This window comes from Rutidosis leptorrhynchoides, chromosome 1 (genome assembly GCF_046630445.1).
Source record: "Rutidosis leptorrhynchoides isolate AG116_Rl617_1_P2 chromosome 1, CSIRO_AGI_Rlap_v1, whole genome shotgun sequence".
Classification (NCBI taxonomy): Eukaryota; Viridiplantae; Streptophyta; class Magnoliopsida; order Asterales; family Asteraceae; genus Rutidosis; species Rutidosis leptorrhynchoides.
This window is the reverse complement of record NC_092333.1, coordinates 692,879,412-692,951,500: the sequence shown is the minus strand read 5'-3', so window position 1 is coordinate 692,951,500 and position 72,089 is coordinate 692,879,412. Positions and strand designations below refer to the sequence as shown.

At 35.6% G+C, this 72,089-nt stretch overlaps 3 protein-coding genes across 3 annotated transcripts; 1 reads left to right on the top strand and 2 right to left on the bottom strand.

Moving 5' to 3' along the window:
• Positions 1-15,686: 15,686 nt before the first annotated feature.
• Positions 15,687-20,063, top strand: LOC139886088 (anaphase-promoting complex subunit 6). The gene is made up of 16 exons (XM_071869830.1): positions 15,687-15,993; positions 16,196-16,330; positions 16,697-16,770; positions 16,908-16,947; positions 17,120-17,165; positions 17,357-17,436; positions 17,539-17,720; positions 17,819-17,944; positions 18,035-18,109; positions 18,580-18,705; positions 18,834-18,903; positions 18,994-19,076; positions 19,197-19,310; positions 19,398-19,494; positions 19,692-19,727; positions 19,837-20,063. Exons 1-16 carry the CDS (start codon positions 15,748-15,750, stop codon positions 19,936-19,938), a joined length of 1,632 nt encoding a protein of 543 aa, XP_071725931.1. The 5' UTR covers positions 15,687-15,747; the 3' UTR covers positions 19,939-20,063.
• Positions 20,064-21,256: 1,193 nt separating this feature from the next.
• Positions 21,257-23,492, bottom strand: LOC139886087 (pathogen-related protein). Its single transcript, XM_071869829.1, has 4 exons — positions 23,282-23,492; positions 22,521-22,653; positions 21,624-21,922; positions 21,257-21,525 (listed from the first exon to the last, which is right to left on the bottom strand). The coding sequence occupies exons 1-4, from the start codon at positions 23,435-23,437 to the stop codon at positions 21,376-21,378; spliced, it is 738 nt and encodes a 245-aa protein (XP_071725930.1). The 5' UTR covers positions 23,438-23,492; the 3' UTR covers positions 21,257-21,375.
• Positions 23,493-48,367: 24,875 nt separating this feature from the next.
• On the bottom strand, positions 48,368-52,389 carry LOC139886085 (uncharacterized). Its single transcript, XM_071869828.1, has 7 exons — positions 52,257-52,389; positions 51,745-51,861; positions 51,458-51,651; positions 51,120-51,373; positions 50,896-51,002; positions 49,482-49,648; positions 48,368-48,843 (listed from the first exon to the last, which is right to left on the bottom strand). The coding sequence occupies exons 1-7, from the start codon at positions 52,318-52,320 to the stop codon at positions 48,529-48,531; spliced, it is 1,218 nt and encodes a 405-aa protein (XP_071725929.1). The 5' UTR covers positions 52,321-52,389; the 3' UTR covers positions 48,368-48,528.
• Between the last annotated feature and the right edge of the window lie 19,700 nt (positions 52,390-72,089).

Below are 72,089 nucleotides of genomic sequence, written 5' to 3'. Positions count from 1 at the left end.
TGCGTGAGTTTCATTAATCCCTTTTTTTAAATGCTTTTGCAATATATATTTTTGGGACTGAGAATACATGCGCTGTTTTTATAACTGTTTTACGAAATAGACACAAGTACGTGAAACTACATTCTATGGTTGAATTATCAAAATCGAATATGCCCTTTTTATTAAGTCTGGTAATCTAAGAATTAGGGAACAGACACCCTAATTGACGCGAATCCTAAAGATAGATCTATCGGGACCAACAAGCCCCATCCAAAGTACCGGATGCTTTAGTACTTCAAAATTTATATCATTTCTGAAGGAGGATCCCGGAATGATGGGGATATTCTTATATGCATATTGTGAATGTCGGTTACCAGGTGTTCAATCCATATGAATGATACTTTTGTCTCTATGCATGGGACGTATGTTTATGAGAAATGAAAATATGAAATCTTGTGGTCTATTAAAATTATGAAATGATTATTTATGTTAAACTAATGAACTCACCAACCTTTTGGTTGACACTTTAAAGCATGTTTATTCTCAGGTATGAAAGAAATCTTCCGCTGTGCTTTTGCTCATCTTAGATATATTAATTGGAGTCATTCTTGACATATTTCAAAAGACGTTGCATTCGAGACGTTGAGTTCATCAAGATTATTATTAAATCAATTATAGTAAGATATGTTATGAAATGGCATGCATGTCGTCAACTTTAGATGTAATGAAAGATTGTCTTTTCAAGATGAATGCAATGTTTGTAAAATGTATCATATAGAGGTCAAGTACCTCGCGATGTAATCAACTGTTGTGAATCGTTTATAATCAATATGGACTTCGTCCGGATGGATTAGGACGGGTCATTTCATCTTTCCCTTTTCAACTTCATCCCTTATGTAGTTGAATCTCCGCTCAATGTGACGGGTCTTTTGGTGAGCACGAGGTTCCTTGATTTGAGCAATCGCACCCTCGTTGTCACAAAAGATCTCAAGAGGGTCCTGAATGGAAGGGACTACTCCTAAGTCGTCGATGAATTTCTTCATCCATGCAGCTTCCTGAGCTGCCAATGAGGCGGCAATGTACTCCGACTCTGTAGTGGATAATGCAACAACATCCTATTTTGAACTCTTCCAAGAGACCGCACCTCCATTTAACGTGAAGACATAACCGGACTGTGATCGAGAATCATCTCGATCAGTTTGGAAACTCGTGTCCACGTAACCTTTTACAGCGAGTTCCTCATCACCAGACCCATATATTAGAAACATATCCTTAGTCCTCCTAAGGTATTTCAATATATTTTTAACAGCAATCCAATGACTGTTTCCTGGGTTATTCTGGTATCTACTTGTCAGGCTAAGAGCGCATGACACATCCGGTCTAGTGCATATCATTGCATACATGATTGACCCAATGGCAGATGCATATGGGACTTTCTTCATTTTCTCCTGTTCATCTTTCGTGGTGGGGCACTGAGATGAACTGAGAAGTGTTCCCTTTTGAATAGGTACCAAACCTTTCTTGGAGTTCTCCATCTTGAACCTTTTCAAGATCTTTTCAATGTATGCACTTTGATTCAAACCTATCAGTTTCTTGGATCTATCCCTATAGATCCCAATCCCCAAAACGTATTGTGCTTCTCCAAGATCCTTAATGGAGAAGCATTTACTTAGCCAAGTTTTAACTCCTTGCATTGCTAGAATATCGTTTCCAAATAACAATATATCATCCACATATAGTACAAGGAACATGATTGTGCTCCCACTAGCCTTCTTGTATACACAAGCTTCATCACCATTTTTAATGAAGCCAAATTTCTTGGCCTCCTCATTAAAACGATGATTCCACATTCTAGATGCTTGTTTCAATCCGTAGATTGACTTCTTTAACTTGCATACCTTTTTAGGATATTTCAGATCAACAAAACCCTCAGGCTGAACCATATAGACATCTTCCTCAAGATGTCCGTTTAGGAAAGCGGTCTTGACATCCATTTGCCATATTTCATAATTATAATGAGCAGCAATGGCAAGTAATATTCTAATAGACTTTAGCATTGCCACAGGCGAAATAGTTTCATCATAGTCAACCCCTTGAGTTTGAGTGAAACCTTTTGCTACAAGTCTAGCTTTATATGTATCCAAGTTTCCATGTATGTCAGTTTTCATTTTGAAAAGCCATTTACAATCAACTAGCCTTGAGCCAGTAGGTTGTTCAACAAGTTCCCAAACTTGATTGTCATACATGGATTGCATCTCAGCGTTCATGGCTTCCTGCCATTTATCTTTATCAATCCTTGATAAAGCATCTTGGTAGTTTGTTGGTTCATCCAAATCAACCACGTAGCAACCATCCATGAGAAACCCATATCTCTTAGGAGGATTACTGATCCTACCAGATCTGCGAACGTCTTATGTATTTTGATCATCCATTAGATCACTCTCAACATTTTCATGTTGAGTGCTAGTGTCAACCAATTGTGTGTCATCTACTTGATCTTGAACCTCTTCAAGATCTATCTTCCTTTCACTATTTCCTTCCATTAGGAACTTAGTTTCAAGGAATTCAGCCTTTCGAGCAACAAATACATTTTGCTCGGTTAGATCATAGAAATAGTATCCCATATCATCCTTGGGATATCCTATGAAGATACACTTTGTGGATCGAGCATTCAACTTATTAGGGACATAACGCTTAGGATAAGCTTCACATCCCCATACCTTTAAGTATGATAGAGATGGAGGTTTTCCAAACCACATCTCATGAGGAGTTCGTTCCACTTTCTTGGTTGGGGCCATATTTAAAATACGAGCCGCGGAGCATAGACAATAACCCCAAAATGATAGAGGTAACGAGCTTCTAGCCATCATAGATTGAACCATATCCATTAGGGTTCGGTTCCTCCTTTCGGATACACCATTAAGCTGTGGTGTCCCGGGTGGAGTAAGCTGCGAGATAATCCCACAACTTCTAAGATGATCTTGGAAAGCATCGCTTAGGTATTCACCTCCTCTATCGGTACGAAGTACCTTGATTATCTTATTGAGTTGATTTTGTACTTCATTTTGATATACCTTGAATGCTTCAAAAGTTTCGTCCTTATGTCTTAATAAGTAGACATATCCGAAACGACTAAAGTCATCAATGAAAGTGATGAAGTATCTTTCACCTTTCCTACTCATGGGCTTAAAGGGTCCACATACATCCAAATGTATTAATCCCAATAAGTCTTTAGCCCTTTCATAGGCCCCTTTGAAAGGTGCTTTAGTCATTTTGCCTTGTAAACAAGATTCACATACATCAAACAATTCTAGTTCATTTGATTTCAAAAGTCCATTCTTTTGAAGTGTATGCATTCGATTCTTGTTTATGTGACCAAGGCGGCAATGCCATAAGTAGGAATCACTCAAATCCCTTTTGAGTTTCTTGGTGTTTGCATGGAACATTGAGCTATTGTATGATGTGTCATCATGAACCAATTCATAAATACCATTCGAAGGCGAAGCCTTGAAATAGAACACATTATCTAAAGAAACATGGATATCATCATTAATGAAATTAAGATTAAAACCATATTGTTTCAAACGGGATACAGAAATAATGTTTCGTGATAAATCGGGTGCATACAAAACATTTTTCAAAATAAGCTCCAAACCACTTGGTAGCTTCAAAACAAAGTCTCCTTGAGCTTTCACTTGCACCCTTGCTCCATTTCCCATGAAGAGACTTGTTGTTCCCACATCTTGATTACTTCTTTTGAACCCCTGCAAAGAATTTCAAATATGAGTTCCACATCCTGTGTCTAATACCCATGTATTAGAAGAAGTAATACTAAGCTCAATGTATACCATATATACTTTACCTGAGGTTTGCCCTGCATCCCTCTTTTCCTTCAACTCCTTAAGGTAGACCGGACAGTTGCGTTTCCAGTGACCCATTTCATCGCAACCAAAGCACGGATCCTCCTTGGGGTTAGCTTTTCCGGCAACCTTTTGCTTCTTCTTGTTGTTGGTTGGGGTAACCATCTTCCCCTTTCCCTTGCCCTTGCCTTGGTAGGCGGGTCCTTTCCTCTTAGCTGCCTTCGGCTTAGAAGTGTTATTGTTTTTGGACCCGCCTTCATTGATCGTAAACACGGGTGAAGCCCTTTTACCTATGCTTGCTTCTGCCGTCTTAAGCATGGCATGTAATTCGCCAATGCTTTTATCCCAACCATTCATGTTGTAATTCATTACAAATGTGTCAAACCTTTTTGACAATGAGTTGAGAATAAGGTCCGTGGCTAATTCATTAGACAAGTTGCAATTTAGATGGTTTGCTCTATCAATAAGGCTTTTCATCTTAAGGACATAAGATGAAACGGATTGGGAGTCGTCCATCTGACATGCATGAAGCGCTCGGACCGTTTCAAAGCGCTCGACACGAGCTTGTTAAAGGAACATCTCCTTCAACTGTGTGATCATGTCGTATGCACTATGATCCTCAAAATCTTTTTGGAGTTCAGGTATCATAGTCCCAAGCATTAGGCAAGAAACTTGCAACGAATCGGTGCAATATTTCTCCCAATAAGCCATGCCTTCCGTATCATTCTCGTCCGATTGATCGGGATTGGGGTCTTCCAACACATACGCCCTGTCCTCTAGTTTGAGGACAATTCTTAGATTGCGGAACCAATCCATGAAGTTCGTATGGTTGAGTTTGTCCTTTTCGAGGATTGACCTCAATGATAGGTTGTTAAAGTTTATTGGTGCGTTTGGAATGTTGTTGTTGTTATTGGTGGCCATCTACAAAATTTAACAAAGTCGTTTAAGTATTAATTTCAATTTAACAATCAATACCCTTTAAATCCAATTGATATTTATTAAATTTTAGAATCCAACGGTAAACCAAAGTTCGGTTAGGTGACCTTTATCCCGTCATTTGATTTAGCTAGGTAGTCATTGTATGACAATTGCAATCCTTTTGCAACTTATAAGTTATGGGATCAAGCAATCCTTTTGCATGGCATATTTATCCCATCAACGCCTATTTGTTTCTCATGCTTCGGTGACCCTAAGTTCATGATTCCCAAATCAAGTTGTCCTACTTGTGTAAACGTGTAAACTTAACATACAAGTGGTTAGGTGACCTTTATCCCACAAGTGTGCAAAATTCACCTTAATCATATTAGTTTGCTCATAACAGTTAGGTGACCTTTATCCCATTATGAGTTCCCTAATATTTTTAAGTGTCACACAAAAGGATGGCGTTTAACTTGTTGCCTTGTTAATAAGGGATTATAAGTTTTCATTATTTCTAGTTTTAAGAAAACTTTTATGCCATACACCAACATGCATTTAGTGTATGGTTCATTTGAAACCCATTTTCAAGTCTTGTAATTTTAGCCAATTACTTGATATAAACCATTTTATATATATGATCCTTATCATGTTCTTAATAACCGTTTATTAATGTCTTTTAGCCGTTTTTAATTTAACCATTTAAATTGACGTTTTGCATGTCGTTAATAATGTTTAATTTAACTAATTAAATTGCCATTTTGTTTGTTGTTAACTTGTGATTTACTTGTAGCAACCAAACATACAAACACAATAAACAACCATGCATGCAAAACAAATATGTTCACAATCAAGCCAATTTGGTAGACATTTGTTTAGCCGAAAACAAATGCCACCGGTTAAGGGTTATAGCACAAAGTAGGAGATTTCAAATCTCCCACTTAATCTTGCATCTTCCTTGTCTTCATCTTGCATCTTCATTTTTACAAAAAAATATATCCTAATACATTTTTCTAAAAAATGAAAATACAACCTAATCTATTTTACATACCAAATATAAAATAAATTACATAACCAAAATAATATTATTACAAACCAATTGAATAAATATTACAACCATATGAATGAATTAATATTACATACCAAATGAATGAATTAAATCAACCATATATGCAACCATTCAAACACAAGGCCAAGGCTTGATTGTGAACAACAACATACAACAAAATATGACCAAATGGCAAGTTCCAAACCCATTTGAAACCTCCCAAAATTCGGCCAAACATGTAACCCACCCAAACATGTAAAATTTTTCATTTTACATTCATGCATGTACATAAAATGAAAAATCTATAGTGAGTATAATAACCATCTCGAAGCATATTTCAACAACTTCGGCTCTAGATACCATTATTGGAATTCAATATAACAACATGTTCTTAATGTTAACATAATCACTAAACCATTTTAGTAAGATTTATATTAAGCGGAAGCATGATTTATTAAGAAAACAAGTGTATATATTTAACCATTTATTTGAATTCCAAGTAGATATCAAGTCTTAATAATATGCTTACAAAATAAAATGATGTTTGGAGATTATGATGAATGGAGCTCCAAAAGTATGAAACCTCAAGAGATTATACCCCAAACTTTGCACCAACACCCTAGCTTTTAGTTAGGATTTATTTGACACTTAATATGAGCTTGCATAAACAAGTGAAGAACCCTTTTTCTCCCCTCAAACCTCACGGCATTCAGCAGCAGCAAAAGGAGGTTTATGCAGTTTTTTTTTTTTTGTATTTTTGCATGTATCACTTGAGAGAATAAGTCAATACTTGGTGGAAGTGTTAGGCATGCTTATGAGGAGTTGTGTAGTATTAAAAGTAACAAAACAAGCATGTGTACCCTTCCTTGGAGTCCAAAATTCTGCCACATATATTGTTTAATAATAATACTTGTAAGTTTATAAAAGTTTATAAACTTATTATAAACTTATGTATTATTTTGTTACTTATATATTTTATAAAACCTTTTATAAAATATAACACAATATAATCATTTAAACCCATAAAAAATTATATATAAATTATCCAAATAATTTATCTCAAGTGATAATATTTTAGAAACCCAATTTTCTAAAATCCAAGTGTCGCGTATTTGTTTAATGATCCAATCGTTAAGATCAAATACATATAAGGTGTCGGTAAGTTTGTTATTGGGTATGACCTGACTTGGATCATAACATATTAGCCACATTAATTTAATATGTCTCTCGGGCATACGAAATACCTTCATGCTCATTTCCAGGAAATGTGTGTTGGAGTTGTCATCAACCAAGACATCGTGCTGTAAGTTGTTCGTCCAAGAGTATGAGTTCCGGGACAGAGTCAGGTGCGCGTTCGGCATCAGTTGAAGGGTCTATTGCAACGAGTGGGCAGAAGAGGAAGAACCATCCCACAACAGAGGCCAAAGCTTTTCAGATGTCAGTTGAGAAGGCTACAAAAACTGATGATGTGATCACCGGTATGTTTTTAATCAACTCAATACCTGCTCGTGTATTATTTGATTGTGGTGCGAATACGTCTTTTATGTCATTAGACTTTTGTGCTAAGTTAAATTTACCTGCTACTGTGTTGCTTGAACCGATTAGAGTAGAGGTAGGTGATGGAAAGATCACACCCGTCACAACGTTTGTGACTGGGGTTAGTATTGATATTGAAGAAAAGTCATTTCCTATGACTTTTTTAGTGTTACCCATTCCTAGTTTTGACGTAGTGTTAGGAATTGATTGGCTGAGCCCACTTAGAGCTAGTATTAAGTGCGATAGGAAAATGATTTCCTTTCGTTTAGCTAATGGAACCCGTGTTATAGCCCGAAGGGAATGGGGTAGGTATAATTTTCCGTTGATATCAATGATGAAAGCCAAGAAATCCTTATCAAAAGGGTGTGAGTCGTTCCTAGCTTATGTAGTAGATGGTAAGAAAGAAAAGAAAGCGATGGCCGATATACAGGTAGTATCAGAATTTCCGGAAGTGTTTCCAGACGAGTTACCAGGGTTACCGCCGGTAAGAGAAGTAGAGTATAAGATTGAATTGGTGCCGGGAGGCACTCCAGTTGCCAAAGCCCCGTATCATTTAGCGCCGTCAGAAATTCGTGAGATGATGTTATAAATTCAGGAGCTATTGGATCGTGGGTTTATTAGACCGAGTTCTTCTCCTTGGGGTGCACCGGTATTATTTGTTAAAAAGAAAGACGGTACCATACGTATGTTTATAGATTATCGGGAGTTGAATAAGATAACAGTAAAGAATAAGTACCCGCTGCCTAGAATAGATGATTTATTCAATCAGTTACAGGGTGCTTCATACTTCTCCAAGATATATTATGATCTGGGTATCATCAGGTTAGAGTTTCAGAATCTGACATCCCGAAGACAACGTTTAGAACTAGGTATGGTAATTATGAGTTCTTGGTCATGCCATTTGGGTTAACCAACGCGCCAACAGTCTTCATGGATCTGATGAATAGGGTGTGTCATCCGTTTCTAGATAAATTCGTGATTGTGTTTATAGATGACATATTAGTGTATTCAAATATAGAGGCCGAGCATGTTGAACATTTAAGACATGTGTTTAATGTGTTGAAACATGAGCAGTTATTTTCAAAATTTTCTAAGTGTGAATTCTGGTTAAGAGAAGTGCAGTTTTTGGGTCATGTAATTTGTGCCGAGGGTATAAAAGTTGATCCATCTAAGATTGATGCAGTTATGAATTGGAAATCGCCAAGGAATCTGACAGAAATTAAGAGTTTTCTGGGATTAGCTGGTTATTACCGAAGGTTCATAAAAGATTTCTCGAAAATAGCGGGTCCGTTGACTAATTTGACTCGAAAAGACATAGCCTTTCGATGGGGTGATGATCAAGAAAAGGCTTTTCAGACTTTAAAATAGTTATTGTGTCAGGCTCCAGTGTTAGCATTACCAGAAGGTTTAGATGACTTCATGGTCTATTGTGATGTGTCTTTCACCGGGTTGGGTTGTGTATTGATGCAGAGAGATAAATTGATCGCGTACGCCTCCAGACAGTTGAAAGTTCATGAAAGAAATTATCCTGTACATGATTTAGAAATGACTGCCGTAGTGTTTGCCCTGAAGCTATGGAGACATTATTTGTATGGGACACATTGCGTAATATGTACAGATCACAAGAGTCTGCAATATATTTTCTCTCAGAAAGAACTGAATATGCGTCAGAGACGGTGGCAAGAGCTGATTAAAGACTACGATTGTGAAATCAGGTACCATCCGGGTAAAGCAAATGTCGTAGCAGATGCACTAAGTAGTAAAAAGTCTGATGAGAATGTGAAATTTATGCGTTTGAGTATAACTTCAGATTTGATCGATCAATTACGAACTGTTCAAGCCTGTGCTTTGGAGGATGAACATATTAAATCTGAACTTATGACTAAAAGAAAATTTGACCTAATTGATGATTCTCGTGGACTTAAGACTTTAAATAACCGTATTTGGGTACCTATGCTTGGAGACTTGAGGGATATGATCATGACTGAAGCTCACAAATCCAGATTGACAGTACATCCAGGCAGTAATAAGATGTATCATGATTTGAAATCAGTGTATTGGTGGCCAACTATGAAAATAGATATCGCTCGTTTTGTTGAAAAGTGCCATATTTGTGCGCAAGTGAAGGCAGAACACCAGAAACCATATGGTTCGTTGCGTCAGTTACAGATTCCAGAGTGGAAATGGGAGCATATCACGATGGATTTTGTGACAAAATTACCTAGAACTCAGAGAAAACACGATATGATTTGGGTAATAGTTGATCGTTTGACCAAGAGTGCTCATTTTCTTGCTACTCGTGAGACAACGTCATTAAGTGAACTTGCTGATTTATATGTGAAAGAGATAATTAGTCGTCATGGTGTGCCCTTATCGATTGTGTCAGACAGGGATTCTAGATTTGTATCGAACTTCTGGAACAGTCTACAACAGAATCTGGGTACACGTGTGAATCTGAGTACAGCTTATCATCCTCAGACAGATGGTCAGAGTGAACGAACGATACATACACTAGAGGATATGCTGAGAGCATGTGTATTAGAATATGGTGGTTCGTAGGATACACATTTGCCGTTAGTTGAATTCGCGTATAACAATTCTTATCATTCGAGCATAGGAATGCCGCCTTACGAAATGTTGTACGGTCGTCGTTGCAGAACTCCAACTTGTTGGTTAGAAGCTGGAGAGAAACAGTTTGCTGGTCCCGAAATTGTTCAAATGACAGCCGAAAAGGTTGCTATTGCGCGAGAAAAGTTGAAAGTTGCCAGAGATAGACAAAAGATGTATACAGATCCGCGTAGACGTCTAGTAACTTTTAATGTGGGCGATCGTGTGTATCTTAAGGTTTCACCATGGAAAGGGGTTATCAGATTTGGCAAACGTGGTAAGCTTGCACTAAGGTATATTGGACTGTTTTCCAATTAGTGAGATTCTGAATGATCAAACAGTGGTACTGGATCTTCCGCCAGAGTTAGCTGGTATTCATAATACCTTCAATGTGTGTTATTTACATAAGTGTAAAGTCGATGACGAGACACAGATCGTACCGCTAGTAGATTTGAAAGTTGATTTGAGTAAAAAGTTGGTGGAGGAACCAATTCGAGTGGTCGACAGAAAGGTAACTAAGTTAAGAAAGAAAGAGATCCCGATAGTTTTAGTAGAATGGAAACACAGCTTAGGGTCTAACTTGACGTGGGAGACAGAAGAGTTGATGAAGACCCGTTACCCTCATCTATTTGACCAAGACCAGATTCCGAGGACGGAATCTCTTTAAGGGGGTGAATTTGTAACAGACTGAAACCGGGGTTAGAAGTAAGATTACTTAATTGCCCTTAGGTTTTTAATTGTGTTTAAAATATGCTTTTATTTTAATAATATGTTTATTATTAATTGATTATGTGGTTAAGACCAGTTTGTGACAAGGGTCACAGAAATGGTTCGTTTGTTGAATTTGGACTCCGTTAGGGTTGCCAAATTAAGTACGAAAGATATTAGATAACTGATAAATATCCGTGTGTTGTGGGGTATGGGTTTTAATACCCACTTAAGAGTGTACTCAGCTTCTATCTTCTCATTTTCTAGATATTTCTCAAACTAGTCCCGTACCTAACATTTATCACTCTCAAACCCTAAATTAATCCAATCTAGAAATAGGATTGTAAGGCTTTAAGGATTGATTCATATCATCTTTGTGATCATTTATCCAGGTTTGATTGATTGAATTCGTGCTTTAATTCTTAGAAATTGGGTTTGGGTTGTAAAGTGGGTTTTTTGATGAATATGAGCTTGAATCTTCATGTTTTGTGTTTGTTATGCTTATTTGATGTTAGAAATAGTTGTTATATGGTTTACATGATGTTTTTCAAGTGGTTTTGAGGTTAGAACTTGCAAAAATTGAGTTTTTGGGCCAAAAACGCGAAAATCAGCGTGCATGAGCTGTTCTTCAGCTCCCACACGAGTGACAGGTCACTCGTACGAGTGACCACACTTTTGAGGGTCAACCACGCGTGTGAGGGCTCACTCGCACGAGTGAGGCCTCAGTCACACGTGTGAGCACAGGATCAGATTTGTGGAAACTTATTTTGGTCATAACTTTCAAACCGTAACTCCGTTTTTGATGAATCAAGTATCGTTGAAATCGTAATGAAAAATCCTTTCCAATGGTAGACTTTTTAGAAGATATATCAGAATATATTTAGGTCAAAAATAGAGATATTAGCGTGTGTGTCTAGTGTGCATGCGTTAATATGTTATTATGGGTTGAATTCTTGATATAGGCTTATGAATGATTGAATATATGATGAATATACGTTGGAAAATGTTATTGTATGTTGTTATTGATGTTCCTTGTCACTCGCATAAGTGAGCCTTCACTCGTACGGTTGAGGCGGTCAACCGCATGGTGAACCGCACGAGTGAGTGACTACTTGAACTAGTATATTTGAAAGTTGGATCGTACGGTTGAGATGTGACTCGTACGAGTCATATGTCACTAATGTAGTCAACCGTACGGATCTACTGTTGTCTAATTAGATATTTGGCCAAGGACTAAACGTACGAGTGAGGTGTCAACCGCACGGTTGAGGTTCCTCAAACGTGCGGGTGAGTGTCACTCGTACGGTTGACTGATCAGGTGGTTAAGTGTTCAAGTGTTTATATATTGATGCTATTGTCTTGTTGCTGGGATTATATCAAGACATTATTACTGATTTGGTTATGTTTATTTTCAGGTGGAAAGGATAAAGAGAAAGCTCAGTAGTTAGAATATGAGCCGTTGCTGGTAATTGGTGAGTGGGTCTATCTTCGGATAGAGTTTAAGTAGCAAATCATGCTACTGTGGATTACTCTGATTACCTTGTGTAGTGTAGTGATTGCCATGCTAGATAGATAGTTGCATGCTATGTGATCTATATATATTGTATATGTGCACTGTGTTTGACACCAGCCATGCCTAGGGCGGTTGGGGGCTTTCAACCATGCCTAGGGCGGTTGAAGTTCGTGTGAGGTCAACCATTCTAAGGGAGGTTGAGTCCAAGTCCTACAGTCTGTTAGTATAGCATAGAAGAACGCATGTGTTGCGTTTGGATAGTTATGCAGAGACTTGGTAGGAAGGACTATCGGTAGACTCTAGTTCGATCGGCTAGGAGTCGTGTGCCCGTACAAGCCGCCGAGCCTCATATTGTCGTTGTTGTATGCTTGATGGTTGTAAGCATGTTAGTTGACTGTTGTATGATGGATTGTTAAGCTTAATCTGTAGATAGATTCCATTCACTTAGCGGTGCGCTAATCCCCACATTCCTTCCCCTGCAGGTTTAGGTACTGTTGATGGGGTCGGAACTTGATGTAGAAGACTTGTTTGACTAGCAACTCTGATGTGGACATTTGTAACCGAGTTTGTAATAACGTAACACCGTTTGTTAAAGTTAAATTTAAGCTTTTGTACTAATGTAATTAATGTGGTGTTTTATTAACTAAGACTTCCGCTGTGTTATAAAAAAAAAAATATGGCCGGTGTTTCACTTCGGTTATAGAATGATTTTGGATATGTAAATTATGAAATTAGTTATGCTGATGGGATAGATGAGTACCAAAAAAATAATCTTTTCTGGTAATGTTGAGGAGGATTAGTGATAGAAGACAAAAGTAATAATCAGACAAAAGTAGGTAAGGAAATTAGTCAAACATTAAAATAGGTTTGATGACTGGTTAGCTTGTTATAAATAAATTCATAGTGGTCGGGTTTTATATGAGATGGATTCATGAGTAATATTCTACTTCAAAGAAAGTTTTAAATTTATTACTACGTATAAGCCAAATGCTTTTTAATTTTTTTTTAACAGAATGAGATCATTCAGGAGGACTTAAACATTCACTCGTTCATCTCCCGCAACTTGCCCCTAACAGCTTCTCAGGAGAAAACCTGACCCAATCCGAGGGCATGAGCGGCAAACCCCCCCCCCCCCCCCCCCCCCCAAAACCCACTGCCCCTGATGACAAAAAGACCCGTACCCGATTGGGAAATCCGAAACCCGACATTTTTGGGCCGGGTTTGCGGGTCCGCGGGCCGGGTATGGGGATGATTATAAAATTTTATCCGGGTTCGGGTTCGGGGACGGTTTTAGACATAAACCCGGTTACCCGGCCCGTATACCCGAAAAGACCCGAATTCGTATATCCGACCCGTTTAAATTACAATTATATATATATATATATATATATATATATATATATATATATATATATATATATATATATATATATATATATTAGATTCAGGTTAGTGGTTGGTTTAAAATATGATTTTGGTTGACAAATGACAAGTAAACTCCCTTTCAGTTAGTTCAGCATGTAAAATTGTAGTATATAGTAACTGTAGCTCGATTGCATTTGTATCTATGTGTGTATCCTCTTTTTTTATATGGTAATAATGTTGTGTATGGCCTTTCAGACAAAAATTGTTTGGTTTAACCAACTTGCATACATTATACTACGTATTAGATTAACATTTCAAAATTTCACATAATACCAAGAATCTGAAAACAACTTCTTTACGTGGTTAGTCCAATTAAATAGATAGGGGACCCAAATACCCGTTGGGAAACCCGAAACTCAATAGTTAGTAATTAAATGGGGACCCGCCGGATTTGGGACTGGGTTTCTTATTCGGGTTTGGGACTGGGATTACCTAGATCCGGCACAAACCCGGCCCGATGCCATCCCTTGCCCCCGCAACGCGATGTGGGAAGGAACTCTTCGGTGGAATTCAATGGTAAATGAACAACCTTGTGTGCAATGTTGCACCCCACAGAAGTCGAACTTCTGACCTCTCGCTAAGAAAGTCAGACCACTACCACATAAACTACAACACAAGGTTGTCAAATGCTTTTAATTAACAAGTACTAAATATCTTAATTCGTATTTGTACTCCTATATATTACAAAATATATTAAGGACGGCAAAACTGAAATTTGTATGCTTTGCACTTTTAGATATTAACTAAAGATTGAATTCCAATATTTTAAGAGCAAAATCTTGGATCACAAGAAATAACTTATGAAATGGGAGATCATATGACTACACTAGTGATGTACCTCTTCATGACTTCATGTGCCAAACTAGGTTGTTATGTTTTAATTGTTGGATGTTGTTTTGTTAATTCTCGTTAGTTTTGATTGTTCTTCCACTATTTTAATAGTATTCGTTATTTTAGGAAAAAAATATTGTCAACTTTAGCCGGTCCAAGTTATTAAAGTATTTTTTGTTAAAAATACAAAGAAAAGAGTAGTTATACGAGAAGACTTGTATTCAGTTGTGAAGGCAATGCAATTTAGTAGGTGCATTTTACATTACTAAAAATAGACTTCCAGTGTGCAATTTATGAGCTCATTATTTAATAACAACATAATATTGTCACTATGATACCAATCAATTTCAACGGTTAAAAGTGCGTTTAAAAGATAAAATAAAAAAAGGAAACATTGAAGGTTTTTGAGGCCTTGATTTGAAATTATTTTAGTACAAACCGCAGTAGGCAGTTTGCCAACAGATAGATCTCGAAAAATACACGATTAAAAAAAAAAACGATGACTAAATCGGAGTTACGAACGTTCATTCAAAGTTATTGCTCAACATGCACCAAACACCAAGCACCATGCACCAAACACCATGCACACTGCGTATCATGGTAACACGCATCAGCGGTGACGAGTTTACTAAGAGATCCGTGGGGTCACGGGACACCACTAGTTTAAATTTTTTTAGTAGAAAATGTTATTTAAATTGTATAGGACACTACTAAATTTATTTATAGGACCCCATATATTTTTCAAATTTATCCTTTTTTTTTTTTTTTAATTTGTATAGGACACCACAAAATTTAACTACTCGGGCCTTATATATATATATATATATATATATATATATATATATATATATATATATATATATATATATATATATATATATATATATATATATATATATATTTTAATTTGTATTTTTTCGGGACCCCAATAAATTTTAATCCTGAAATCGCCACTGCGCATCAGACACAAATTTGCACGTATCATGCGTGGTGCGTGATGCGTGATCAAAAGGCATTTTACAAAATTTCGATTTTTTAAGGGCATGTTAAATACTTTCGGGAAGAGGACATTTTGCCCGATTTCCATTATTGTTTTTCTTTTGAAATGGGCCAGAAGATCGACAAATCTAAAACCTAAACATAAAAGCCCAATAACCGATAAATGAACCAAAAGGCCCAATATTTAACGCAGCCTATTCTCAGTTTATATCACCTCCCGCTTTTTTAATTCTGCACAAAACACCCTCACTCCTCAAAACCCTCATTCAAACATTTGATTTTTTTTTTTCTTTTCAAGATTTGAATAAAAAAAATTGGGGGGAAACATGAGAGAAGAAGAAATCGAAAGATTGAGAGGCGTTGTTAGAGACTGTGTGAGTAAACATTTATACTCGTCGGCGATATTCTTCGCCGATAAAGTCGCCGCCTTCACTTCCGATCCGGCCGATATTTATATGCAAGCACAAGCCCTATTTCTCGGTCGCCATTACCGCCGTGCTTTCCACTTATTAAACGCTTCTCAAATCGTGCTTCGTGATCTTCGGTTCCGTTATCTTGCCGCTAAATGCCTGGTATGCGTCATATGTTTGCCCTAATTTTCGTTATTTTTTACTGGTAACAGTTAATTTCGAAATTGAAGATGTTAGTATTATTTTGTGTAGTAATTAATCTTAAATTAGGGAAATTTACTGTCTTTGTGGTGGTTGATTAGTTGTTACTCCGTAATTATTATTTATAATTTTTTATTTTTTTATTTATAATGTGAATGACTAGGAGGAGCTAAAGGAGTGGGATCAATGTTTGTTAATGCTCGGAGATGCGAAGGTAGACGAATACGGAAATTTTACTGCTACTAAGGATTCCAATGTTATGTACTTGGATAAAGATAGCGAAGATCGTGAAATAAATGTGAGTTTTTTTTTTTCCTTCTTTTAGTCGATTTCCTTATATTTAGTGCAATTTTGGTTGTATTCAATCCTAGGAAGCTATACACATCTTAGTAACCTCCAAAGTTTAAGAATCCGTAGATCTTTATTTTCATTTTTTCTTCAATTTGTCAAACCAAGGTTGTAAACACCGCATAGGGACTAATTGGACTAGTGGGACATTGACCAACGTTGACTATGACTGTAGTTGACCGATGTTGACCAAAGTTGTGACTTTAAACTCATAAAATCCCGACTAGTCGGGGACATTTACAACCATGTTTCTAACTAAGAAAATGACCTTGCTTGTGTTACTTGTTGTGAACAAATGCATTTCTTTGTATTATAGATATCATCAGCAATATGTTTTCTTAGAGGCAAGGCATATGAAGCTTTGGAGAATCGTTCTCAAGCCCGACAGTGGTTAGTTTCAACATTAATATTGCTAAAGGCTGAGAATCATATTTTAGTGTACCAACATGTCATATTTTCTTTTGTTTAGTTTCTTTTGAGTGTAATTGTTTCATATATAAAATATTACTTTATGCACGATGCTATAGGTACAAGGCTGCAATTAGAGCTGATCCTTTATGCTATGAGGTACGCACAACTATCTGCAACTGTGTTTGGTGATTCAAATAAGTTTACACTTTATCACTATCCAAATTTTTGTTTATAACTATAATGTATCATCAGCTCTATTTTGAGACTTGCAGGGGTCTTTTTTTGTCTACTATTCTGAAACCCAATGTTATATTTGTTTTTCTTTTAGGCCCTGGAATGCCTTATTGATAATCACATGCTAACATGTGAAGAAGGTAGTTCTTTCGAATTGATTTTTATATTTTATGTTACATATATTATCATCATCCCACTCGCACCAATTGAAGCTGTTAAAAATCTCATGTTGTCTCGTCACTTTTTTTTTTCATATTGTTTTTACATGGATTTATCATTTATATCACATTCGTCACTATATGTCACTGTTTGATTTGTTATTCCATTTCAGAGAAAAGTCTTCTTTCATCTCTGCAGTTTGCTCAAGAAGATGGCTGGCTTTCCTCTTTTTATTCCTGTTTAATAAAAAAGGTATCTGTAAATTTAAGCAATCAGAATACATTGAATACTTTCTCAGTGATGTTTTATTATGCAGTTTCACTTAATCACACTATGGTTTTGGTTTTTGTTCAGTATGATAAAGCAAGTATTGTAGAAGAGAAATTTAGTGAACTTGAGAAAGAAGATATTAGCAACAAACCATCAAACCAATCCTTGAATTGTACCCTAAAAAACAACACAGATCTTTTGGCGTGCAAAGCTGAATACTATCATCAGTGTGGTGAATACCAGAAATGTTTTGAATTGACTACAATGTAAGTGTATCCTTATCATTCAAAAGATAATAATTAGCTTTATGTGATACTCAAATTTAACATCTTTTGACAATTTTGTATAATGTTTGGTTGCCCAGATTACTTGAGAAGGATCCGTTCCATTTCAAAAGTACTATGGTTCATATAGCTGCAGCCATGGAGCTTGGACACTCAAATGAGCTTTATCTTATGGCTTGCAACTTAGTCAAGGACTATCCTCAAAAGTAAGAAAACACATTTGACCTAATAATCATATTACATATTTATGTATTTATGGCGTAAAGACTCATGAGTGCCTTTTACACATCCTGAAGGGCGATTTCATGGTTTGCTGTTGGTTGCTACTACTATTGCATCAAGAAGTATGATCAGTCACGTCGCTATTTCAGGTAACATATTATTTTTGCAAACCTGAAATGTTCATCTTGATTTGTATCGTTAATGGCTTGATCATTATTGTGCTTAATTAGAGGGTGCAAATGTGCAGGTGACATGGGTTGGATTCTTGTCAAAAATGTGTCTAAATGAACTTGGGTAATTTATGATATGAGTTTAATCAGGCCCAGGGGATGGATGGATGATGTTAACCTAAAACATTATTTGTGCAACGATTTATCAAATGTGATTACTAGTATTATACTGTTTCACAATAGTCTGCTTTAAACACGAACATGATTTAGGAGGCTGTTAATGTAAGAAATACACTGTGGACAGCTTTTGACCCATTCATTAGGATGTTTTCTTCTTCTTTATTAACCTTTTTGATCTGTTAGAGATGTTACATAAATTGTATCAACCTATTAGGTAAATTTACCAAACGTTTACCTTTATCGACTCATGCTAATTTTTTCGTTGACAGCAAGGCGACTAGCCTAGACGGAACGTTTGCTCCTGGTTGGATTGCGTATGGGAATGCTTATGCAGCAAAAGAAGAAGGCGACCAAGCTATGTCTGGTTATCGCACTGCTGCTCGTTTATTTCCTGGGTAATTCAACTTTTCTTCATCCCCATGTTCTCGTAAAACCGTATTACTTTTGCTTTTGAGTCTTGACTCTTTAAGTACTCACAATTGAATTACATGTGTTTTTGTTAATATTTTATTTAAATCCTCAGGTGTCACTTGCCCAGTTTGTATATTGGAATGGAGTACATGCGAACCCACAGCTTTAAACTTGCTTATCAGGTGCTTAGGACAAATGGTCTTTAGGCTATTAAAGCTAAATCTAATAATTTGATTATGGTCTAATATATTATTATTTGTTATCTTCTTCAGTTTTTCATGCAAGCAAAGGAAATATGCCCTTCGGATCCACTCGTATACAATGAACTTGGAGTAGTTGCTTATCACATGAAAGAGTGAGCCTTCCTTATTTATTTATTATATCTGTTTAAAATTATTATTATTATTTTATCTGTTTAAACATATTCTTTAAGCCTTGATGTTGTCATACTTGCTATTTTGCAAAATATTTATAGGTATAAGAAGGCAGTATGGTGGTTCGAAAAGACTTTGGCTAATGTGCCATTGCCATTAACCGAGGTTTGGGAATCGACTGTGGTTAATCTTGCTCACGCCCTACGAAAGTTAAAGTATGTTTATCATATTTGTTTTTAAACTATAGTGTTTTACGATTGTGTCAAACACTTATTCTTTGTAATATTTTTGTATAACATCAGGAGATATAGTGAAGCAATCACATACTACGAAAAGGCCCTTACCATAGCAACGAGCTTAAGCACGTATGCTGGTTTAGCCTATACATACCATCTTCAGGTAATATTGCATCTGTTAATGTGTTTTTAATAGAGCTTGTAAAATGGGTGAGTCTCGGTGACCAGTTTGGGTCAAATGAGTATTTTTTTGATTGTTAGTATGTCAAATAAACATTGAACAAGTAAATGCCATAATATTTCGACGATAATCTTATTTCCAAAATACGTTATAATGGGGTGTCCATCTATTTTATGCAGGATAATTATACTGCTGCTATCACATACTATCACAAAGTAAGTTAATCTGGATGTAATTAGTAAGAGCAAACAACTGTAATAATGTGAACTGTGCATTTGTTTTATTATTTTTCTAAAATTAAAAAAATTGGTTTTGTATGAACAGGCATTGTGGATTAACTCGGATGATCAGTTCTGCACAGAAATGTTGACGTTGGCCGTTGTGGATGAAAGTCGTCAAGGTATTGAATCTGAAATATATTTATAATAAGAGAGTAATAGATATTTCATGAATGTGTATTTTTATCTCTTTTTTAATTTAGTAGGGATCATTCTTTTATGTTGTAACAAAATATTCATTAATATATTTACAATTCCCAAAAGTAAACCCCCACTCATATTAAAACATCCACATTTCATTTGATAATCCTTTCAGCCGTTGTAAATAACTTCATGACATAGCTCATTGTGTTATAGGAAGAGGACAAAAGTTGTTATAAAATCTACGTGTGTGATTCCAGTATATACTAGTTTTGAATATAAGAAGAGTCGGTTGCATTGAAAGTCACAGATATCTATTTTCATATATGCGGTATTAAAATGAAATGAAATCAAGTTACTTGAAAGTGGAAATTAACTACTAAATCTTAAAGGTTTCTCAGAATATAGACGTGTGATAGAAGGTATAATATTTCACACTTGTATCAACATTAATATTAATCCCATCATTGGAAGGTATAACTTAAGAGAGTTGAGATGTAGGTAATCAAATTTAAAACATATGTGATTAGGATATAGACATGATGATGAAGTATTATTAAGAAAACATTCGTTAGAAAATATCCTAAGACAGGTTGTTTGTTGTATAAGGTTATATTCTCCAAACTCTTGGGTTGGGTCGTGGGCGTTGACTTAAAAAGTCTGCATCATTATTAATTTATTATTACTGTAGTAATTAGTACAGTATTTTAAATTAATTGTTGATGTTGATGTTGAATGATGATAAGAGATTAAGAGACTATATTTTGAAGTAAACCGTATGCGTCATGCCTTCCGTAAGTATGTTGTATTTTTGACTCGTGAATTCACATTATCTTATCTATAAATTTAATGATATTGTTTAATATTTCTTGTTTTTGCGAATAAAAAACATCATTTATTGTACCAATAATAACTCACTCATCTCCTATAATTTTTAGTACAATTTACACCCACCATAATAATATTATAGTTAAAAAAATAGATCACGGTTGACATTTTGTTACTTTTTACAAAAACTTTCAAATCTCAATAACAATAACAACATGACTTGAAAAAGAGTCAAAAATATACCCCCTCCTTCTCGATATAATTTTCCTAATGTTACTCGAGTCTTTCTCTTTGTTAATTTTAACTTTAAAAGGCAGCACAACACTAACGATCCTAGCAAACGAACTCACCAACAGTAACGATTCTAGCAAATGAACTCATCAACAGGGTGAAAACACGTTTGACTAGAAAATAAAACGTAATTAACGCTATAACATATAGAATCGATAGTATCGGCTACATTAAACCATTTCCACGGGCACAAAAGCCACCGAAAAGAACGTTAGAGAGGTCTTTCACATTATTTTATTATATCAAATAGACAATTAAAAGCAATACTCAAATATTACAACAGCACAACACCAAGCCCACATATTTCATTACATGAATCTTATAACTAGGGGCAGCCACCTGTATTTGCTACCCCAGCATCATCTGCTACATCGTTTTGCTGTTCAGATATCAACGGTCCTTTAAGCAATTGTGAGATAAGGTCTGCAGGATCGTAATAAATCTCGACATCTTCTGCTCTTAACGATTCATCAACCTGCCCATTTCATACACAATTAATATTTTATTAAACGTGTGAATCCAACTTTATGTATAATCAGTATTATTATAAGTAATCAGTGTTATTATAAGTACCTTAAGGATTCCCATGCCATAAAAATCGACCATTTCGCCAGTAGGAGAATGTCCTTTGTAAGGGCCTTCAAAGTAACCCCAGTGTCGAAACTTGTACGATATGATTGGTGGTCCAGAATGAACGCTGATCACCTCCCATGCAAATCCTCGAGGAAACGATGATCGAAAAACATCGTGAGACGATTCAAACGTCTCTTCTTCAGCTTTGTAATACTTATACTCTTCAGGAAGTGTAGTCTTTAATAGTGCATTGTAACTTCCTACCTTCAATGTTTCTTCAGCTGATAAACCTTCCCTCCCTGTATTTTATTTCATTAGATTTGTACTTTAATGAAAGAAATTACAAGTTTTCAACGTCTTATCAGAATAAACTACTACGTAATTAAGTTGCTTTGTGATTAATTAGTTCGGATCACATTTTTAATAAAAGCAATTAGTTACAAGGTTTCAACGCCCTATCAAAATATACTACGGAGTACTAATAATTAAGTTGCTTTGTGATTAATTAATTCGAATCACAATTTTCATAATTTATCTTGACCGATTGCTTGTTGAAGTATTTATTATATGAAAACAACATATGCTTAATTTAAAAAGATCAAAAGGTTTACTAATATTATCTTTGTAACCACCTAAATAAATAAATTACGTGTTCATTTTCGAAGAGTTATACGCTATTCAATTACTATTTTTAATAATAAATTTTAACATATCTTCCATAAATATTTAGATATTAAATATTAAATGTATATATACGTCAAATGACGGATATATTCACTTGTCCTATCTCAAAACTTCAACTCCAACCTTACAATTAGAAATGTTACCTCATACAAATAGAAAGATATTTGATGACTAATAAAATAATTTGGTAACTTATGCAATATTATAATTTACCGTTGACGATGAGTTTGAAGGTTTGAGGATTAATAGATTTGAAGTCTTGTACACGTGTCTTGTGGCTAAGCTCCATCTCCCATGACTTTATTGCATTTTGAACCGTTTCTTCTAGTGATCCTTTTTCCCATACCTACGAACCAAATAACCAAACTAATGTAATTCTATTTAACTTGATTAATTACCGTAGTTACAATAAAGACAAAATTATATACTCCGTACTAAACGGTTAAAATAGGTCAGAAATGATTACGGAAATAACAGAGTCACACTGCATATGCCTCATTATAATTAATTATTCTGAATTATATTACTCGTAAACATGAGCATGAAATATCATCCATTTTCTTTTGAACGGCAAAATTTTTATTAAGCTACCACCGTCGTAACAAGACTAGACGGTTTATAAATAGTATGTGAGTTTTGAAATATATAGTATTAGTGAAAGAGAACTCAATAACAATACTCGATCGACCTTAAGGTGGGGGTTGGGATATGTATATACATAGCGGTTATGGATATCTTTAGGCTACTCGGGAAAGAAATCAATATTTTGCTTAGATATATACATCATCTAACCGAGTTATCGCTATTCACGCCATCCAAAGATAATTATATGTATGTGTACATAAGTTTGTGGTTAAATTACTATGGAGTATATAAGTAAAACCAGTAAGATGCATGCAAGACATATGATACATACATATATAAATATAAGATACAAAGATGTATATATTTGATGGAATTAGAATGATATAAACCTTGGTTCGGCCTTGTTCGAAAAGTTGGTTAACAGCGTCGTAAATTGGAGGACCACCATGTCTCCATTGAGTAGTGTTCTCAGCTTCTTCATGGAGAAAAGACCTATATTTATCTCCACCCTTCTTTATTTTTTCTTCTAATGTTAAACCTTCCATATTTATTATTTACTTTTTTGTTTTTCTTAAATTGTTTTCGTGTGGAACTTTAAGGCACACGAGAGGAGATTTTATAGGTACGAAATGGAACTACAAGGCTAAGATAGTAATTATTAATATCGAGTTTTAGTGTCGTCATACGAATTCGTTTAATATTTGAATAATGTAATTTTATTTATAGACTAGCGTATAGATTGGGATCTCGAGACATGAAGATAATATTATGACTTGCGTTTATAATAACCTATTACAAGGATATATAAGAAATACGTATAAATGAATCGAGCTATATACTCGCAAAATTAGCTTACTTCGACTTGTTTTTATTATAACTATGATTTACTAAGGTTTAAGGATGATGTATTAAACATGATTGTACAACTTACCAAACTGTCCCCACCCTGCCTATCGAACCATCTCACTCATGACTCAACACTTCCCTGTGTGGTCGAATGCCGAGTAACTTAAACCTTGGCCCGTTTACACCCACATTCGCTTCTATCCGTATTACGTACGATGTCGACATGTCGTTTCCCTTTTCATTCACTTATGGTGACCTCAAACACTTTTATTGGACTTTCTTCGATTAGTAGACATGTGAAAGCCAATGAGGCCTTGCTTCATTGGTATCCATGTTTCATGGATTCGAGAGTGACCCAAGTTCGAGTCTAACAACTAACAACTAATCTTGCCTTTCAAAAAAAAAAAAAAAAAAAAAAAGTAGACATGTGAAATTAATACTCGAAATATTTTTGCATAATATATGTGAAACAAGATTCCACATATCATGTCATGGTAAATTTAGAGCATTCATTTAAACTGTTACAATTATTATGTGGATTGTACAATACTTTGTAGTTATACTATTAATATCTAATATTTAACAAGTTGTTGGTAAATGTGCTCCGCCGTGTGCAAGGAATCATTATTTGTACATAACTATATAGTTTTAGCTAAAATATTTTAATGTTAATAAGCTCAATATATATATATATATATATATATATATATATATATATATATATATATATATATAAAAAAGACAATAAACCGTCTCAACGGACCAAACAAACATAATCTAACGTTCAATAATTAAATTAATTAACTTGTATAATTTTAATTTTTTGTTAATTAATAGTAATATGTGGGGAGTAAAAAATATTTTTTTTTTATTTTTTATTTTTTTTGTAAAGTTAGGATCGATTAAAAAGTTACGAAAAAATAATTGTAAAAAGGTTGAGGTAATAATTATAAAGAAAATTTAAAGAGTTCAAAATGAAAATAAAATGGTATAAGAAAATTGGAGGATCAAAGATGAGAAAAAGAGTGAGAAGGGAACAAATTGAAACTTAAAAAAGGATAAATAAATAAATAAAAAGGAAAGAACAAATCAGTGCTCAAGAATCGGCTAGGAGTGAGTCTACAATCTACAGTGAATATAACTTTTGTAATTGATTATATATAGAAATAAGTATAAAGAGTTGGTTGCATTTGAATATACGTCATTTGATATCTGTTATAGTATCTGATGATATTTATGTACAAAATATCTACGTATGTTTATTACTTAGTGCATACATACATAATGTTGTACATTTGAATATTTTTAAAACACAATATTTAAAGAAAACACGATACTTCTGAAAGTAACATTCTTTTTGCTTATTCTTTCTATTCTTTATTTCTATCTGTGATGACCCGAAAATTTTTGATCAAATTTAAACTTTATCTTCAAATGATTTAATGTTTTCGACACGATAAGCAAAGTCTGTAATATTGATTCTCAAAATTTTTTGAACTAATGTTATATATTCAGTTAACCTTTGACTGTTGACCGACGATTCACGAACATCTATTTGTATATATATATATATATATATATATATATATATATATATATATAATAAGTTGAAATATTAATTATTAAAATTAATTATAAATAACTTGCAATGTGTATTTAAAAACTGATTTATGTATATTAAATAAAGATATATACATATATATAATTTTAAGTTATTTAGTAAACGATAGTAACATTCGTTTGTTGATTCGATTGATATTTAGATAAGTGAACTAAAACGTTTAAGATGAACAAGTAAAACACTAATTTGCTACAGTATTTTCGAATTGCTACAATACCCAAAAAACTACAGTGTTTTCAAAAATCACTATTTGCTACAGTAAAAAAAAACCTTTGCTGCAGTGACTTTGCTACAGTAAAACACTATTTCAAAATGAAAATGTATATATTATATATATATTAACAAATAGCGAGACGATGATTTATAGAAGTAATGACCAAAACACTCAAATGTATAAGTTATATCTCGAGTGGTATAGTTTATGGATAATTTAAGACTATATTTTAACAAATGTACGATTCACGAAACGTAAAGTACAAGTTTTCTCGGCGTACGAAATGACATTCGAAAAACCGGAACCGGGACATAAGTCGAGCATCAACGTACAAAATGACGGGACTAAATTTACAAGTGAACTATGCACAAGAATATAATATAATATAATATATATAATTAATATAAATTATATATATTATATTTATATTTATTTAATATGTCGACAAACAAAAAGTTAAAACATGTGAGCTGGAAAATCAAGGCCATGCGATCGAATGGCCAATGCCTCTCAACTCCATGCGATCGCATGGAGGCAAAAGTCTGGCCTGATGCTATAAAATGGCATTTTGCTCGACACTTTTCACACACACATACATATATTCTTATTATTACTCCGTATGAAATATATATATATATATATATATATATATATATATATATATATATATATATATATATATATATTATTATTTATATTATTATTAAGATTAATATTATTATTAATCTTATTATTATTAGTAGTATTATACATAAAATACTACGACGAGGTCATGAGCGTGTCACTTTCAAAATGGTTTTCGAACGGGATAGAGCTAAGGAAATTATGAGTTATAGCTATGGAGGTTATGGGTAATATTTGTGGGTATTGTTTGCTAGTCAAACCTTGTGTTTATCATCTCTGTTGCGTCTACGTACTTTCCTACAATATTGAATCACAATATTGATACGTGAGCATTCATATCTTATCTTTTATATATTAAAAGTGTATCCATGTCTAGTGCTAGAGTATATATGTTTATGCACGATTGTATGCTAAATTTCGTCGTTAAACAGTTTATGATGAATCACGAATTAAATACATATATTACTGATAAAAGGTATATGATATGCATGTTTTTGGAAAGCTGACGAAAAATCAAAAACTTTTCATTTAGATATCGAATAGTTTCGATGAACGGATTAAAAGATATGATCAACTGAAATATGATTGACGTTAATTAGAATTGCTTTTGAATCTGCAATTAATATTTAAACAACCTGTTTACGAGATTGATAAATTGGGTTTTTGAATACTACTAACCGAGTAAATGAATCCTTAAATAAGGTACGTCTCGTTTTGTTTAACTATTGTCAAAATTGACTTTTTGAAACGACTTTGGATAACTTTTGTATGTCGATATCGAGCATTAGGATTGTGATACACTATGACCTGACCTAGCTTGATAGACATTTATTGACCAACATATGTTCTCTAGGTTGAGATCTACGGTTATTTGGTATTCCGAGTTTCGGTCACGTTTTGGTGAACAACTTTATGTGCTTCTAAGGTGAGTTTCATTTGCTCCCTTTTTAATTGCTTTTGCAATCTATATTTTTGGGCTAAGAATACATGCACTTTATTTTAAAAACAATGGACACAAGTACATACTAAATTATATACTGAGTTTGAACCGAAAATCCCTTAGCTTTGGTAACTAGTAACTGCCGGTTATAAGAACTGGTGGGCGCGAGTAGTAGTATATGGATCCATAGGGCTTGATATCCCCGTCCGAGCTAGAGCGCTAGCCTTTTAATGGACGTATGCTATTTGAGAAGCGTACACGTTGGTTTGCGTGTATTATTAAGATGATTATACAAAGGGTACAAATTATATATACGTTAAGTTTAGTTACCATGGTGCTCAATTTTGTTGAATATTCTGATAAACGTTTCTGGATGAAACAACTAAAACATTAAAACTATGAACTCACCAACCTTTGTGTTGACACTTGTTAGCATGTTTATTCTCAGGTTCCCTAGAAGTCTTCCGCTGTTTGCTTATATGTTAGACAAGCTATGTGCATGGAGTCTTACATGGCATATTTTTAAGGAAACGTTGCATTCACCAAATCATCACTATGTATCTTATTTTGACTGCATTGTCAACGGAAGTACTATTGTAAACTATTATTTACGGTGATTGTCTATATGTAGAAATCATCAGATGTCGAAAACTTTTGATTTAAATATTCATTTATGGTGTGCCTTTTTAAAAGAATGCAATGTTTACAAAACGTATCATATAGAGGTCAAATACCTCGCAATGAAATCGATGAATGACGTGTTCGTCCATATGGATTTGGAGCGATTGTCACACTATCAAAACCAGATACTGATATCATGATGCATTTTAGTGTTTATTAACTCTCCTCAAAGAAAACAAATATACCTAATTGTTGTTCATTACACTGAAATATTTTAACGTCTTTTTTGAAACTAATTGCTAACAAAAAGAAATAAAAAAGGTGCACGAGAACTCGAACCCAAGTCTTTTTCCATACAAACTCATGAACTTACCATTTCTTTTAGCCATCCACTTTATATAATTAGTTGAATTTGTTTATTATTATTATTATTATTATTATTATTATTATTATTATTATTATTATTATTATTATTATTATTATTATTTTATATATATATATATATATATATATATATATATATATATATATATATATATATATATATATAAAATCCAAAATGCTTCCTTTAAAAAAAGCTTCGTTTCAAATATGCGTTTTGATCGTAAAATTATTTCGAGTTGAATGGTGATGACGGAGAAACTTAACTCGCGCTGGAAAAAAGGATAAATCCTGTCAAAAATTAGGTGAGGTTTTTAATACTGTTATTACTAATAAATATAGATATAATTATAATAATAATATAACGTTAAAAGATAAGATAAAAGTGTAACATGACATTAATAATAGGGGCTAAATGTGTAACATGCTATTTACCATTTATATTTAGAATGAGATGTCGTTTTCAAGTAGTCAAACTACAAGAATTTGAGTGTTAGTTTCTATTAAAATCCTATAATGATAATCATTACTAAGTTAATTATTTTGTTAAGAAAAAGTAAAAAAGAAAAAGAAAAAAAAATCTAAGCCCTTAAGATGATGTCATAAATCTATTCATTTTATAATTAAAATAAATTATTTTAAGAGACATTTGTTATTACGAATAATTATTAATTATTATTAAAAATATAAATACTCATCTTTTAAGCAAACTTTATTATTATTATTATAATTATATTATAATTATTATTAATATATCTTTAATATTCAAATATAGTTTTTTTACGAGATTAATTACGTTACATATATATGCGAAAATACATGTCGCAATATGTTTGTAAAGACAACAAGTTTTTTAGTCGGAATTGGTGGTTCTACCGGTTATTAAACTAAATGACTTTAGCATTTACATTTACTTAATACCTAAAAACATATCATTAAACTGTTTTGTTTAAACAAACTCGTGATTTCACGGGTCATTTCACTAGTTATATATATGAAAATTGATTATATATATAATTAATAATTAATATTAGTTATTAATATTAGTTAAAATTAATATTTCCTCCATTTTGACTTTTTCTCCTCCTTTCATCAAACCCACTTTGACTTTTTCTTCCTTTGATTTTCCTTTTCCCGCCCAACAGGTTACCTCCTAAAGATAAATTTTCCTCCACCTTGTACGCTGCCATACACCTCCTATCAAATTTAATAAGTCAAGCAACATTCTTTGTGTTGCCCTTCCTTTAATTTCTTTTTAGTTGAGTCTAACCCATATGGTTTCGAATAGATAGGATTTAAGTTATACATAATCTAACAACAACAACAACAACAACAACAACAACAACAATACCCAATACCACTTGAGTGGTGTATGGGGAGGTGAGATGTAGAAAATCCTTCCTTTATCCGAGAATAAAAACAAGTCATTTCTCCACCCAGAAAAGTAGAGAAAGTCATCCCTCTCTTTATTCGGCGGATAAAGAGATTGCTTCCGAGTGGACCTCCGGCCTTTTTTTAAAAAAAATAAATAAAAATAAATAAAAATAAATAAATAAATAAAATAAATAAATAAATAAATATATAAATAAATAAATAAAAATTGAGACGCCATGAAAATGGTAGAATCAACTTTTCATGGGTTTAAAAGCCTGCCTGAAAATCAATTTAGGCTCTAAGCGGCAGTCAAGACGCCACTTAATCGACGTTTGGTGTTGCCTCAATAAATAAAGCCAATGGACCTTGTAAACAGAACACGAAAGGTATGCCGGGTGGAAGTTGTTGCACAAGCAAAGAGCCAGCCACCCGTAACAAACCAAAAGCACCACTCATGCACCTTTACGGTAGACATCCCCGAAGCCACACAACTAAAAGAAAACCACTCAAGCTCATGAGCAAAGAAGGTCGTCCTCAGCCATAATGACCCCAGGATGCACCGAACGATACGAGACACACACACACCCACACACCCAACACACACGCACCCATCTATACACACCCCCATACACACACATACACACCCATAAAAACATAAACCTATATACAAACCAGCATACAACCGTACATAAACATACCTACATACCTGCAAGAACACGTACCTACGTACATACAAACACCAACAAAACAAGCAAAAACATACATACAAACCTGCAAAAAAAAAACAGCCTAGCAAAAATACATAATCAAAACCTACATTTCTTCAAAAAACAGAAAACCTACAAACATAGACATAAAAAACCTACACTACAAAACCTACATACATACCTCCCAAAAACAAACGTACAAACCATGCATACATATCTACAAACAAACGTGCATACAAACACCCAAAAAACAAAAACCTACTCGTCTACTAGTACTAGTAGTTGTAAATAATAAAAAAAGCTAATGATAATGATACTAGTAATAATAGTAATAATTATAATAATAATACAAGTACAAGTAGTAGTAAATAATAGTTAATAGTAATAATATTAATATTAATAATAATAATAATAATAATAAAAATTAATAATACAGATAATAATAATAATACTAATAATAATAGTAATAATAATAATAGTTTTAGTAAAAGTACAGTAATAGTATTGCTAAGAGTATAGTAGTAGTACAAATGATAATAATACTAATAGTAATAATAATAAACATAATAATAATAATAATACTAATAATAATAATAATAATAGTAATATTAGTAAAAGTATAGGAATAGTACAGAGTAGTAGTGATAATAATAATACAAATAATAATAGTAATAATAATAATAATAATAATAATAATAATAATAGTAATAATAATAATAATAGTAATAATAAAAATAATAATATTAATACTAATACTAATACTAATAATAATAATAATAATCCTAATAATAAAACTAGCAAAAAAAAAAAATTAATAATAATAATAAAAGGAAAGTAACCCTACTCGACTATTCTAATTCTAGCCCTCCACGCACCCCTATCAGAAGTCATGTCCTCGGTCAACGAAAGCTCCCTCATGTCGAGCCGTAGTCTATCCATCCACCTACGAGTAAGTCTACCCCTTCTCCTTACGCCAACGACCGTGAGTGCCTCGACTCTCCTAACCGGTGCAATACTTGGTCGCCTCATCACATGCCCAAACCATCGAAGTCGTTCTTCTCTTAGCTTGTCGATGATGCTACCGACCCCAAGGTCTTCCCTAAACACCCCGTTTGGGATCATATCTAACATGGTTTTACCGCACGTCCACCTAAGCATCCTCATTTCTGCCACTTCCATCCTTCTCTCTTGGGCCTTCGTCATTGGCCAACATTCCGATCCGTACAACATGGCAGGTCTAATTGCCACCTTGAAGAATTTCCCTTTCAATTTGAACGGTATCTTCTTGTCGCACAAGACCCCTTTCGCTGTTCTCCACTTCATCCAACTGAAATGTCCCGTTCTTATTGATTAAAAACGTTCCATATTATTTGATTTCGTTGCGAGGTTTTGACCTCTATATGAGACATTTTTCAAAGACTGCATTCATTTTTAAAACAAACCATAACCTTTATTTCATAAATAAAGGTTTAAAAAGCTTTACGTAGATTATCAAATAATGATAATCTAAAATATCCTGTTTACACACGACCATTACATAATGGTTTACAATACAAATATGTTACATCGAAATCAGTTTGTTGAATGCAGTTTTTACACAATATCATACAAACATGGACTCCAAATCTTGTCCTTATTTTAGTATGCAACAGCGGAAGCTCTTAGTATTCACCTGAGAATAAACATGCTTTAAACGTCAACAAAAATGTTGGTGAGTTATAGGTTTAACCTATATATATCAAACCGTAACAATAGACCACAAGATTTCATATTTCAATACACATCCCATACATAGAGATAAAAATCATTCATATGGTGAACACCTGGTAACCGACATTAACAAGATGCATATATAAGAATATCCCCATCATTCCGGGACACCCTTCAGATATGATATAAATTTTGAAGTACTAAAGCATCCGGTACTTTGGATGGGGTTTGTTAGGCCCAATAGATCTATCTTTAGGATTCGCGTCAATTAGGGTGTCTGTTCCCTAATTCTTAGATTACCAGACTTAATAAAAAGGAGCATATTCGATTTCGATAATTCAACCATAGAATGTAGTTTCACGTACTTGTGTCTATTTTGTAAATCATTTATAAAACCTGCATGTATTCTCATCCCAAAAATATTAGATTTTAAAAGTGGGACTATAACTCACTTTCACAGATTTTTACTTCGTCGGGAAGTAAGACTTGGCCACTGGTTGATTCACGAACCTATAACAATATATACATATATATCAAAGTATGTTCAAAATATATTTACAACACTTTTAATATATTTTGATGTTTTAAGTTTATTAAGTCAGCTGTCCTCGTTAGTAACCTATAACTAGTTGTCCACAGTTAGATGTACAGAAATAAATCGATAAATATTATCTTGAATCAATCCACGACCCAGTGTATACGTATCTCAGTATTGATCACAACTCAAACTATATATATTTTGGAATCAACCTCAACCCTGTATAGCTAACTCCAACATTCACATATAGAGTGTCTATGGTTGTTCCGAAATATATATAGATGTGTCGACATGATAGGTCGAAACATTGTATACGTGTCTATGGTATCTCAAGATTACATAATATACAATACAAGTTGATTAAGTTATGGTTGGAATAGATTTGTTATCAATTTTCACGTAGCTAAAATGAGAAAAATTATCCAATCTTGTTTTACCCATAACTTCTTCATTTTAAATCTGTTTTGAGTGAATCAAATTGCTATGGTTTCATATTGAACTCTATTTTATGAATCTAAACAGAAAAAGTATAGGTTTATAGTCGGAAAAATAAGTTACAAGTCATTTTTGTAAAGGTAGTCATTTCAGTCGAAAGAACGACGTCTAGATGACCATTTTAGAAAACATACTTCCACTTTGAGTTTAACCATAATTTTTGGATATAGTTTCATGTTCATAATAAAAATCATTTTCCCAGAATAACAACTTTTAAATCAAAGTTTATCATAGTTTTTAATTAACTAACCCAAAACAGCCCGCGGTGTTACTACGACGGCGTAAATCCGGTTTTACGGTGTTTTTCGTGTTTTCAGGTTTTAAATCATTAAGTTAGCATATCATATAGATATAGAACATGTGTTTAGTTGATTTTAAAAGTCAAGTTAGAAGGATTAACTTTTATTTGCAAACAAGTTTAGAATTAACTAAACTATGTTCTAGTGATTACAAGTTTAAACCTTCGAATAAGATAGCTTTATATGTATGAATCGAATGATGTTATGAACATCATTACTACCTCAAGTTCCTTGGACAAACCTACTGGAAATGAGAAAAATAGATCTAGCTTCAAAGGATCCTTGGATGGCTTGAAAGTTCTTGAAGCAGAATCATGACACGAAAACAATTTCAAGTAAGATTTTCACTCGAAATAAGATTGTTATAGTTATAGAAATTGAATTAAAGTGTAACAACCCAAACCATACCGCGTATAAAACCCCGTTAAATTTCATGACAAAATTTTTTTTTTTTTTGCTGTTGGCTGAGTTGCGCGGCGCGCAGAACCTGTCTGGCAGCCCGCTGTCCGGTTTTCCTTGAAATGTGAAAATGTTTGACCCGTTCCCGACGTTTTTAGCCAAAACGCTTTTAACCATGAATTCATACATATAAAACTAACACGTTTAATTAATAAAATTAAGTTTACGAAGCGGGTCCCACATCGACCCATTTTACCACCTTAAGTACCAAAATACCATTTTCGACTTTAAGACTTTAATACAAAACAAAGCCGAGCATGGCGATCGGGAATACACTACCCAATCCTAAACAATCCAAAAGCAAGTCTCTAAAGCAAGCTATGAAAGTCTTCTAGTCCTCGCACTTACCCGAGCCACCGTCCGCATGCGATCTATAAAAAGAGTCAACAACGAGAGGGTAAGCTAATGCTTAGTGAATGATAACATACTACATACATATATATGTATAAAATGAATACGCCACACAAACAAATACCGCATACCGGGGCATCCAAGTATAAAGCATCTACACTAAGCATACCGTACGATCTAAGCAACGAGCTAAAGATACAACACAAATAAGAGTCCACCAACGACAAAGTGAACATCGCCAAATAGCTACACCCGGAGGGTTAGCTACAACACAACAACACATTAATATATAAACAATAATAATAATGCACAAGGTTAACCCCTTAACCTCAATCACACGAACATTGGCCGAACTACCCGAGCCTTGTGAATTCGCACAACCCGAAATTCACTTCTCAACCATAAGATGACCGAACAACCCGAGTCATCGTGAATCCGCACTACCCGAGATCCACTACCTCAATAAGGTGACCGAACAACCCGAGTCACCATGAATCCGCACTACCCGAGATTCATTTCTCATTACTAAAGCCCACGGTCACGGGATTATAAAATCCACCACATCGGGGTCATCCACAACACAACCATATCAACCCTTCGCCATTAGGGTTATAACAACCAAATCACAACCATGTGTGATAATGTGCACACAAAATGTGCACCTCGCCAAAGATGGTCAACCAAAACGCACAACCGTACCAATTGGACTTATACACAAGTCCATCAAGTCCACCTATATGTGAAGTGAGCTCTATAACCGAGAATTACTTCACCCGACCCGCACCCATCCTACACATACATATGCACATAGGATATTATCACTCACCTTGAAGTCTTGAAGAAAGCTTCCAAGTAATCCGCAACTCGTCAATGGAAAGTACCTATTCCATTATCACAAATATCACAACACAATTAGGATGGATTTACAAACCACCCAATTCGACCCTTAGTGCAATTTCGACCCAAATGCACTTCCAAGCACAAACCGTATCCGAACTAACCAATAATCACTAACACAAGTGAGAATGGTCATAATATGCTAAATAAACCCGAACTCAAGTGTTAAACACGTGTCATACCCATTTTGACACTTAAACCCTAATTTTGACCCATAAAGGTCAAAATCTCATCCTTTACAAGTTTTGCCACCAAAACACATTTAACTCGGTCTTATACTTCAACTTAATCCATTTTAAGTTTATAAACCTCATTAATTCGCCAATCGGGTCATAATTACCACCAAACCCTAATTTGACCCAAAGTCAAAGTTAGTCAACCAAACAACCTCCAATGGGTTCCAATACTTCCATAATCGCTAACTAAAGTGATTAAACTAAATTTCAAGTTCTAAACATGGCCAATTTGTTCACCAACCCAAAATCCACCAACAATTAACAATAAACCCGATTACTAGCATCACTAAACCCATTTCATCACCTAAAAGGGTATTACAACAAATTTACTCAAAACCCTAACTTGAATATCAAATTAAATAGATGAAATTCGGAGTTTGAGCTTACCAATACTATCACCGCGTAGCCGAGAACGAAAGGAACAACTTTAAAACCCGAGACTTTGATCGATTCGAGCTTCTTCTTCCCCAAAACCTCAAATCTCTCTCTAGACCTCTTTCTCTCTCTAAGAATGGATGAGGATGAAGAATGGATGTGAAATGATCCAAAGTTGGATCTAAACCAACTGATAATGCCCACAAATCCGGCCCCATGTGAAATTACCCAAATACCCTTCATTTAAAATAAATAAAACAAGATAGGTTCTGTCAGCGCCATTTTGCGCGGCGCGCACCAGAACCGCGCGGCGCGCAACAGGCCAGTTCCAGCTTCTTTTGCCTTTTAACTAATACAAATAGCCAACGCAACCAAAACCCGAATGTTATAAGTACATAAGTACGTAATATAAATATTTGGGTCTTACAACTCTCCCCCACTTAAGCTCGATCACGTCCTCGTGATCCTCATCACTTAACCAAACGGACCCCACACACGGTCCTAAACATAAGTTTCAAATCCGACTTTCCTAGGAAATTCTTTCCAACGAATCGCCTTCCACAACTAAATCGTCACCCGCGATTTATCAAAACCACAATCCGAGCACTACAACCATGCTCCTTCCCTAACATCGGGAAAACTCAACCAATCTCGTACCGAGATATAACTCCCTTAGCGTACTATTACCGAGTACAACGCTAAAAGCAACCAAGTCTCAACCTAAGGTCAACGACCCGAAACAATGAAGACCGAACCAAAAGAATCCTTACGGATACCACCAATCACGAATCATCCATTGTAGTGCGCAATACGACCCATACGCAACTACCGTAACAACACAATCCACGGTTAGAAACCGATAGCGCCCAAAGCGGCTATGGGAACACAAATCCCAAGGTGCACGAAATCGTCCATCGTCACACCCGTAACAAACATGTGAGCGAAACACGGCTATCGCATCACTAATCATACCACGTGGTCCTCACGACCCCACCATCGACGCATAAAACGACCGATAGTTCCCACAACATGGTCCTCACGACCCCACCATTGGTGTATCAAACAACCAATAGATTACAACTCAACATGGCCGAAACAACCCGAGCCAAAACACATATGGAGGATGGTCGAAACAACCCGAACCTTAGTGAATTCGCACAACCCGAAATCCACCAACCCAATCCATATATCTCACAACGACATGACCGCAAAACCCGAGTCATCGTGAATACGCGCAAACCGATATTCACTACTACCGCCACATAGTATAACCGAGGATGGCCGTACAACCCGAGCCTTAGTGAATCCGAACCACCCGACATTCACTACCTCAAACTATGAGCCCAACCAACAGGGACAATCGTACTACCCGAAATATTGTGAATACGAACAACCCGATATTCACGTCCCACAACACAACTCTCTTGATGAAGTCAGCGGACCCCGAAGGTCATGCTCCACCAATCTCAATACCGGATGAAGTCAGCGGACCCGAAGATCATGCTTCACCGATCTCAACACCACGCTCATGACGAAGTCAGCGGACCCTAAAGATCATGCTCCATCAATCACGTACTCCCATGATGAAGTCAGCAGACCCTAAAGATCATGCTCCATCACGTAACCATACTATAATGAAGTCAGCGGACCCGAAAGTCATGCTTCATTAATCCACAATACTACGATGAAGTCAGCGGACCCCGAAGGTCATGCTTCATCAACCACATACCATAATCGAGCAAGAACCACCTATATCAAACATAGGTACCGAACAAGAATTCTCCAAAAGAGAACCCGACACACACCTTCCTTAACCGAAGGATTTCACCTTGCTCACCAAACACGTCCATTATCTCTCAACGAGATTTACCACATTACCGCCTCGGTGGGATTCCAATCCAAACCATAAGTACAATTTATCCGAAATCGCACTCTACCACGAATCGACCCAAAACTAGGTCTCGGTAAAAATTCCAGATCTACCAAAATCATCATCCGAAATATCACACTAACACTTTCCTCGCGCAGGAGTGCGACTCCCCCACTTGGAAACACGTTCCTATATCACAACTCGTACACCCGTACGATGCTACCAAAGGTAGACTTTACCAACAATTGGGTACACACGACCCATCACCACACCTTGCTCTAACCTTGAGCACACGAAGGATTTCAATCAATCCTTAAACACTTCGAACGAAAAGTGTACCACGATTACACAAACCATACCCTCGCAATTATCCAATTGCTTTAGTTTGTCAAGTTTCACTTAGTCACTCATGTACCTAAGGGCTTCTCCCGGGACCCTAAGTACAATGTAACCACAACACAATCGGAGTCGACACCACGCTAGTAGGTATAAAAGAGGCACCTAATGTCGCGTCATAAAGACTCCATTACCAACATACGTCAAGATTTTAAACACTCGATCTCAAAGGTTCCAATCACCCGACGAACCCCATGGTTCATCACTTCAACACAGAAGCGAACACGCGCTTAACAATCGAACACCAAATCCATTTCCGTGGCTTGGTAGTAACATTTCCCAAATACTAAGGAATGCTTGGTTGCACCAAGTCTTACGCCCTTCGTCCCAAAAATCAAACATCGTCACAGGGTACTTCCATTAGGAACGTCACCCTTAACAATAACATGCACAACACAATGCATCTAACAAATCCGAACCTAAACGCCACATAAATAAATATTCAAAAGACATATTTATTAAAACGAAACGTACCTCAACGTCTCCTTGCGGCATTCGCCGCCGCCAACTCGGGACAATCCGGCTTGCGATGTCCCTCTTTATGACAATAGTAGCACATTCCGTCATCACTTCTCGGCATTGTGCATTCCCACAACTTGTGACCCCTAACGCCACAATTGAAACATCTAGGCGCACGAGATTCCACCGCGCCCTTTACCACTTTACTCGTACTCGCACTCGGACCCTTAGTCCTCTTACTCGGAGCACCATAAGAAACAATCCTTCCCTCACTTGAAGGTTCGCCCTTTTTCGATCGCGTATAAGACTCGAAACCTCTAGCCACCGCAAATAACTCCGCAAACGACTTCGCGTAACCCCGGCTAATTTTGCTTTTCAAGTCATCGCTCAAAGTTCGATAGAAATCCTCCATCAACAAACGATCATTCCCCAAATATTCCGGGCAAAAACGAGCCTTCGACATAAAAGTCGTCTTTAAAGTATTCAAGTCCATAGAACCCTGTTGCAAATTTCGCAACTCACAACGCAATTCCGATAAATCGGCTGAAGTTCGGAACTCCTCGAAGAATTCCTCCTTAAATTCGTCCCATGACAATGCCATAAACGTCTCACCACCGACAAGATCAATCTTGCCATCCAACCAATCCTTCGCCCTACCTCGCAACAAACTAGTAGCGAGTCTCGTCTTTTTCTCGGGTGGGCATTCCATAGTACGAAAACACCCTTCGACATCCGAAACCCAAGTCGTACTCACCAAAGGATCCGGTTTCCCATCATACATAGGGGGTTTAGTCCTCATGAAGCTCTTAAGACAACGCTCCATTTCACCCCTATTTTGGAATTCGGAATACTTCCCATCCATTTCTTCTCGAAACGCCCTCATTTGCTCCGCAACGGCGGCCGTAACTCTAGCGTTAAATTCCGTGTCGTTCGTCTCGGTCTCGTTTCGCGTCGTCATTCTAAAGAATGCAAAACGATTAGTCCACGCACGTATAAAACGACACGCACAACACCCTCCCATCTTGCTAAACACTCGTCGTACATCACTTGTTAGACACGATTTGCACCCGTAATAAGGTCTGCAAGTTCTTATTACGCACGCACGCCGCATCGACTCGTTAGTACAACGACCGCCTCGCTCGATGCTATAAACAAACACAAACAAAATTCTACGCGATAGAAGCACACGCGAGAATTACACCACAACACAAATAATATATTAATAATATCCGCATTACTAATATAAACGTTAGTCGACCTATAAACAAGGCACTAACTAAACCCGTTCCTGACCCGTAATCCTACAAGTCCCGCAACAAATTACGCGCACACAAAAGTCTAAGTCTAGGCACTTATCTCAAGTCACCTAAATCCCTTAGACCATGCTCTGATACCACTTGTAACAACCCAAACCATACCGCGTATAAAACCCCGTTAAATTTCATGACAAAAAATTTTTTTTTTTTGCTGTTGGCTGAGTTGCGCGGCGCGCCAACAGGTTGCGCGGCGCGCAGAACCTGTCTGGCAGCCCGCTGTCCGGTTTTCCTTGAAATGTGAAAATGTTTGACCCGTTCCCGACGTTTTTAGCCAAAACGCTTTTAACCATGAATTCATACATATAAAACTAACACGTTTAATTAATAAAATTAAGTTTACGAAGCGGGTCCCACATCGACCCATTTTACCACCTTAAGTACCAAAATACCATTTTCGACTTTAAGACTTTAATACAAAACAAAGCCGAGCATGGCGATCGGGAATACACTACCCAATCCTAAACAATCCAAAAGCAAGTCTCTAAAGCAAGCTATGAAAGTCTTCTAGTCCTCGCACTTACCCGAGCCACCGTCCGCATGCGATCTATAAAAAGAGTCAACAACGAGAGGGTAAGCTAATGCTTAGTGAATGATAACATACTACATACATATATATGTATAAAATGAATACGCCACACAAACAAATACCGCATACCGGGGCATCCAAGTATAAAGCATCTACACTAAGCATACCGTACGATCTAAGCAACGAGCTAAAGATACAACACAAATAAGAGTCCACCAACGACAAAGTGAACATCGCCAAATAGCTACACCCGGAGGGTTAGCTACAACACAACAACACATTAATATATAAACAATAATAATAATGCACAAGGTTAACCCCTTAACCTCAATCACACGAACATTGGCCGAACTACCCGAGCCTTGTGAATTCGCACAACCCGAAATTCACTTCTCAACCATAAGATGACCGAACAACCCGAGTCATCGTGAATCCGCACTACCCGAGATCCACTACCTCAATAAGGTGACCGAACAACCCGAGTCACCATGAATCCGCACTACCCGAGATTCATTTCTCATTACTAAAGCCCACGGTCACGGGATTATAAAATCCACCACATCGGGGTCATCCACAACACAACCATATCAACCCTTCGCCATTAGGGTTATAACAACCAAATCACAACCATGTGTGATAATGTGCACACAAAATGTGCACCTCGCCAAAGATGGTCAACCAAAACGCACAACCGTACCAATTGGACTTATACACAAGTCCATCAAGTCCACCTATATGTGAAGTGAGCTCTATAACCGAGAATTACTTCACCCGACCCGCACCCATCCTACACATACATATGCACATAGGATATTATCACTCACCTTGAAGTCTTGAAGAAAGCTTCCAAGTAATCCGCAACTCGTCAATGGAAAGTACCTATTCCATTATCACAAATATCACAACACAATTAGGATGGATTTACAAACCACCCAATTCGACCCTTAGTGCAATTTCGACCCAAATGCACTTCCAAGCACAAACCGTATCCGAACTAACCAATAATCACTAACACAAGTGAGAATGGTCATAATATGCTAAATAAACCCGAACTCAAGTGTTAAACACGTGTCATACCCATTTTGACACTTAAACCCTAATTTTGACCCATAAAGGTCAAAATCTCATCCTTTACAAGTTTTGCCACCAAAACACATTTAACTCGGTCTTATACTTCAACTTAATCCATTTTAAGTTTATAAACCTCATTAATTCGCCAATCGGGTCATAATTACCACCAAACCCTAATTTGACCCAAAGTCAAAGTTAGTCAACCAAACAACCTCCAATGGGTTCCAATACTTCCATAATCGCTAACTAAAGTGATTAAACTAAATTTCAAGTTCTAAACATGGCCAATTTGTTCACCAACCCAAAATCCACCAACAATTAACAATAAACCCGATTACTAGCATCACTAAACCCATTTCATCACCTAAAAGGGTATTACAACAAATTTACTCAAAACCCTAACTTGAATATCAAATTAAATAGATGAAATTCGGAGTTTGAGCTTACCAATACTATCACCGCGTAGCCGAGAACGAAAGGAACAACTTTAAAACCCGAGACTTTGATCGATTCGAGCTTCTTCTTCCCCAAAACCTCAAATCTCTCTCTAGACCTCTTTCTCTCTCTAAGAATGGATGAGGATGAAGAATGGATGTGAAATGATCCAAAGTTGGATCTAAACCAACTGATAATGCCCACAAATCCGGCCCCATGTGAAATTACCCAAATACCCTTCATTTAAAATAAATAAAACAAGATAGGTTCTGTCAGCGCCATTTTGCGCGGCGCGCACCAGAACCGCGCGGCGCGCAACAGGCCAGTTCCAGCTTCTTTTGCCTTTTAACTAATACAAATAGCCAACGCAACCAAAACCCGAATGTTATAAGTACATAAGTACGTAATATAAATATTTGGGTCTTACATAAAGTTTGAATATGATTATTACCTTGTATTAGAAAGATAACCTACTGTAAGTAACAAAGGTTTCTTGATCTTGGATGATTACTTGGAATGGATTTAGAAAACTTGGAAGTAAACTTGCAATCTTGAAAGTATTCTTGATTTTATGAAACTAAAACTTTTGAAATTTATGAAGAACACTTAGAACTTGAAGATAGAACTTGAGAGAGATCAATTAGATGAAGAAAATTGAAGAATTAAAGTGTTTGTAGGTGTTTTTGGTCGTTGGTGTATGGATTAGATATAAAGGATATGTAATTTTGTTTTCATGTAAATAAGTCATGAATGATTACTCATATTTTTGTAATTTTATGAGATATTTCATGCTAGTTGCCAAATGATGGTTCTCACATGTGTTAGGTGACTCACATGGGCTGCTAAGAGCTGATCATTGGAGTGTATATACCAATAGTACATACATCTAAAAGCTGTGTATTGTACGAGTACGAATACGGGTGCATACGAGTAGAATTGTTGATGAAACTGAACGAGGATGTAATTGTAAGCATTTTTGTTAAGTAGAAGTATTTTGATAAGTGTCTTGAAGTCTTTCAAAAGTGTATGAATACATATTAAAACACTACATGTATATACATTTTAACTGAGTCGTTAAGTCATCGTTAGTCGTTACATGTAAATGTTGTTTTGAAACCTTTAGGTTAACGATCTTGTTGAATGTTGTTAACCCATTGTTTATTATAACAAATGAGATGTTAAATTGTTATATTATCATGATATTATGATATATAATATATCTTAGTATGATATATATACAGTTAAATGTCGTTACAACGATAATCGTTACATATATGTCTCGTTTCGAAATCATTAAGTTAGTAGTCTTATTTTTACATATGTATTTCATTGTTAATACACTTAATAATATATTTACTTATCATTTAACATAATTAACCAAGTGCATCAATATCTTAATATGATTCATATGTACCTAGTAAGACGTTGTTATAACGATAATCGTTATATATATCGTTTTCGAGTTTCTTAAATTAATAGTCTCATTTTTATGTATATAACTCATTGTTAAAATACCTAATGAGATACATACTTATAATAAAATCATGTTAACTATATATATAACCATATATATGTCATCGTATAGTTTTTACAAGTTTTAACGTTCGTGAATCACCGGTCAACTTGGGTGGTCAATTGTCTATATGAAACCTATTTCAATTAATCAAGTCTTAACAAGTTTGATTGCTTAACATGTTGGAAACACTTAATCATGTAAATAACAATTTCATTTAATATATATATAAACATGGAAAAGTTCGGGTCACTACACCAACCTACCTTAATACGATGAGTCACGTCCTCGTCTATCCTCCCTGATTTGTGGAGGACCGAACCTAGATATCTAAACGACTCTTGTGGTTGCAAGATCTGGTCCCCAATGCTGATATTCCCTCCAACATTTAGTTCATCCTCAGTCCTACTGAATTCGCACCTTAGATATTCCGTCTTTTGTCTACTGATCCGTAGCCCATTTTGTTCTAAGGCCTCCCTCCAACGTTCTAGTCTTCTATTAAGTTCATCCTTTTGTTCCGATACAAGCACGATATCATCGGCAAAAATCAGACACCAAGGGATGTTCTCTTGTATTCCTTGAGACAGCTCGTCGAGGATCAAAGCGAAAAGGAAAGGACTAAGGGCTGATCCCTGGTGCAAGCCTACTTCTATCGAGAAATACTCTGTGTTTCCCACAGGCGTCCTAACACAGGACTTCGCCCCATCGTACATATCTATAATAGCTCTAATATACTTACTTGGGATACCCCTAACATTAAGGGTCTTCTAAATCAGCTTTCGCGGTACGCTATTATAGGCCTTTTCTAAGTCTAAGAAGACCATCTCTAGACCCTTTTGTTTCTCCCTATACTTCTCCATAACACTTCTTAAAATATGAATTGCCTCCATCGAAGAGCGCCCTGGCATGAAACCAAATTGGTTTTCTGAAACCGTAGTTTCGCGTCGAAGTCTAGTCTCAATCATGTAAAATGAAGTATCTTTAAAAAGAACAAATTAAATGAAGCAAAACTCACCCAAAGTGTACTTTCATCCAATTAACATGTTAATCTATATATTGTAAAATTAACTTTAATGAGGGAAAGAATGTTCGCGCTGCTACGAGAATTGGATTCACATATTACCTTAAATTTTTTGGCTTAAGGAATATTGGTTAATATCTTTCGTAACCACTTTAAACTTTAAATATTGTGTTTGCATTTCTTCCCTAACTTGTACTTTTTTGCAAAAACATATGTTACACTAGCACAAGATCAAATGATTTTGACTAGATTTTTATTGAAATAACGGTGTATGATGAGCTAAAAAAACTCTATCTCCCTCCTTTTGGAGTTATGCCTTAACGTCTTGTGTGTGCATACTAAATATGGTTCCTATCAAATAAGTAACCAAGACACAGTAGCGATTTTAGGATCAATATTCAATGGGATCCTAAAAAAAATTTCGATAACATTCTTGCACAAAATATTGAATGTGTCGGGTCAAATCGGGTCGGGCGCGCCCAAAACACAAAAATAGTTTCATCTCGTTGACTTGGGTGGTAGTGTGCCATGCTCGGAAGCTATCCCGGACCAGAAGTTCATTCAAATCAATTTTTGTGTACTTTCTGAAAGGGGCTTGATGCTCATCCTCTTCAAGTACTAAAAAATAAATTTTTTGTGATAAATTTTGAAAAACTAGTGGTGTCACAAGACTCCACCGGTCCTCACCTAAAAAGACACCATGATTTATCTTATAGGAAACCTTGCAAGTTGTTTTTTTGGACATCATTTTGAGATCACCCAGTGGGACTAATTCACCCACGCGTTTATCTCTCGTAGTTGCATAACCCGCCCCCAACTACTGCCCTGGAGGAATCCCGGATCAATCCGAGGGCATGACCGGTAAAACCTCCCCTCTCTGCTGCCCTGCACTAAGCGAAAGGCGACCTGGGTCAGGTTAGGGATAACATTGAGTGTAATGTTGCAGCCCAGCGACGTCGAATTCCTGACCTCTCGCTTAAGAGAGGCATGCCAATACCAGTTGAGCTACAAGCCTACAACTCAATGTTTACCTTGCAAGTTGTTTTACTTGCGGGTCTGGAGTTGTGAATATCATGTACGACGTGGATTTCTAGCAAACTTGAGTCTAGAACCGTCAAATGTATTTTTGTGGGGTACCAAAAGAAAATGACACAGAACTATTTTACAATTCCATCGAGAAAACATTGTTTGTTAATTGAGGTGATGAATTTTTAGAGAGAAATCTTCTTTTGAAGCTAGCGGGAGCAAAGTAGATTTCGAAGAAATTTAAAGTGTACAAGATACAACATCTTTAGTTCGCGCTGCAAACGTATTTAGCATGATCTTACTGATCTAGAGGCACATCATGAAACACGTTTCATATACGACTCGATGGATATGGAATTTTTCATGACCGAAGAAACTTAACTATGGGATTATTGCGAGCCACTAACGAACTAAGAAGCCAAGTATTCAGATATGCAATACAAGAAAAATAACCAAGTTTGAATTTAGTTTATTATCTTCGACTCAATCCATGCCATCTATGTTTTCTGAGTTCATTTTAATTTAAAAAAAAAAAAAAGACTAAAATGTTTGTTTTCAAGCATCAGAAGCCTGTTTTATTCCTAACTTTGATATTTTTTTTTTTTTTTTTTTTTTGTACGGCAAGCTTGCATCAGTCCGGACCGAAGCCTAGTCATCATTTGCAGATACACACGCGTTCGGGCAGGAAACCCGAACCATATTACAGGGATCCGAACCTTAAACCATCCCGAGGGGCAGGCGGGTCAGATCTGAGTCCTGAATAGGTCGGTAAAACCTTCCCAGGGGCAACCCGGCTTATGGTAAGTAAGCCTACCACGGGTATTTTTAAAGAGTGGTTTTAAGTTGATGTACTGTATTTTAAACATGATTGTACAACTTTATCCTAGAGTACCTTCCGCACCTACTACACCCTCTCACTCATGACACCCTTTTCCGTGTTGTCGAATGTCGTAACTCAAACCCTGGCCCGTTTGAACACACATTCGCTTCTGCCCATATTGCGATGTCTTTGCCCTTTCCATTTACTGAATGGTGATCTCAAACTTTCCGAACTTTCTTCGGTTCGTAGACATGCATTAGACCACTCTTAACTATGACGGTCCGTCATGGGATCACTGACTGCCACATCAGCGCCACATCAGCACCTTCTTCCCATAACTAACCAACCACTAAATGCTAACATCCATGAGATACCATCACTTGGTCCCACCTCTATTTTTTTTTATTAAACTTTTATATAACAATTAAAATTCTAAAAATAAAAGTTTTATTAATAAAAAAAACATTACAAATTCCTAAAAAAAAAAAAACCATTACAAAGTCCTAAAATTAAAAAAAAAAAAAAAGTACAAAGTACTAAAAAAAAAAAACATTACAAAATCAAATTAGTCATCGTATTCGTCCTCCTCTTCGTCGTCCTCTTCATATTGGTTATTAGTTCCCGAAGGTCCTGCTTCATTTGCCAAAGGTCCTGCTTGTTGGTTAGGTCTAATACGTGCATTTGGTGGTAAACTCCAAATGTGTTCGATAAGGTTGTCTCGGAGGAAACGATGAATGGTAGAATCTCGCAGTTCTTTGTCCATTCGCAAATGCGTATCGAATCTTTCTCTTATTGATAATGAACGACGAACCGATTGATAATCCTCCTCTAACCCATAAAAAGCTCGACCATTATCTTCAGTTATCATGCTGTGTAAAATCACGCACGTATACATAATGCACTGGATCTTCTCGATATAGAATTGTCTTGCAGGACTTTTAATGATTGCAAAACGACCTTGAAGAACACCGAAAGCTCGTTCGATATCCTTTCTTGCTGACTCTTGGTACCTTTTGAATTTTGTTGTTTTTGGTTCAACCGTACTTTTGAACGATTTCACAAGGGTCGTCCAATCAGGATAAATTCCGTCCGCTAAATAATACCCTTTTGTAAAATGTTTCCCATTCACCGCATAGTTACACGGTGGGGCTCTATCTTCAAGTAACTCTTTAAATAAATCGGATTGATTTAACACATTGATATCATTATTTGAACCAGCTGGTCCAAAGTAAGCGTGCCAAATCCACAAATCATACGAGGCGACCGCTTACAACATTATTGTTGGGTGACCATGATCGCCTCGTGTGTATTGACCTTTCCAAGAAACTGGACAATTTTTCCAAGCTCAATACATACAATCTAGATTACCGAGCATGCCCGGAAAACCATGTATTTGCTCATGTTTTGTAATTAAACGTCGAACATCATGAGTATTAGGTTTTCTTAAATATTCGGTTGAAAATAAATGTATAACACTTTTGCAATAATTTTCTAAACAACGGTATGATGTTGTCACCAATATGCAAAAACTCATCAAAAATATCAGGAGCAACACCGTATGCTAATTGTCGTATAGCGGATGTGATTTTTTTGATAAATAGTAAATCCAAGTAAACCGGTTGCATCCCTTCTTTGATGAAAATATTTAAAGTATGAAGGAATAGGTTCATGAGAATAACCGAGTATACCTGCGGATATACGGTTAAACAATCGACGGCTCATTCGAAACCTTCTTCGAAATTTATCTTCGGGGAAGGTTTGGTGTGTCGGAAAAGTAATCATTCCACAAGACTGTAGCCCTTCCAGCCCGATCTCTATGAAAATATCTTCTTGGATTTCTCGGAATAGGTTGTGGATTTTCTTCCTCTTCTTCGGCATCTAAAAAATCAAGAATTTCGAGTTGTTGCGGATCGTACGCACTTGTTACTTGTGCGAGGTCTTCTAAATCGTAATCGATATTATTCATTGTTTGGATATTGTTGTAGATAGAGTGTAATATTAATGTTGAGTGTGTATTTGTTGTAGAGTTGTGGAGTTATTGTGTTGTGGAGTATGTATAAATATAGGAATTTAAGAAATAAAAAGAATATTAAATAATTAATATAGCCGTTATTAATTTAAAAAGTAGCCGTTTCTTTTACCACCTTCCGTGATTCATATTGTCTTTGCAAAGCAATTCTATAGGGCGGTCGATCAAGGGCTAGTCGATGACTATACGCTAGTATCGGCGCCCTTGAAGGGCGTGGCCAACCACGGACCAACGGCGGCCACCGATACTAGTCTACTCCTCTTATAGTCTAAAAAATTTACAAAAGATATGTCAAACATGGAAAACTTGTACCATGGTCATACAGCATTGCAATTTACAATATTACAGCATCCAACGATCATATGAACAAATTTGTTGAAGTAAAAAAAGTAGCCATTAATCAAAATAGGTACTAAAAATTGTGTCAGAAACATCAGAAATGCACTCTTAACTGTGATCCTTGTAATCAATCTGATTTAGGTCGTTCGTGTAGTTTGGTCTCCGCTACTAAATCCATAATATATTGATTCAATTGGTTGCCAAAGGTCTTGGTAGAGAACCTGGTGGCAACATGGGTTCGTGCATTTGCGCCCATTCTTTCAGCCAATGAGGGATCCTTTAAGAACTTGGCCATGGCAGACGAGAAGCTTTGTGGGGTCGGGTCACACAAGAACCCAGTCTCACCATCTTTCACTGTCTCAACTGGTCCACCACTATTGCAGGCTATCACGGGTTTATAGGCGGCCATGGCCTCCAGTGGAACGATTCCAAAATGTTCATCCTGAAAATTCAATCCAACCAATCTTCAGTTCCAAAAAGTACAATTGGAAACACATTCATAAACTTTAGCAGATCTTGCAGTTAAACTAGATGGTTTCTTTACAGCAATTATACCTCATTCTATATTATATGGGTCAAACATAGAGTATGCTTAATGGTCCCATACACAGGTAAATGAGCATTTTGCGTACATACACGGTGGATCTTGTAAAATGGGTGGGCGGTGTAATAGGCCAAAACGAGGTTCAAGTTGAAAATGGTGTTCTTACAACAGATTGGGTTGCCCAAGAACATAATACCTCCATTTTTCAACAGATAATATGATTACAAAAATCATTTCATTATTATAAATTTTATACAGTAATAATGATCTACTTTTTTAAAAACAGAAATTGTAACATTCACTACAATTATTCAGCGCTGTTATCATGTTCTTGGAGACTATAGGCATTAAAATTACATTTTGGTTGACTTTCAGCCCGTTAGACTAATTTCAGATTTAGCAAACTTCTTTGATTTGACTTGTTAGGTATAAACCAAAACCACTCTACCCAATCAATGCATTTGTAAGTGAATGAGGTTGAAATTTCCACTTCTATTTAAAAAGAAATTTATGATGTAGAGTACTTTATAAGGTACCTTGGGAGTATACATGACACACAGGCAATCAGAGAGAAGGGCATTTCTTTCGGAAGTGGAACAAGACGTGATGAACTTGACCTGGTTAGAAACACCTTTAATATCTGCCAAGAATTTTAGTTGCTCCAAGTAGTCAACATTTTCTTTCAACCGCTTATCGAATCCTCCTGAAAAGAAAAGCATGATGATTAGGAAGAACTGAAGAAATAAAACTTTAGTAATATGAGTGAAATTTGTGCAATCAAGTACAGAACTCAAAGACCCTGTGTATCTACAGACCTTTAAGGAGGTGTTTGTTATTGCTTTTTGAGATTGATTTTCTGATTATCACGTTTAGAAATCGCAAATAATCGTTTTTGAGTGTTTGGCAAATAAATAAATTTAATTGATTATTCACGTTTGGAACCCATCAAAACGCAGAAATTAAGAAGGGAGGGATGAGTTGCTGTGGGGAAAACTCAGTTGCTAAAACCAATTCATGTCATTTTAATTTACAATTTTACCCTCATTTTGCTATACCAAAACGGCTACTGTATCTGAACTTTGACCACCTATTCTTCCTAGACTTGCTTCATATATCAGTTATCAATCAACTAATATTGATAAAAAAAAAGTTTATTATCAGACTTTGCCACGTGATTCATAAATAATACTCCGTATATACTTCAAATTCAATTTTTTTCATGCTTTTTTTAACTTCAAATGTTATGTTATGTTATGTACGAGTATTACAGAGTATATTTTTATGATTGTACCCAGTAAGTTTTAATTTATTTCAATATATATTACATTCTTAGTTTTTAAACATTGATCGAATCTAAGAATCTAACGTATTCTACTATTTTTTCTAAGTTTATATTTTTTATAAAGAGTTTTCGTTAACATACTTTATATTATGGGACATTGATTTTGCATATTTGATTACTTTAAAGCAATGTCCTCTTTAGTAAATTTACATGTTAAAATATCAAATAATCTAATTTTCACAAACACTCAAAAACTGATTATTTGATTATTACGATATCAAACAGAATAATCAAATCCAAACACCATTTATTAAAACCACGTTTTGCTGCAGCTGATTATTTGATTATGATTATCCAAAACGCATAATCAATTTTCAAAACGCAAATCCAAACACCCCCTAAATATATATACTTAAATTGAACAGAACGCGCCAAAAATACCTCCTTACGATAAATTAAAGCAGTATAACAGGTATGAGTAAGTCTTATATAGTCGAGGTGCGATTTTTCATATAACAACTCAAGTATTATATTGAAAACAAAAATAACAATTCATGCCATAAGGAAGGTGAATTCTTCCATTTGCAGACATATTTTATACAACAAAAAATTATATGAGAATCTAAAAATCTACTCTTGTATGATAGCTTGAAGTCAAAGGCACTTACCTGCAATAGTCAATGTCGCATCAGGAGAGCCAAGCATTGCAAATGCCGATATTACCAAATCCATGTTCTTTTTCCTTTCAAAACGGTTGATTGAAAGGAAATTCAACCTGCAGAAATGATAATTGGAAGTAAAACCCTAAAACCAGAGAGGTAAAAACTTAGAATAAAGGCTCACTGAACCTCAAACTAGTAAGATACCAAGAGAAAAAGAGCATTTGCTTTACTTGTAAGCATTCGGTTCGCTGAACTGATCCACATTTACAGCTGGATAAAGCACGGCTGGTTTTATCCCCAAAGCATCAAGCCGCTTAAAGGTTGCAGCAAAAGTAGATGCAGTAAATTTGCTGTTAACAAGAATCAGATCTGCCATCCCCGTTGTTAATTGTTCTAAAAAGTTTATGGGCATCCGATATATCCTTCTAAGAAGAGTCGTGTGTTTAGCCAGCAACAAATCAGGAAAATGACAATAGAAAACAACCTAAATCGAAAACACAAGAATTAATCAATAAACACTGAACGACATGTAACATAATAAAACTATCCAATATGTAACTGGCGTAACCTTTGTAGACTTCTTTAACTTCATAATTGGAACGACAACAGAGACTTGATCAGTGATTACAACATCAAAAGTTTGCCACTTAAACAACACACAAAGAGCTACGAATATGCAACGCAGGTACGCACATACAGCATGAAAACGATAAAAGATATGCCTAGGAAGAAAAGATCCATATACTGTAACTTCAAATGTACCTGTATACATACAGAAAAACACATGTTTTGCACGTAAATGAAGCAATAGATGGTTATTGAAATCACTAGATTAGCAAAACTAATTTTCCTCACCGGCTAAAGTTTCCTCGAAACAACGAGTCCTGTCATGATGAGAAGTGAATATGTGAACATCATGACCATGAGATGCAAGTTCAACTGCTGCATCAACTATTAACCTTTCAGCTCCACCTAAAACAACACGAAAACATTATATATTATGCACTCCACTAGTATTATCGTTATATTCGCAAAATATCATAAAACGAGGTATCTAGGGTTTCAAAATCAACTGCAAAACTTCACTATTAACAGAGGATTAATCAGACGATCTTATAAGGCGGTTATGTATACTGTTGATTACACGGTAACATCAACAAATCTTCAATTGATGCATACAATTCTAATCTAAAGGGATATAAACACACATGGATCATATATATACAGTTACTAACACTGAATCAAAGCTACAGAGCATGAAAACTCATAATTGCACAAAGCGATTAAAAAAAGGGAATCGAACGAACAGTTAGGAATTAAAATATTTTATACAGTATAACTGTAATTGTTTGTGTGGAAATGAATACCGATTCCGAGATCAGGATGAATAATTGCGATGTTCATCTTCGAGTCGTTATTCTTCGCATCCATCGCCTTAAACACTTTTGCTCTGTTTGCTAATCAAAAGGGGGTTTACACTTTACAGTTGAAAACAAGTGCTGTTTTTGTTGAGCAAATTAAATTAACATAACTTACCCTTTAAGTATACCATAAAGTCTTGTTTTGGTTCTTGATATTACGTTGTAAGCTGTAAGCCTGTAACCGCTCTTTTTTTGGGTTCATTATTAGTCTTTATTACTACTATTAATTAATTTTAATACTAGAAATGGGTCCGACACGGGCTTCGCTGCATGTCCCGTTTTTATCGACTCCGGGTCGTATTTGGTGGTCGTTACATGAAAATTATAAATGAAGGACTAAAGTTACATATATATCTTGTTTTTCTAGCTAATGTTGCGTAGTAGATCGCTAGAATAAAACAAATGGTTGTTGCTCTTTGCTCTTTGGATCCTTTTTGGGGGGCCTGCAACTTTATCAAAGAGCACGATCTTATGTACCCGCATCAGTACAATCGCGAAGCTGATAACCACAATGAATAAGATATTGTTCCATACGCTATTCAGTTTAACAATGTTTGTCCTCAGACATTGAATTTGAAGTTCAATACATGGATCACAAATTAAAGACTTTAACATGGTAGAATAGTTAAAAAATTGTTACCAAAACCTTGAATAACTTGATCAGTGGGATTGTTTTTGCCCATGCTATGAATGAAAGTGAGTCCACTAACATGGATTCGACACTTATTAAACCAAAGTAAATAATGACGATTAAACTAAAGTTAATTAGAAATCTTATTTTACTATACCTTGACAAAAAGAACTCAGAAACACCGTCCAAAATTGTAACCCAACGCCTTCTATCACAAACCATAACCGACAACCTGAAAAACAAAAATATTCTACTATACCTTGGCAAAAAGAACCCAGAAACACAGTCCAAAATTGTAACCCAGCACCTGATATCACAAACCAAAACCCACAACCCAAAAAACAAAATTAATGAGAATAAGAACTGAAACAACGAATCACCCATAAGAACAATCAAGTAAATAACAAAAACACAAAACAACGGAACAAAAAGGTATTCAACAAAAATCACGCTTACCTTAAAACAATGCCAGATTAAATGTATCACTGCAAGTAGGCTTTAGTCAATTGATAACCCAAATTGATGAACTACAAAGAACGCTCACAAACATCAGAATCAAAAACATTATTAAAATGTAAAGGCTGAAAACAATATGTAAAGGAGTTAGCTAGTACAACAAACCAAAAAGTTTCACATGTTACTGCTTACTTTTAATAGTCTCATTATCATCACTTCAGGTTGAAATAATACATTTGAAAAGTGTCTCACTTTTCCCAACTTGAAATCTTGTTCATTGAATCATAGTCCTTTGCACCTTCATTCAATAAAATCCAAGCATTATTAGTTGGGAAATTTGAGATACAATGAAAATAAGAAAATAAATGCAGAGAAAAATGTATGAATGTGCTTCTATTTATATCATTTTCTCATCCAATATTTCAAATAGATAGCTCAATTTATATCACATTCAACAATGCACATAACACAATTCTATTTAATAAATGAAAGCAGCTGTAAAATATACCATACCATTTATCAAACACTTTTTATGCATTTGAATAGTCGCAACTTAATTGACACTTGCACACCTGCATCAAAACTCCTACAAAATTGACATATAGCTTTAATCAAAAGATTGCAAAACGCACTTGTAGCATCTCACATGTAAAAAAACTTACATTTATGTGTTGGTATCCAAAGACACATCCATCTCCACGTCACTATTAAGCAATAATTAAGATACATTCGATATGCATAACTATGACACCATCACTATATAGATGTTTTTGACTACATGAAACCTCACCAATCATATTACATTTGAAACAATTATAGTGATGAAAAGTTCAACATACATGGATTGAAATAGATTGAAATCTTTACCATAACAGCTGATCAAGGAGTGAAACAGATTGAAACCCTTATAACTTACGTAAAACGCAATAAAGAGATTGAAATAGATTGAAGGCGTCGGTATGAGATGAAGATGGATAAATTGGTAACAGATACTTCAACTCATTCTTTATTTTATTGATTTGTTAGATCAAAGATTAACCTCGTCAAAAATAATGACAGTAGTAGCGACAATGACGATGGTGGGGACGATGGCGCCTGTGGTATCGACGATGACGGTGGTGGCACGACGATGGAGGGTGTTTGCAATCAGTGAATATGAACGTGGCTATCCCAGTGTTATCGAACGCTTCAAATTATGAAGAAAATAAGAACTGCAGTCGAACTCGAAACATAAGTTATCAATCGCAACGAAACGGAACAAATTGCATATTGAAGAACAAATTCATAGTAATATAATATCAAATGCTACAAATAATAATAAAAAATGTAATCGAAACAGGAACATAAGTTAACAATCGCAAGTTAAGAGCTATAGAATAATAGAAATAACAAAAATTTAACCTGAATGCTAGTGAAGGTTTTTTTAGTTCCGGTAGTGAACATCAAACATAGTTGCTAATACAAATGCAAACTGAATAAGATCTTTGCTTATCTTGGCAAAATATATATTTTTTGTGTCAATCAGTAGGCAACTAAGTCGCTACCTTGTCTCTGGATGGCTAACAAAATTGTTAAAAGAGGCTGCCAAGTCCAAAGATGGCAGCCAACGTCTAAAACACCAACAAAATAAGACAAAATCTGCTTATAGAAAGCCCTATACAGTAAGTGAACCAACAAAAATTAGTATATAAGTAAATAAAGGTCGTTGTGCAACACAAACCATGATCACTGTTTGGCGCAATCATCACAACCGAATGCCAACAATGAAGGTACAGACTTGAAAATATAGTAGCCTCTTTCACATCCCTCTGCACACAAAATTAAAACATATATCCAATTGATGAATCTGGAGGCCACACTTTACCTTTATTAAAATGCTTTAACAATGAAAATGAATACCAAGTGAACACAATCAAAGTTAATGAGTATTTCTCGTATTAAGCTTTTGTTATCCTTTAAGCTTCTTATCATCAGAATTATTCCATCTTTTCATACGGTTATAATTTTTATCTCTTAAATTCTTATTAGGAGTATCCATTCAATAATTCTTACTCTAATTACATATGCACCAAAAATCATATCGAATCCTTAAAACAACAATATGCATAAAACTTTTATTCAATTTTAATCATAGACCTATCAATTATTAACATAAAAGTGTAAATATGTGATGACCCGGAAATTTCTGACCAAATTTAAACTTTATCTTTAAATGATTTAATGTTTTCGACACGATAAGCAAAGTCTGTAATGTTGATTCTCAAAGTTTTGGAACTATATTCATGTAATCAATTATTCTTTGACTGTTCTCGAAGATTCACGAACAATATATATATAACTTAATGTGCATATATATATATATATATATATATATATATATATATATATATATATATATACATAATTTCAAGTTATTTAGTAAACGATGGTAACATTCGATTATTGATTCGATTGATATTTAGATAAGTTAACTAAAACGTTTAAGATGAACCAGTAAAACACTAATTTGCTACAGTATTTTTGAATTGCTACAGTACCCGAAAAGCTACAGTGTTTTCGAAAATCACTATTTGCTACAGTAAAAAAATTGCTACAGTAACTTTGCTACAGTAAAACACTATTTCAAAATAAAAATGTATATGTATATACTACGAGACGATGATTTATAGAAGTAAATGACCAAAACACTCGAAAGTTTAAGATACACTTTGAGTGATATGGTTTATTGATAATTTAAGGCTATATTTTAACAAAGGTACGAGTCACGAAACGTAAAGAGCCAGTTTTCTCAGCGTACGAAGGGACATTCGAAAAACCGGAACCGGGACATAAGTCGAGTGACGGCGTACGACTTATCGGAACAAAAATTACAAATCAACTATGCACGGGAATAAAATATAATATATAATTAATTAATTTAAATTATATATTATATATATATTATAAAAATATGTCGACGAGCTAGTTGCCAAAATTATGTGAGCTGGAAAAATGGGCCATGCGATCGCATGGCCAATAGCCTTCAGAACCATGCGATCGCATGGGGTCTGGGGACAGGCCACACCTATAAAAGCTCGATCATTTCTGCTTCTGTTTTGATTCAATTACTCCGTAAGTATTTATTTATTTTATTTATATTATTATTATTATTATTATTATTAAGATTAATATTATTATTAATCTTATTATTATTAGTAGTATTAATATTATACATAAAATACTACGACGAGGTCTTGAGCGTGTCACTTTCAAAATGGGTTTTCAAGCGGGATAGAACCAAGGAAATTATGGGTAATGTTCGTGGGTATATTTATGAATTAAACCTAGTGTTTATCATCTTCGTTACGTCTACGTACTTTCCTACAATATTGAATCTCAATATTGATACGTAAGCACTCATATTTTATCTTTTATATATTAATTGTGTATCCATGTCTAGTGCTCGACTATATATATTTATACATACGTGTATGCTAAATTTTGTCGTTAAACAGTTTATAATAGATCACGAATTAAATACATATATTACTGGTAAAAGGTATATGATATACATGTTTTTGGAAAACTGGCGAAAAATCAATAACTTTTCATTTAGATATCGAATAGTTTCGATGAACGGATTAAAAGATATGATCAACTGAATTATAATTGACGTTAATTGGAATTGCTTTTGAATCTGCAATTAATATTTAAACAACTTATTTGTAAGATTGATAAATTGGATTTTTGAATATTACCAACCGAGTAAATGAATTCTTATATAAGGTACGTCTCGTTTTGTTGATCTATTGTCAAAATTGACTTTTTGAAATGACTTTGGATAACTTTTGTATGTCGATCTCGAGCATTAGGATTGTGATACACTATGACCTGACCTAGCTTGATAGACAATTATTGACCAACATATGTTCTCTAGGTTGAGATCTACGATTATTTGGTAATTCGAGTTTTAGTCATATTTTGGTGAACGACTTTATATGCTGCTAAGGTGAGTTTCATTTGCTCCCTTTTTAATTGCTTTTGCAATCTATATTTTTGGGCTGAGAATACATGCACTTTATTTTAAACGCAATGGATACAAGTACATACTAAATTCTATACCGAGTTTGAACCGAAAATCCCTTAGCTTTGGTAACTAGTAACTGCCTGTTATAAGAACTGGTGGGCGCGAGTAGTTGTATATGGATCCATAAGGCTTGATATCCCCGTCCGAGCTAGAGCACTAGCCTTTTAACGGACGTATGCTATTTGAGAAGCGTACACGTTGGTTTGCGTGTATTATTAAGATGATTATACAAAGGGTATAAATTATATACGTTAAGTTTAGTTACCAGGGTGCTCAATTTCGTAAAATATTTTGATAAACGTTTCTGGATGGAACAACTGAAATCTTGTGATCCACCTTTATATACAGATTATACGATACATTAAAACTATGAACTCACCAACCTTTGTGTTGACACTTGTTAGCATGTTTATTCTCAGGTTCCCTAGAAGTCTTCCGCTGTTTGCTTATATGTTAGACAAGCTATGTGCATGGAGTCTTACATGGCATATTTATCAAGGAAATGTTGCATTCACCAAATCATCACCATGTATCTTATTTTGACTGCATTGTCAATAGAATTACTATTGTAAACTATTATTTACGGTGATTGTCTATATGTAGAAATTATCAGATGTCGAAAACCTTTGATTTAAATATTAATTTATGGTGTGCCTTTTCAAAAGAATGCAATGTTTACAAAACGTATCATATAGAGGTCAAATACCTCGCAATGAAATCGATGAATGACGTGTTCGTCCATATGGATTTGGAGCGATCGTCACAAAATACCATCAATTGGGTTGTAGCAGTGAAAGAAGCGGCAACAACAGCCACTATCCGGCGGCCGGCGGAAAGTGTGTGAGAACCTTTATTTACAACCACAGACGGCGGTAATTTTGGGTTGTGTTTGAACACAATCGTTTCTTCAAATTGTTTCTCCAATCAATTAAAGAAAAACCTTCTTCTCAAGGTCTCGAAACCCTAATTTTAAATACATTTACAACCCAAATGACAAAAATACCTTCATATACTAAACATGAACATTAACCCGTTATTTGATTGATATAAAGAAATTAACATTACATATAGCAACTTACAATGAAATGTTCCAAAGCAATACCTGGTATGCATAAAAGTTGTAAATCACCTCAATAGCGGTTAACATAATCTAACATGATTCACCACAAAAAATAAAGAAACAACAAAAACCACACCTTCATTACTGAGATATGATGATTGCAAGAAGGTATTAAACTTTATATGTACATTTTGTTTAATTTTTATAGATCACATATTGTCATAACTTCTTTGTTGTTCATTTATGCATATTTCATGTTACTCTTTTTGATTATTATTGGTACTGGTTACTCTGCATTAGTTATATGAAGACATAGTAAACTACTAAAGTATAATGTACCTATTCTGTACCTTGAGTACAGTTTTTTAAACAGGTCCTCAAGAGTATGTCATAGTAAATCGAATACTAAAAATGTTATCCTCACCATCTACGCCGGATCATTTTATGGGAGGTCTACTACCTGCAAGTGATTATAAAAGCATATACATAATTTTTACATAAAAGGGGCTATCTAAAATGAAACAATACATAGAGATGCAAATATGAGGTTCATCATACCCTAAAACATGACATGAGACGTAAGGTCTTAATAGGACATACATACCAAATTGAATTTGTTACAGTTACTTAATAATAGGCGCGTGTGTGTGTATATATATATATTACGTAACATAAAATAAACTACATTTGCTAATAATCAGAATTCAACCTAAACCTAGATCATTATCTGAAGCAAAAAAAGTAACAGCTTGAATTCGGATTCTAAACACTAAAAACATGAAATAAGAATACAAATCGACTTCAGTACTTACGATCTTGACGACAACGATTTGAAACATTTCAGCAAGCGTAGCTGCACCTGAAACCTCAACTCAATTAACTTCAATTTTAACTTCAACAAAATCATGATGCATAAGACTAAGTTTAATTAAAAAGTAAAACCTTGATGAATTCCACCTAAATATCAAGTCATTTTTTGCATCACCCTAAACAGTTATTCCAGAGCATTTTTTTTACAAATTCATAACAGAACGAAGGTTTACCTGGTCGAAAATAGTGATGGGGGTAGCGACGATGACGGCGGCGACACGAAGGTTTGCAATTGGAGAAGAAGGATGGAGTAAGTAGCTGTGTGGTATATTATTTTTCTTACCATTATATATATATATATATATATATATATATATATATATATATATATATATATATATATATATATATATATATATATATATATATATATATATATATATGGGAAAATCCAAGTGGCTAATAGTATAGAGGATGAAGGTGGTTGCCATTGTTGTGGAGTTTAGGAAGAAGCTTCCAGAGAAATGTGGAGAGGATGGAGTTAGAGGGAGGTTCTTAGGATGTCGTTTTTGCCTTTTAAATAAACAAAACGACCAGTATACTATAGTTACTGTTAACGAATTGTATTAGCCAATCAGACGCTGACATCATTTACCGCAATTTTATATATATATAAATTGAGTAATTTACATTTACATTTACATTTACAATAATAAGTATATTAGCCAACACTAATGAATAGTACTCGGGTGATGTCATCACGACATCACCTATTTCGTCTTTTAGTGATTTTTTTTTATTTTGTTTTTTACGGTTTTTCATCCCGATTATCTGGCCCAACGGAGTGGGCTACTCCGGACCTCTATCTAGTTACCATTACCAATATAACTAATAGACAAAATTTGTCTTATTTTGTTATGAATAGTACTATTTAATTTTTCATTTTTTACAAACCAACCCCCTAACTTTATTTCGTCTTTTAGTTTTTTTTTTTTTACGGTTTTTCATCCCGATTATCTGTCCCAACGGAGTGGGCTACTCCGAACCTCCATCTAATTACCAATATAACTAATAGACAAAATTTGTCTTATTTGTTATGAATAGTACTATTCAATTTTTTATTTTTTACAAACCAACCCCCTAACTTTCATTAAAATACAAATCGAACCCCCTACTTTATACCTATATTATAAATTATTATTTATCCCATCACTAACACCAAAAACACCCACCACGCTTTACAGGCTTCCACACTGCGCTCAAACAGTAGGACCCACATAGGCCACTACTGTGCTACATTTTTTTTTGTCTTCAACGATAAAAGAAGCAACTTTCTTAAAAGGAACAACCCTTCAATGCTACCAAAAGATGTCGAAAAATATTTTTTTTTACAAAGTAGATCAACTAACTTTAACACTAAAAGAAGCAACTTTCACAAAAGGAACAACCTTTCAATGTTAGATGTCGAAAAAAATTCTTTTTTACAAAATAAATCCACAAAAGAAAAGACTTTTTTTTTAACTCGCATTCAAAACGGAGCCCCCGGCGCGAAGCGAGGGCTCCACAACTAGTTCTTAATTATTGACATTTATATTTTGTTATTTATATTTATATTTATTTATATTTATAATTTATGCATGATTTTTCTAAATATAGCCCTAAGGACTATCTTTAAGCTTTATGACATACATTATTGTGGCGATCGCTCCAAATTCATATGGACGAACACGTCATTCATCGATTTCATTGGGAGGTATTTGACCTCTATATGATACGTTTTGTAAACATTGCATTCTTTTGAAAAGGCACACCATAAATGAATATTTAAATCAAAGGTTTTCGACATCTGATGATTTCTACATTGTAAGACCCTATTCCTGTTTCTGACTTTTTAGTTGTTCGGGACGCCGTCCAGGATGGTGGGACGCCGTCCAGATGTTAAAGGCTGGACGCCGTCCAGTTTTTCTGTCTGGCCAGCTGGGTTATTTTAAGATTTTTAGAGGGGCAAAATGGTATTTTCACTTATAGAACGAGTTAAGGCCACAAGATCAGTTCTAGGAGCCTCATTTGCTCCACTAACACCCACACAAACACTCTCATCTTGTTCTAGTGAGAGAGTAAGAGTTTTAGAGAGAGAGGGGTGGATTTGGAGAAGAAGGAGTCGGATTCTCGCAAAAGCTCGGGTTCTAAAGTTGTTCATCTCGCTCCTAGCTACGTTGTGATGGTATTGGTAAGCTCAAACTCCGAATTTCATTGTTTAGATTTGATATTCAATTTAGGGTTTTGAGCTAGTTTGTTGTAAAACCCTTTTAGATGATGAAATGGGTTTATAGTGACTTGTTATTCTTGTCACTTGGCGGGTTTTGGGTCGGTTGACGATTTGGCCTTGATTAGGCTTTGATTTGGAGTTTAATCACTTAGATTAGTGATTATGGAAGTGATGGAACCCTTTTTGGGTGAGTTTGGTTAACTAATTTTGAAATGGGTCAAAATTAGGGTTTTGGTAATGGGTATGACACGTGTTTAATGAAATGTCCCGTTCTTATTGATTAAAAACGTTCCATATTAATTGATTTCGTTGCGAGGTTTTGACCTCTATATGAGACATTTTTCAAAGACTGCATTCATCTTTAAAACAAACCATAACCTTTATTTCATAAATAAAGGTTTAAAAAGCTTTACGTAGATTATCAAATAATGATAATCTAAAATATCCTGTTTACACACGACCATTACATAATGGTTTACAATACAAATATGTTACATCGAAATCAGTTTCTTGAATGCAGTTTTTACACAATATCATACAAACATGGACTCCAAATCTTGTCCTTATTTTAGTATGCAACAGCGGAAGCTCTTAGTATTCACCTGAGAATAAACATGCTTTAAACGTCAACAAAAATGTTGGTGAGTTATAGGTTTAACCTATATATATCAAATCGTAACAATAGACCACAAGATTTCATATTTCAATACACATCCCATACATAGAGATAAAAATCATTCATATGGTGAACACCTGGTAACCGACATTAACAAGATGCATATATATAAGAATATCCCCATCATTCCGGGACACCCTTCGGATATGATATAAATTTCGAAGTACTAAAGCATCCGGTACTTTGGATGGGGTTTGTTAGGCCCAATAGATCTATCTTTAGGATTCGCGTCAATTAGGGTGTCTGTTCCCTAATTCTTAGATTACCAGACTTAATAAAAAGGAGCATATTCGATTTCGATAATTCAACCATAGAATGTAGTTTCACGTACTTGTGTCTATTTTGTAAATCATTTATAAAACCTGCATGTATTCTCATCCCAAAAATATTAGATTTTAAAAGTGGGACTATAACTCACTTTCACAGATTTTTACTTCGTCGGGAAGTAAGACTTGGCCACTGGTTGATTCACGAACCTATAACAATATATACATATATATCAAAGTATGTTTAAAATATATTTACAACACTTTTAATATATTTTGATGTTTTAAGTTTATTAAGTCAGCTGTCCTCGTTAGTAACCTACAACTAGTTGTCCACAGTTAGATGTACAGAAATAAATCGATAAATATTATCTTGAATCAATCCACGACCCAGTGTATACGTATCTCAGTATTGATCACAACTCAAACTATATATATTTTGGAATCAACCTCAACCCTGTATAGCTAACTCCAACATTCACATATAGAGTGTCTATGGTTGTTCCGAAATATATATAGATGTGTCGACATGATAGGTCGAAACATTGTATACGTGTCTATGGTATCTCAAGATTACATAATATACAATACAAGTTGATTAAGTTATGGTTGGAATAGATTTGTTACCAATTTTCACGTAGCTAAAATGAGAAAAATTATCCAATCTTGTTTTACCCATAACTTCTTCATTTTAAATCCGTTTTGAGTGAATCAAATTGCTATGGTTTCATATTGAACTCTATTTTTATGAATCTAAACAGAAAAGTATAGGTTTATAGTCGAAAAAATAAGTTACAAGTCGTTTTTGTAAAGGTAGTCATTTCAGTCGAAAGAACGACGTCTAGATGACCATTTTAGAAAACATACTTCCACCTTGAGTTTAACCATAATTTTTGGATATAGTTTCATGTTCATAATAAAAATCATTTTCTCAGAATAACAACTTTTAAATCAAAGTTTATCATAGTTTTTAATTAACTAACCCAAAACAGCCCGCGGTGTTACTACGACGGCGTAAATCCGGTTTTACGGTGTTTTTCGTGTTTACAGGTTTTAAATCATTAAGTTAGCATATCATATAGATATAGAACGTGTATGTAGTTAATTTTAAAAGTCAAGTTAGAAGGATTAACTTTTGTTTGCGAACAAGTTTAGAATTAACTAAACTATGTTCTAGTGATTACGAGTTTAAACCTTCGAATAAGATAGTTTTATATATATATGAATCGAATGATGTTATGAACATCATTACTACCTCAAGTTTAGTAGGTAAACCTACTGGAAGTGACAAGAAATGATCTAGCTTCAAAGGATCTTGGATGGCTTGAAAGTTCTTGAAGTAGGATCATGACACAAAAACAAGTTCAAGTAAGATTTTTACTCGAATTAAGATAGTTTATAGTTATAGAAATTGAATCAAAGTTTGAATATGAATATTACCTTGAATAAGAAAGATAACCTACTATATATAACAAAGGTTTCTTGATCTTAGATGATTACTTGGAATGGATTAGAAAGCTTGGAAGTAAATTAGTAAACTTGAAGGGATTTTTGAAGTGTTCTTGAAGTGTTCTTCCTATGATGATTATAGCTTGATTCTTGAAGTGATTTTTGATGAGATGATGATTAAATACTGTAAAAATACGTTCATAATAGTGTGTGTGTGTTGAGAGAGAATTAGAAAGAGAATTGGAAGTGAAATGGAGTGAATGATGAGTGGTAATTGGTGAGTGGGGTTAAAAGGAGTTCTAGTTAGTTGACTAGCTCATGGTAGAAGTTAAAATTAATTAGTCATACATGACATAATCAAGATTGGAATCCCATGCTAGTTCCTATTGGTATATACTTATAGTAAGTACGTTTTGAAGCTGTGTATAATACGGGTAAGAATACGACTAGAATTCTTGATGAAAGAAAAGAATGGAAAAGTAACTGTAACCATTTTTGTTAAGTATGAGTGTTTTGATATATGTCTTGAAGTCTTCCAAAAGTATTTTAATACATCTAAATACACTACATGCATATACATTTTAACTGAGTCGTTAAGTCATCGTTAGTCGTTACATGTAAGTGTTGTTTTGAAACCTTTAAGTTAACGATCTCAATTAATGTTGTTAACCCATTGTTTATTATATCTAATGAGATGTTAAATTATTATATTATCATGATATTATGATATATTAATATATCTTAATATGATATATATACATTTAAATGTCGTTACAACGATAATCGTTACATATATGTCTCGTTTCGAAATCCTTAAGTTAGTAGTCTTGTTTATATGTATATAACTCATTGTTAATATACTTATGGAGATACTTACTTATCATAATCTCATGTTAACCATATGTATATCCATATATATATCGTCATGTCGTTTTTACAAGTTTTAACGTTCGTGAATCGCCGGTCAACTTGGGTGGTCAATTGTCTATATGAAACATATTTCAATTAATCAAGTCTTAACAAGTTTGATTGCTTAACATGTTGGAAACATTTAATCATGTAAATATCAATCTCAATTAATATATATAAACATGGAAAAGTTCGGGTCACTACATTTAACACTTGTGTTCGGGTTTAATTGGTGTATTAGGACCATTCTCACTTGTGTTAGTGATTATTGGTTAGTTTGGGCACGGTTTGTGCTTGGAAGTGCATTTGGGTCGAAATTGCACTAGTTGTCAATTTGGGTTGATTTGTATATCCACCCTAACTGTGTTACTTGTTATGTGATAAATGGATTAGGTACATTCCATCGGCGATTGCGGATTATTTGGTAGCATTCTTCAAGGCAACTAGGTGAGTGTTAATATCCTATGTGTATATGTATGTAGTATATTCTCACTCACTAAGCGTTAGCTTACCCTCTCGTTGTTTACATTTTTATAGATTGCATGGATGCGGTGGCTCGGGTAAGCGCGGGGACTAGTGGACTTGCGTAGTTGCTTTAGAAGACTTGCTTTTGGATTTGATTAGGATTGGGTAGCGTGTCCCCAATCCCATGCTCGGTCTATGTTTTGTATAAACTAATGGGTCGAAATAGTCACTTGTGGTATTTTGGGTCGATATGGGCCCGGTGTCGTAAAACTCGGTTTATATTGTGAAAAACTCTTAGTTTAAACTATTGTAATATATTGTGAAAGTGTTTTGGTTTAAAAGTATCGGGAAGCGGGTTTTTCACCTGTGTGTAAAACATTAACTGATCAGAATGTTTTAGTTCATCGGGACGCCATCCCATTTGGCTGGACGCCGTCCTAGCCTTTACAACTGGACGCCGTCCAGATCAACTGTTCCAGAATTATTTTTTTTTGTGTGGCACATTTTCGGAAGGTTAACGGGTTGGGTTGTTACAAGTGGTATCAGAGCATGGTCTAAGGGATTTAGGTGACTTGAGATAGGTGCCTAGACTTAGAATTTTGTGTGTGCTTATTTGTTGCAGGACTTGTAGGATTACGGGTCGGAATGGGTTTAGTTAGTGCCTTGTTTATAGGTTGACTAACGTTTATATTAGTAATGCGGATATTATTAATATACTATTTGTGTTGTGATAATAATTCTCGCGTGTGTTTATATCGCGTAGAATTTTTGTTGTGTTTGTTTATATCATCGAGCGAGGCGGTCATTATACTAACGAGTTGAGACGACGTGTGTGCGTAATAAGGACTTGCAAACCTTATTACGGGTGCAAATCGTGTCTAACAAGTGATGTACGGCGAGTGTTGAGCAAGATGGGGCGGTGTTATGTGTGTTGTTTTATACATTTGTGGACTAATCGTTTTGCATCCTTTAGAATGACGACGCGAAACGAGATCGAGACGAATGACGAGGAGTTTAACTCTAGAGTTGCGGCCGCCGTTGCGGAGCAAATGAGTGCGTTTCGAGAAGAAATGGATAGGAAGTATTCCGAACTTCAAAGTAGTGGTGAAATGGAGCGTTATCTTAAGAGCTTCATGAGAACTAAACTCCCGATGTATGACGGGAAACCGGATCCTTTGGTAAGCACAACTTGGATTTCGGATGTCGAAGGGTGTTTTCGTACTATTGATTGCCCTCCCGAGAAAAAGACAAGACTCGCTACTAGTCTGTTGCGGGGCAGGGCAAGGGATTGGTTGGATGGTAAGATCGATCTTGTCGGTGGCGAAACGTTTATGGCCTTATCGTGGAACGAGTTTAAGGAGGAATTCTTCGAGGAGTTCCGGACTTCAGCCGATTTGTGGAAATTGCGTAATGAGTTGCGAAATTTGCGACAAGGATCTATGGATTTGAATACTCTCAAGACGACCTTTATGGCGAAGGCTCGTTTTTGCCCGGAGTATTTGGGGAATGATCGTTTGTTAATGGGGGATTTCTATCGGACCATGAATGATGACTTGAAAAGTAAAATTAGTCGGGGTCAAGCGAAATCGTTTGCGGAATTATTCAACTTGGCTAGAGATTTCGAGTCGTATACGCGATCAAAGATGTGTGAACCTTCAAGTAAGAGGAGGGTTGATTCGTACGGCGCCCCGGGTAAGAAAAATAAGGGTGCAAGTGCGAGTACGGGTAATGTGGGAAAAGGCACGGTGGATTCTCGTGCACCTAGATGTTTCAATTGTGGTATTATGGGCCACAAGTTGTGGGAGTGCACAATGCTGAGAAGTGATGATGGGATGTGCTACTATTGTCATAAGGAGGGGCATCGCAAGCCGGATTGTTCCGAGTTGGCGGCGAGTGCCGCAAGGAGACGTTGAGGTACGTTTCATTTTAATAAATATGTCATTTGAATATTTATTTATGTGGCATTTAAGTTCGGATTTGTTATTGCATTGTGTTGTGCATGTTATTGTTAAGGGTGACGTTCCTAATGGAAGTACCCTATGGTAATGATTGATTTTTGGACGAAGGGCGTAAGACTTGGTGTAACCAAGCATTCCTTAGTATTTGGGAAATGTTTCTACCAAGCCATGGAAATGGGTTTTGGTGTTCGATTGTTAAGCGCGTGTTCGCTTGTATGTTGGAGTTGATGAACCATGAGGTTCGACGGGTGGGATGAAACCCTTGAAATCGAGTGTTTTGAATCTCGATGTATGTTGGTAAAGGAGTCTACGTGACGCGAAATTAGGTGCCTCTTTCATACCTACTAGCGTGGTGTTCGACTCCGATTGTGTTGTGGTTACATTGTACTTAGGGCACCGAGATGAAACCCTTAAGTACATGAGTGACTAGGTGAAGTTGACAAGCTATAGCAATTGGATGATTGCGAGAGTGTAGTTGTGTAATTTGTGGTACACTTTTCGTTTGAAGTGTTTAAGGATAGGTTAAAATCCTTCGTATGCTCAAGGTTGGAGCAAAGAATGGTGATGGGTCGTGTGAACCCAATTGTTGGTAAAGTCTACCTTTGGTAGCATTGTACGGTTGTACGAGTTGTGACATTGGAACGTAGTTCCAAGTGGGGGAGTTGCACTTCCGCCCGAGGAAGTTGTAGTGTGAGATTTCGGATGATGCTTTTGGTAGATCCGGAAATTTGGTCAATTTGTGGTAGATTACAATTTCGGATAAATTGTACTTATGGTTTGGAATTGAATTATCACCGAGGTGGTAATGTGGTAAATCTCGTTGAGAGATAATGGACGTGTTTGGTGAGCAAGGTGAAATCCTTCGGTTAAGGGAGGTGTGTGTCGGATTCTCTTCTAGAGAATTATTGTCTTGTGCCTATGTTTGATATAGGTGGTTCTTGCTCGAGTGTGTGAATGGTTAGTGGTATCCGTTAGGATTCACTATGGCGTAGCAGAGCGCGTTGTTACACTACTCGTCGTTCGAGGCCAAAAGGGAGTTGATTGATGAAGCATGACTTTCGGAGTCCGCTGACTTCATCATGGTATTGGTGATTGATGAAGCATGACCTTTAGGGTCCGCTGACTTCATCATGGGAGTATGCGATTGGTGAAGCATGACCTTCGGGGTCCGCTGACTTCATCATGAGCGAGGTATGATATCGGTGAAGCATGACCTTCGGGGTCCGCTGACTTCATCCGGTGTTGAGATTGGTGGAGCATGACCATCGGGGTTCACTGACTTCATCAAGGGAGTAGTGTTATGTCGGTATGGTGTAACATTATCGGGAAATGCGAGTACCGGTGGGAAATGCGAGTACCATTCCTGAGTTGTGTTGTGGGACGTGAATATCGGGTTGTTCGTATTCACAATATTTCGGGTAGTACGATTGTCCCTGTTGGTTGGACTCATAGTTTGAGGTAGTAAATGTCGGGTAGTTCGGATTCACTTGTACGACCATCCTCGGTTATACTATGTGGCGGTGGTAGTGAATATCGGGTTGCGCGTATTCACGATGACTCGGGTTATGCAGTCATTTCATTGTGAGATATATGGATTGGGTAGGTGAATTTCAGGTTGTGCGAATTCACTAAGGTTCGGGTTGTTTCGACCATCCTCCATATGTGTTCAGGCTCGGGTTGTTTCGGCCATGTTGAGTTGTGAACTATCGGTTATTTTATACACCGATGGTGGGGTCGTAAGGACAGTGTGGTTTGATCTATTGGTTGTTTTATGCACCAATGGTGAGGTCGTAAGGACCATGTTGTGTGAACTATCGGTTGATTTATACACCGATGGTGGGGTCGTGAGAACCATGTTGTAGGATTAGTGATGCGATAGCCGTGCTTCGCTCACATGTTGTTACAGGTGTGACGAATTGTCGATTTTGGTACACCTTTGGATTAGCATTGCCATAGTCATTTTGGGCGCTATCGGTTTTAACCGTTTGTTATGATGTTACGGTAGTTGCGTATGGGTCGTATTGCGCACTACAAGGGATGTTTAGTGATTGGTGTTATCCGTAAGGATTCGTTTGGTTCGGTCTCCATCGTTTCGTGTTGTTGACCTTAGGTTGACTTGGTTACTTTTAGCATTGTACTCGGTAAGGATACGCTAGGGGATTGATATCTCGGTTCGAGATTTGGTTGAGTTTTTCCCGATGTTAGGGAATGAGCATGGCTTTAGTGCTCGGATTAGTGAATTTGATAAATCGCGGGCGACGATTTAGTTGTTAAAGGCGATTCAATGGGAAGGATTGCTTAGGAAAGTCTGATTGGGGCTATGTTTGAGGACCGTTGAGTGAGGTCTGTTCGGTTACGTGTTGCAGATCACGAGGACGCGATCGTGTTTAAGTGGGGGAGAGTTGTAAGACCCTATTCCTGTTTCTGACTTTTTAGTTGTTCGGGACGCCGTCCAGGATGGTGGGACGCCGTCCAGATGTTAAAGGCTGAACGTCGTCCAGAAATTGGGACGCCGTCCAGTTTGTCTGTCGGGCCAGCTGGGTTATTTTAAGATTTTTAGAGGGGCAAAATGGTATTTTCACTTATGAAACGAGTTAAGGCTACAAGATCAGTTCTAGGAGCCTCATTTCCTCCACTAACACCCACACAAACACTCTCATCTTGTTCTAGTAAGAGAGTAAAAGTTTTAGAGAGAGAGGGGTGGATTTGGAGAAGAAGGAGTCGGATTCTCGCAAAAGCTCAGGTTCTAAAGTTGTTCATCTCGCTCCTAGCTACGTTGTGGTGGTATTGGTAAGCCCAAACTCCGAATTTTATTGTTTAGATTTGATATTCAATTTAGGGTTTTGAGCTAGTTTGTTGTAAAACCCTTTTAGATGATGAAATGGGTTTATAGTGACTTGTTATTCTTGTCACTTGGCGGGTTTTGGGTCGGTTGACGATTTGGCCTTGATTAGGCTTTGATTTGGAGTTTAATCACTTGGATTAGTGATTATGGAAGTGATGGAACCCTTTTTGGGTGAGTTTGGTTAACTAATTTTGAAATGGGTCAAAATTAGGGTTTTGGTAATGGGTATGACACGTGTTTAACACTTGTGTTCGGGTTTAATTGGTGTATTAGGACCATTCTCACTTGTGTTAGTGATTGTTGGTTAGTTTGGGCGCGGTTTGTGCTTGGAAGTGCATTTGGGTCGAAATTGCACTAGTTGTCAATTTGGGTTGATTTGTATATCCACCCTAATTGTGTTACTTGTTATGTGATAAATGGATTAGGTACATTCCATCGGCGATTGCGGATTATTCGGTAGCATTCTTCAAGGCGACTAGGTGAGTGTTAATATCCTATGTGTATATGTATGTAGTATATTCTCACTCACTAAGCGTTAGCTTACCCTCTCGTTGTTTACATTTTTATAGATTGCATGGATGCGGTGGCTCGGGTAAGCGCGGGGACTAGTGGACTTGCGTAGTTGCTTTAGAAGACTTGCTTTTGGATTTGATTAGGATTGGGTAGCGTGTCCCCAATCCCATGCTCGGTCTATGTTTTGTATAAACTAATGGGTCGAAATAGTCACTTGTGGTATTTTGGGTCGACGTGGGCTCGGTGTCGCAAAACTCGGTTTTTATTGTGAAAAACTCTTAGTTTAAACTATTGTAATAAATTGTGAAAGTGTTTTGGTTTAAAAGTGTCGGGAAGCGGGTTTTTCACCCGTGTGTAAAACGTTAACTGATCAGAATGTTTTAGTTCATCGGGACGCCGTCCCATTTGGCTGGACGCCGTCCTAGCCTTTACAACTGGACGCCATCCAGATATCTGGACGCCGTCCAGATATCTGGACGCCGTCCAGATATCTGGACGCCGTCCAGATCAACTGTTCCATATTTTTTTTTTTGTGTGGCACATTTTCGGAAGGTTAACGGGTTGGGTTGTTACATACATATAGACAATCACCGTAAATAATAGTTTACAATAGTACTTCCGTTGACAATGCAGTCAAAATAAGATACATGGTGATGATTTGGTGAATGCAACGTTTCCTTGAAAAATATGTCATGTAAGACTCCATGTACATAGCTTGTCTAACATATAAGCAAACAGCTGAAAACTTCTAGGGAACCTGAGAATAAACATGCTAACAAGTGTTAACACAAAGGTTGGTGAGTTCATAGTTTTAATGTTTTGCATAATCTGTGTATAAAGGTGGATCACAAGATTTCAGTTGTTTCATCCAGAAACGTTTATCAAAATATTCTACGAAATTGAGCACCCTGGTAACTAAACTTAACGTATATATAATTTATACCCTTTGTTTAATCATCTTAATAATACACGCAAACCAACGTGTACGCTTCTCAAATAGCATACGCCCGTTAAAAGGCTAGTGCTCTAGCTCGGACGGGGATATCAAACCCTATGGATCCATATACTACTACTCGCGCCCACCAGTTCTTATAACTGGCAGTTACTAGTTACCAAAGCTAAGGGATTTTCGGTTCAAACTCGGTGTAGAATTTAGTATGTACTTGTATCCATTGCGTTTAAAAATAAAGTGCATATATTCTCAGCCCAAAAATATAGATTGCAAAAGCAATTAAAAAGAGAGCAAATGAAACTCACCTTAGCAGCATATAAAGTCGTTCATCAAAATGTGACCGAAACTCGGATTACCAAATAACCGTAGATCTCAACCTAGAGAACATATGTTGGTCAATAAATGTCTATCAAGCTAGGTCAGGTCATAGTGTATCACAATCCTAATGCTCGAG

What these genes read in the sequence shown, in the direction of transcription:
- LOC139886088 (XM_071869830.1), top strand. Translation starts at nt 15,748, where the DNA reads ATGAGAGAAGAAGAAATCGAAAGATTGAGAGGCGTTGTTAGAGACTGT. An exon ending in CAGTCACGTCGCTATTTCAG is followed by an intron (nt 18,110 to 18,579) that starts GTAACATATTAT and finishes TTTCGTTGACAG; the next exon opens with CAAGGCGACTAGCCTAGACG. An exon ending in GCTGCTCGTTTATTTCCTGG is followed by an intron (nt 18,706 to 18,833) that starts GTAATTCAACTT and finishes TTAAATCCTCAG; the next exon opens with GTGTCACTTGCCCAGTTTGT.
- LOC139886087 (XM_071869829.1), bottom strand. Translation starts at nt 23,437, where the DNA reads ATGGAAGGTTTAACATTAGAAGAAAAAATAAAGAAGGGTGGAGATAAA. An exon ending in CTTCAAACTCATCGTCAACG is followed by an intron (nt 21,923 to 22,520) that starts GTAAATTATAAT and finishes AATAAAATACAG; the next exon opens with GGAGGGAAGGTTTATCAGCT. An exon ending in ATGGCATGGGAATCCTTAAG is followed by an intron (nt 21,526 to 21,623) that starts GTACTTATAATA and finishes TGAAATGGGCAG; the next exon opens with GTTGATGAATCGTTAAGAGC.
- LOC139886085 (XM_071869828.1), bottom strand. Translation starts at nt 52,320, where the DNA reads ATGGATGCGAAGAATAACGACTCGAAGATGAACATCGCAATTATTCAT. An exon ending in TCATCCTGATCTCGGAATCG is followed by an intron (nt 51,862 to 52,256) that starts GTATTCATTTCC and finishes GTGTTGTTTTAG; the next exon opens with GTGGAGCTGAAAGGTTAATA. An exon ending in AGCGAACCGAATGCTTACAA is followed by an intron (nt 51,003 to 51,119) that starts GTAAAGCAAATG and finishes TCATTTCTGCAG; the next exon opens with GTTGAATTTCCTTTCAATCA.